General features: G+C 32.2%; 10 protein-coding genes and 2 long non-coding RNA genes across 25 annotated transcripts; 7 read left to right on the top strand and 5 right to left on the bottom strand.

Annotated features, from left to right (window-relative positions):
- Positions 1–9,757: 9,757 nt before the first annotated feature.
- LOC122587270 (probable LRR receptor-like serine/threonine-protein kinase At2g16250) lies at positions 9,758–13,550 on the top strand. Its single transcript, XM_043759392.1, has 4 exons — positions 9,758–11,923; positions 12,013–12,141; positions 12,290–12,312; positions 12,635–13,550. The coding sequence occupies exons 1-4, from the start codon at positions 10,083–10,085 to the stop codon at positions 13,222–13,224; spliced, it is 2,583 nt and encodes an 860-aa protein (XP_043615327.1). The 5' UTR covers positions 9,758–10,082; the 3' UTR covers positions 13,225–13,550.
- A 959-nt stretch (positions 13,551–14,509) lies between these two features.
- Positions 14,510–19,640, bottom strand: LOC122589136. Its single transcript, XM_043761378.1, has 6 exons — positions 19,308–19,640; positions 18,651–18,850; positions 15,631–18,543; positions 15,334–15,466; positions 14,976–15,238; positions 14,510–14,881 (listed from the first exon to the last, which is right to left on the bottom strand). The coding sequence occupies exons 1-6, from the start codon at positions 19,552–19,554 to the stop codon at positions 14,669–14,671; spliced, it is 3,969 nt and encodes a 1,322-aa protein (XP_043617313.1). The 5' UTR covers positions 19,555–19,640; the 3' UTR covers positions 14,510–14,668.
- Positions 19,641–22,168: 2,528 nt separating this feature from the next.
- On the top strand, positions 22,169–24,287 carry LOC122586401. 2 transcript variants are annotated; one of them, XM_043758396.1, is made up of 6 exons: positions 22,169–22,447; positions 22,534–22,641; positions 22,734–22,858; positions 23,650–23,750; positions 23,885–23,944; positions 24,076–24,287. In XM_043758396.1, exons 1-6 carry the CDS (start codon positions 22,240–22,242, stop codon positions 24,158–24,160), a joined length of 687 nt encoding a protein of 228 aa, XP_043614331.1. In that variant the 5' UTR covers positions 22,169–22,239; the 3' UTR covers positions 24,161–24,287. The 2 variants fall into 2 exon arrangements, with proteins under 2 accessions (XP_043614331.1, XP_043614330.1); XM_043758395.1 differs by having other exon boundaries at positions 22,172–22,447; positions 22,731–22,858.
- A 23-nt stretch (positions 24,288–24,310) lies between these two features.
- On the bottom strand, positions 24,311–25,781 carry LOC122586399 (putative S-adenosyl-L-methionine-dependent methyltransferase Mjls_1072). The gene is made up of 2 exons (XM_043758391.1): positions 25,225–25,781; positions 24,311–25,053 (listed from the first exon to the last, which is right to left on the bottom strand). The coding sequence occupies exons 1-2, from the start codon at positions 25,676–25,678 to the stop codon at positions 24,410–24,412; spliced, it is 1,098 nt and encodes a 365-aa protein (XP_043614326.1). The 5' UTR covers positions 25,679–25,781; the 3' UTR covers positions 24,311–24,409.
- A 3,825-nt stretch (positions 25,782–29,606) lies between these two features.
- LOC122586398 (DUF21 domain-containing protein At1g47330) lies at positions 29,607–33,571 on the top strand. Its single transcript, XM_043758390.1, has 12 exons — positions 29,607–30,094; positions 30,836–30,912; positions 31,019–31,102; positions 31,212–31,325; positions 31,426–31,512; positions 31,589–31,728; positions 31,817–31,904; positions 32,157–32,230; positions 32,369–32,496; positions 32,598–32,833; positions 33,091–33,137; positions 33,229–33,571. The coding sequence occupies exons 1-12, from the start codon at positions 29,920–29,922 to the stop codon at positions 33,323–33,325; spliced, it is 1,347 nt and encodes a 448-aa protein (XP_043614325.1). The 5' UTR covers positions 29,607–29,919; the 3' UTR covers positions 33,326–33,571.
- A 3,312-nt stretch (positions 33,572–36,883) lies between these two features.
- LOC122586403 lies at positions 36,884–37,662 on the bottom strand. The gene has a single exon (XM_043758397.1). It carries the CDS (start codon positions 37,345–37,347, stop codon positions 37,030–37,032), a length of 318 nt encoding a protein of 105 aa, XP_043614332.1. The 5' UTR covers positions 37,348–37,662; the 3' UTR covers positions 36,884–37,029.
- Positions 37,663–38,618: 956 nt separating this feature from the next.
- On the bottom strand, positions 38,619–53,590 carry LOC122586404. 9 transcript variants are annotated; one of them, XR_006321981.1, is made up of 5 exons: positions 53,201–53,590; positions 53,013–53,090; positions 51,998–52,602; positions 50,246–50,680; positions 38,619–38,961 (listed from the first exon to the last, which is right to left on the bottom strand). It is a non-coding gene; the product is annotated as an uncharacterized LOC122586404 (long non-coding RNA). The 9 variants fall into 9 exon arrangements; XR_006321978.1 differs by having other exon boundaries at positions 38,619–38,957; XR_006321983.1 differs by lacking the exon at positions 38,619–38,961 and adding an exon at positions 38,968–39,069.
- On the top strand, positions 45,343–47,601 carry LOC122586400 (uncharacterized protein At1g01500-like). Of its 3 annotated transcripts, XM_043758394.1 has the most exons (4): positions 45,344–45,461; positions 45,806–46,582; positions 46,697–46,929; positions 47,208–47,601. In XM_043758394.1, coding segments are annotated over exons 2-4 (933 nt in total). In that variant the 5' UTR covers positions 45,344–45,461; positions 45,806–45,883; the 3' UTR covers positions 47,209–47,601. The 3 variants fall into 3 exon arrangements, with proteins under 3 accessions (XP_043614328.1, XP_043614329.1, XP_043614327.1); XM_043758392.1 differs by having other exon boundaries at positions 45,344–46,582; XM_043758393.1 differs by lacking the exon at positions 47,208–47,601 and having other exon boundaries at positions 45,343–46,582; positions 46,697–47,154.
- A 999-nt stretch (positions 53,591–54,589) lies between the features above and the next one.
- On the top strand, positions 54,590–55,790 carry LOC122588572 (lon protease 2-like). The gene has a single exon (XM_043760710.1). It carries the CDS (start codon positions 54,718–54,720, stop codon positions 55,573–55,575), a length of 858 nt encoding a protein of 285 aa, XP_043616645.1. The 5' UTR covers positions 54,590–54,717; the 3' UTR covers positions 55,576–55,790.
- Positions 55,791–57,072: 1,282 nt separating this feature from the next.
- LOC122586908 (uncharacterized protein At1g01500-like) lies at positions 57,073–61,052 on the top strand. 3 transcript variants are annotated; one of them, XM_043758931.1, is made up of 4 exons: positions 57,073–57,249; positions 57,538–58,300; positions 58,423–58,655; positions 60,535–61,052. In XM_043758931.1, coding segments are annotated over exons 2-4 (924 nt in total). In that variant the 5' UTR covers positions 57,073–57,249; positions 57,538–57,610; the 3' UTR covers positions 60,536–61,052. The 3 variants fall into 3 exon arrangements, with proteins under 3 accessions (XP_043614866.1, XP_043614868.1, XP_043614867.1); XM_043758933.1 differs by having other exon boundaries at positions 59,976–61,052; XM_043758932.1 differs by lacking the exon at positions 60,535–61,052 and having other exon boundaries at positions 58,423–58,743.
- Positions 59,507–60,944, bottom strand: LOC122586909 (phosphatidylinositol transfer protein 3-like). The gene is made up of 5 exons (XM_043758934.1): positions 60,864–60,944; positions 60,510–60,686; positions 60,329–60,427; positions 59,998–60,243; positions 59,507–59,916 (listed from the first exon to the last, which is right to left on the bottom strand). Exons 1-5 carry the CDS (start codon positions 60,942–60,944, stop codon positions 59,626–59,628), a joined length of 894 nt encoding a protein of 297 aa, XP_043614869.1. The 3' UTR covers positions 59,507–59,625.
- Positions 61,053–67,482: 6,430 nt separating the features above from the next.
- LOC122586626 lies at positions 67,483–69,347 on the top strand. Its single transcript, XR_006322049.1, has 2 exons — positions 67,483–67,881; positions 67,981–69,347. It is a non-coding gene; the product is annotated as an uncharacterized LOC122586626 (long non-coding RNA).
- Positions 69,348–70,368: the final 1,021 nt, after the last annotated feature.

Genomic DNA, 70,368 nt, shown 5'->3' with positions numbered 1-70,368 from the left:
AGAGACTAAAGTTTGAAATGGTCCAATAGAATTATGAGAAATAATACACTTAAAAATAATATACAAACAGAAATTTATAAACACCCATTTCATCAATTAATTTATTTTTTTTATCAATTGGTCCGTGTAATATGACTTATGTGTTTGTAAACTTAATTTTCTTTGTATTATGTTTTAAGTCTAGCATTTTTTTCAAATTCTTGTAAAACATTCCTGTTACGTGTTTAGTGTAAGAGGAAAATGGACTAATTTTATATATCTATATTAGGCCCATCTATTGGACGGATAATCTCAAGATATATAAATCTAATAATAATAATTGTGAAACAAAAAGTATATGACCAATATCATAACTTAATGAATACGAAAACTAAAAAATAAACATATGAAAATTAACTTTATATAAATATTGATTTCAGTTTACATTCTTTTTTTTTTCTCCAACTTTAGTTAAATAAAAAGAGAACAAAAAAGTATATGATCAACATTATAACTTAATCAATACAAAAGCTAAAGAAGAAACATATGAAAATTAACTCCATATAAATATTGATTACAGTTTACACCTTTTTTTTCCAACTTTAATTAAATAAAAAGAGAAAACAAAAAGTGTATGACCAATATCACAACTTAATCAATACGAAAGATAAAGAAGAAACATATGAAAATTAACTACATATAAATATTGATTTCAGTTTACATTTTTTTCCAACTTTAGTTAAATAAAAAAAGAAACAAAAAGTGTATGATCAATATTACAACTTAATCAATACGAAAGTTAAAGAAGAAACATATGAAAATTAACTCCATATAAAAATATATAATAATAATAATAATTTTTTTTATAAGATTTTTTTATTATAGGTAGGTCATTTTTTATTAAATAAATATTAAAAAAATAGAGGATTAATAATGATGGAGTATTAGGCTAAAGAAAGGGGATTATGAGTGTCAAGTGTATCTCCAACCTCCTCTTTTAGTTATATTATAGATAGATTTACATTGTATCAAGTTTCTTAAAAACTAATTTTATCTTGGCAATAGAAATTATTGAATTTTGATGACTATGATATTTTGATTTTCATAATTAATTGTCTAGTACGTAACTTTATGTTAACTATTTTTATCCAATCACAAGTGTTTATATCTTAGTTTATTTAATATTTATATATATTATTTTACTATTATTTTTATGTTTAGTATTTATATTTTAATTTATTTTATATTTATTATATTTATCCAATCACCTGCTTTATATTTTTTTTTCTTTTCTCAACCTTAACTAATGTTGTATATATGTTAGAGTTTAGAGCATCTCAAGTTAATAAACAATTAACTGTTTGATTTTTATAAGTGTAAAAATCTATAAAGTTTGTACTATTGGTATGATTTTCGTTTAGCATTTTAATATCTACAATAATACACCAACTTTTTTGTAACATTCCTCGGTCTGTTATTGTACGCGATCGAAGTAGTTGATGCAAAAGATTGACCATGCTTACACCAACCTTATCCGCAACCCAAATGGTTGAGTAGTAAAGTATGATTAAAAATTCGTTATAGCTAGACTATGATTGTGAATTGTGATGTCAGGCCATTTTAAATTGTGTATCAAGTCATACATAGCAATATAGGATTCATTTTTCTTTTTCTTTTTTCGATTTCTTTTGAAAGGAGGGAGGAAGGAAATAAATACATATTTTGTTATTGTGTCTATATAACCGGAATAAGATGTAATTTATGTATTTCATGTTTATTAGTTATTCATTTTGTGGGTATACTTTATATCGCCACGTTGTCACTGAATAATATATACCTTTCAATTTGCGGATCTACTTTTCATTGTTTTCACATATGTACATGAAGTTGTTAACTAAGACCTGGTCATCTTGCGACTTTACGTATTCGATTCGACTTTGTTAGTGACACCAATTGGTATCGTGGTCAAAGTCCATCTTCTATTATAATTATAAAAAAATGATATGGTTTCAAACCTATTTGATCATGTACTCTAATTTTATACGAGTATTTATGTATATAACTCAGATAAGTCAAATAGAGACCTGCTATATGTACCCCCATATACTAAAGGGACCCCTTATAAACTTAATAATCAGTCAATATTTCAGTCTTTTAGTTTTCCAATGCAATTAAATAAACTTTTCATATCCACATGATCAAATTATAAGTACAGGCATTTAATATATCATATTAACACTAATACATATTTATATATAAAGATCAATCAACTTTTACAGATTTCAAAAGCAAATCATCAACAAAATCTAAGTACAAAGTAAAGGTAAATTGTACAAAATGTCACAGTTAACCCAAAAGAATTACCACTAACAGCCAACATGAATCTACTGCCACCACCGTTGTACACAATCCCCGACTACCACCGCTATACACAATCTCCGGCCACCACCGCTGTACACAATCTCCGGTCACCACCGCCATACACAGTCGTCGGTCACGACACATATCTAATCATATTTATCCCACACACAGTTGCATTAAAACCAAACAAAATAATCTATTTCTTAAACAAAAAAATAGATCGGTGTTTTATACCATTAATGGCGAAATTAAAAAAAAAAAAGATACTCGTTGTTAGATTAATACACGGCGGCGAGAACACAGGAGAATAGGGGTTAGCGGTGGCATGCGACGGTAGCCGGAGAAGAGAGGTCGGGCGGTGGTGAGACATTGGAGAGGGGGCGGTTAGGAGAATATTGTGTGTGTGTTTTTGATTTAGGTTGGAGAGAAGTAGAGAAGAAAGAGGTTTGATAAAGTGTAAAATGGGATTATAAATGGGGATTAGATCTGTACTCTCCATTCGTTAAAAAAAAAGATCTATACTCTCCATACTTTATTATTATATCATTTTTATTTTCCTCAACATCTTTGAACAACATTTTTAGGATCTGGTCCAGTTTTCTTTTCGACCATAGTTTTCATCCTTTCTACTATTTTTTTTCTCAAAACATCACCTTTTAGTGTAGTAGTCTATTATTATTATCGTTAATTTTTACATGCTTTTATTAAATTTGTTTTTTAAGGATACTATTATTATTATTTAATACTAACGATTTGGTTTTGTAGATGTCGGATTCTAGTGAATTTGTCACTAATAAGGTAGACTTTTTATTTAAACATTATTATTATTATTATTATTATTTTATTTTTTGTGAGGTAATAAACGTTATTAGAGGGGTTTTGATTGCTAATAAGTTAGATGTCATAGTCCATGTTTTATGCGAGAAAGGTAGCACAACTACATTTCCTTTTTGGAAAAGTCCAAAAGAATGTCAACATCAAGCTCTTACAATTGCATTAGTGAATGATGAGAATCATTATGTTATGGTCAAACTGGAAGAAGAGTACCCAATGCCTAATATTACAGCTTATCACAATTCTCACTTTATTAGTTCGTCAGCAACTCAATGAAAATCTGTGTATAAGCAACGTTTAGATTTATATGATCAATTTTGTGAGCATGAAAGGATTTTTGTCGATATAAGTAATTAAATATTTTTATGTTATTGTTTTTGAAATTTTTCTTTTTTATTTATGTTACTTTTGAACTTTTATAAAAGACATATTTTAATTGCATTATATTTGTTATTGTTTTTGAAATTGTGTTATATATTGTGTTAATATAATAAATCAATTAAAAAAATGTTTTAGGTAATGATTAGAAAGAGAAAAAATTAGTAAATGAAGTTTTTTGAAAAAGATATGTAATGATTAAGAAGATTAAAAAGATAATTAATGAGATATACAGGTGTCTAAATAGTAAATTGGAGGTTTATTTAGACACTCCCGTCAAATAATTTTAAGAAATACTCGTACTTGTATAAGGCATCGTTTTCCATGGGAGAGAGCATAAGGAATTGACAAAAATGTCCTTATGTTATGGTGGAAAGTGGAAACATGGGAATAACGAATAAAAATAATAAATATAAGCCGACATAATGTAAAAATCATTGACTCTTATTCTTGAAGACCATAAACACCCACTTACATTTGCCAAATTGCCCTACGAAACATGTGACTTTTCTTTCACAAGATAAGCACTTAAACCAAATATCTCATTACTATTTTCACTAATTCTCTCTTGATCCCTAAGAGTTTTCTTCAAGCCTTAATGTGAAGTTCTTTTTTTGTTATAGCATCGATTAGTATCTCTTCCTCTATGCTCCTTTTGGCTAAGGAATTTCCAATTCTAATTTGGCCGATCGATTACTCACTATTATGACACAATTTCTTGACTGATACTTGTACTATGGTAAGCCAAAACCCTTATAACAGTATATATAAGTAGTTGAATTAATATAATTCTTATTTCGTCACACATATATATACATTCAGCCGCGCATTGGTTTTTGAATACTAGCCTTGTACCCGCACGATGCGGTGGAGTATAAGAATAAAACACCTGTTAAGTAGCGGTACCGTGTTATTACATGAATGTATGATTCAACTCAAATGTTTCTTAGTCCGGTAGAAAGTGCAAACCGCCGTTGTTGTTTAGGGTGAGCGTAATTATTTTGATCGATTATTAAATTCAGTAACGCATGTGTGTTCTTTTGGTATACTATGTGAGCAAATTCAGGAAAGGAAAGAGACAAACATAAGGTTTTTTTTAAGGGTGTTTTTGGAACTTCAGGGATAAAATTTTGATGGTAGTATAGATTAAAAAGGCAAATTATAAATTTTAAAAGTAAAGTGTTAAATTTTAAAGGGATAATTTGTTTATATAGATAGTATAGATAAACAAGTTACTATTATCACTTTACCATTATACGGATTATAGTTTCTATAATCATAAACATTATATCATATTCAATACAACAAAATATTTATATCAACCAACGGGATGTACATGTGATGCAACGAAATAAACATATCTTAGTAACTTTCTAATTCTAAAGCGTATCTGTTGATTTCTAATGGTGTCTCGCGTTTTGATTTTTTCTTTTTCTTATGAACGTTACCGGAGATGATAAAAAAGAATGAAAAGAATATGATGTATAACAACTCACTCTAAGAGTTTATGTTTTGCTACATAATATTAATTATTTATATCTACATCTATACTACATTATAAAAGATTTGTTCTCTCTTTTTTTTTAAAACATTCAGTTAAGTTTTTAAAAACCCTATAATACCCCTATCTTTTGTTCACTAATTTAAATATTTTCACATAAAATAACTGTAATACCCTTAATGAAATTATTTACGACATACATTCATTAACTCTCATAATAACTATATTTTCAATTAAATTAATTATTTTTACATCAATAACCACACCGCTACTGCCATTATCACCGACTCTGCTACCTCCATCGTTACGTATTGTCGCCACCACTCGTCGCCGTCACCACCACCATCATTTCACCGCTATCGGCGCATTTGGCTAGTTAATATATAAAGTATATATAATATTATATCGGCACATTAATGTATATCATATCTAACCCTTCCCTTCTTTTCTTATGATAACTTTCCAATTAAAAAACCATGTAAACACGTTTCAAATGACTGCTCTTGCTATGCCACTCGAATCATCTATTTATTAATAGACCAGAGAATTAATACAGTTCAGCAAATACAATCCCTTTATAAATCATTCGATGTCTACATACTGTTTGGCTGTTGAAAAAAATTTGATTACTGTTAGGCCGCTGGAAAAAAAATGGAAAAAGATTATGCTATACAATTAACCAAGGCTTCAACATTTGACTATCGAACATCACGAAAACAATGAATCGAAAGCAACACCTTAACTCCCGATGATCATCTTAGGCATTTAATATATTTTTTTAAGGGTGTTAGGTTCGCAAAATTCCAAGGATTTTGATGTGATTGAAATCTGAATTTCATTAGTTGTTAGGTTCATATGGAATTGGAATTTGATTCCTTCAAATTCCATCATATGATGGAATTCAAGATTCTTTTACATTTTTTATGGAAAGTTTAAAATTCCATTGGAATTCAAGTTTTGATAAAACTAAATCTTTTTTCTATTATTCTTTAATTATTAAAATTATTATAATATATTTCAAAACTATGTTTATCATGATTATTATTACTGTTAAATTTATTATAATTATAAAACTATAATAATAGTTATTATTATTACATCATTAATATTATTGTTAATAATTACTTCGTGTTAAGTTAAAAATTGTTTAAAGTTTTATAAAAAATTACTAATACTTATAAAGTTTATTACTACTTGTTAAAGTCATTTTTTATATAAAAAATTAATTTTAGCTTGTAAAGTTTAAAATTATTCAATAATAAATATTATTTTATAAAAAAATTAATAATATATATAACAAAGTTTAAAAATATTATTTTACAAAATTATAAATAGTATTTATATAAGTAAATTTATAAATTATAATATTATTGTATAAAAATATTTATTAATTTATAAAAATATATTACTATTTTAATAAAAAATCTTATTAAAAAACCAACTTAGTTTATAAAATTTAATATTATTCTATAAAAAAACATTTTTTTATAAAAAATAATAATATTTTATATTTGGTAAAAAGTATTAATATTACAAATTAAAAAATTTATATTTCAATTTTTATTATTTTAATTTTTATTATTAATATCATGAATTACGTTCAATTTCACTCAACCAAACACAAAAGATTATAATTCAATCAAATTCTAATCTATCAGATTCCAATCTATTTAGATTTTATTTCCATCAGATTGAAATTCCTTTAATAGATTTCAATTTCTTTCAAAAAAAAAAATTTGCAAACCACACGTTCCCGTTCAGAACTTCAGATTCTTTTCAACTCAAGTTATCTATGACGTTGTTGCAAAAATATATACTTTTGTTAAAATATGTGGAACGAGTAGCCAAAGTAACACAATTATAATATAGCCAAATAAAATATCCAACACTGTACACGGGATTTACGATATTATCAATATTAGATCTTCATACATTTAGGTCATAAAATTTTATAATTTTGAAGATATACGGTTCTAAGTGTCATATTTTGCAAGTTGTGGTACAATAATCATATGTTCGTCAATGTCATTATTATCTGAGACATATTGATGAAATTGTTTGTCGTAGTCATTTTACATTGCACATGTTATAATATTATAGAATATTTTGAAACAATTTGTACACTTGTACTCATAATGTGATATTATTATAAAAGATAATTAAGAATTAAAATATAAACATACTTGCAATCATGTACTTCACATTCAAGTATATGTATTTGATCATGATGCGGGTCCATAACACGCGTAGGTTTATTTTCAATCACATGTCCTATGATAATTAGATAACAATTAGGATTGTTTTTATATTCTTTAATAACAATTAGGACTCTTGATTTGAGTGACAACTGTAACTTTAAACATTAATAAGCAAAATTCATATATAAAAAAGGAGTAAATTATCCCTTTTTTATTGAGAGATATTATGAATACTGAAAGGAGTTCATGTTGATTTAGATTAAGTATTCAAGTAACCCTTTTTTGTAAATCGTGTTTTGTTATGTGATCGTCACATATTCTGTGATTCTTATTGTTTTTAGGATATGTATCTAGAATTCAAGTTGTATTTATATTAAATATTAAGTTAAATATTAATATTTATAATTTATAAAAATCTGATCTAATATTTTTTATAAGTCATTAGGTTTTGAAATAATTTTTTAAAGACAATACTTCATATGTTGGATTTTTTAAAATTAATTAAATGATTATAAATTTTAAAAAGTCATCTCAAGTTGATGGCTAAAAATAAATATAGATTAAGTATTCAGGGCTAAAAAGTGTAAATTATTGATGAAAAACCAAAAAGTGTAAATTAATGAGACTTTTTCTATAAATTAATATAAATACTAATATAATAATATATTTGGATAATCATTATTAGGATTTTTAATTTATAGTTAATCTAAATGATGACATAAGCGAGAATCAATTTGATGAAATCAAACGATGTGATTAGTTAATAAGTCATTAGTTTAACTGTCTTATAGTATATATATAACTATATATATATATTCTAAATATTAGTTACGGTAGGGATATAACGACAATGTTTTGCAATACGCATATAATGTTAACTAGTGGATTTCTGCGCGATATGACGACGATGATACATAACGTGAGAGGTGACGTGATGACTTTAATTTCAAACCAAACGTTTATGTGATAAAATGATACCATATATACCCATACAAAGTATAAAAGATAATGCTCTAATAAATTTTTAAAAAAGTATTATTATCTTTTATAATTATAAATTATAACTTAAAATAAATTACATTAGTAATTAAATATATAATTAATTAATTAATAGGGATCTCATAAGTATATATCTAGTAGAGAAACTTAAAATCTTTACTCACCCATAAAAACACATAAACCCTTTCTAAAATAACGAACCAATAACCGCAAAATGTATTTCTTTTATGGGGAAATGTTATGTAAAGCATGCAGTATCTATCTTAGATAAAGCAGATGAGATTATGTAAAATTCAGGAAGGGTTATTTATGTTTATCAAATTCAAAAGTTTAATTTACCTTTTTTTAATGTGGCAGTACCTAAGCTTAAATAGAGTCTGCAGTACGGATCATTTTTTTTTATTATTAATTAGAAATCTCCATATGATATAGCCATAATTAATTTAATAAAATTATTTACAATATACACCCTCAATTCTTAAAAAGAACCCACTTATTATACAACAATCAATTTTACGTTAATAACCACACTGCTACTATCACCATCGCCACCTCGGACACTAATACGCTACTATCATCGCTGCTACGGCTCTCCCCACCATCCCACTCTTATCATCAGAGGCGGTACCACATTTGGGGGGGGGGGGGGGGGGCTAATACCCCTTCAAATTTCAAATTTAGATTTAGTTATGTATTTTTAAATTTTTCCTTAGCTTTTTAACATTTTGTATCCCTTCAATTTATTTTCATTAATTTCACCCCCTTAGGAAAAAAATTTCATACCGTCTCTGCTTGTCAACACTGTTATTATTGTCATCACCGTCACCACCGTCAGACATCATCCATGCATTAATCTTGTGGTATCTTGTAGTGCTATGGTATCCTCCCTTTTACTGTTACTATTCACCAATGAAACACTTTTTAATTTTATAAAAAGGTGAATCATCTTAAAATTTTACTATATGAAAAATCCTTGACCTTTCATAGGTGTCGATTACTAATTTACTATCAATAGAATTTTCTAATCACGCACTACTCATTTCATTGATTACTAATTTACTATCAATAGAATTTTCTAATCACGCACTACTCATTTCATTGATGATTGATTGATTACAAAAATACAAAACACATATAAACAAATATATTTACACAAAGATACAGCCAAACAAACCAAGATATAATTTCCATATCAACACAAAATATAAATATCTAAAAAAAAAAAAAAGTTTGTTAAATACAATCCTTAGGGCTGTATTTAAAGTGTATAAATTGTTTATAAATTTACCATGAAAATCAGGGGACGAACTTTTAATACAGAAGGTATAAATTTGTTTATGCACGTTAAATACAACCTTTAGAGCTATATTTAGTATTTCTAAAAAAAAAAATACATTCAGCTCATTTTCTTTCCATTATTCTTCGGTCAACGAACATAACCCTATCAACTTTTCTTCCACCTCTCACACACACATATACATACACAATAAAACTGTATGTATTTTATTTTTCTTCCCCAGAATCATGAGCTTTTCCCACATACATAAATATATTAATTGTCCATCACCTTTGTTGTTGAGAAACATGGCTCTTCCTTTAATGCCACACCATTAATCCTGTTTTCCCTCCCCTCCCCTTCCCTCTCTCTCTTACACACACACACACACACACCACTTCAATATCTATACCTATACATACAGATTTCCTATTTAATTAATTCAAAAAAAAGCCCTCCTTTTTTTTTTCCTCACTTCTTTTCATTTTTTTACACACAAATATAATATATTATGTATATACAATAGAATATTGCTGGTATTGGGAAAAATAAACATATGGAGATTTTTTTGAAGAATATATTTTTATTTTTATTATTATTGTTAATGGTTAACTCGGTGTTAACTCAGCGACTGAGTTCGCAAACAGAACGCAAAGCGTTGCTTAATCTCCGAGCTTCATTAGGAATTCGGGCACGATACTGGCCAATTAAATCTGACCCATGTGGGAACTGGACCGGAATTGAATGCCGGAATGGAACTGTAACCGGAATAAACTTATTCGGGTTAAAACGGACCCGGGTCGGGGGGTTAAATCCCGGGTTTGATATTGATTCTTTAAAGAATTGTAGTAGTTTGGTTTCTTTTAATAGTTCAGGGTTTTATCTTCCTGGTGTTATACCTGATTGGCTAGGTGTAAATCTTGGTGCACTCCAGGTGCTTGATTTAAGTTCTAGCTCAGTTTTGGGACCTATTCCTTTTTCAATTGGGTCATTGAAAAACTTGAAAAGTTTGAATCTTTTTGATAATTCTTTTACTGGGAATATACCGGATTCTTTGATGCTTCTTTCGGGTTTATCAGTTTTGAATCTTTCGTCTAATATGTTAACTGGGTCGATTCCTGAGTCCGTTTCGGGTCTTGGGAGTGTTACTGTGATTGATTTATCATCGAATTTCCTTTCTGGGCCTGTTCCAAATGGAGTTGGTTTGCTTTCGAATCTGCGAAGTTTGAATCTTTCGAACAATAGTCTTTCCTCGAGTTTGCCTGTGGAGATTGGGAATCTATCTCGGTTGGTTCACCTTGATCTTTCGTTTAATTCGTTGTTTGGCTCATTGCCAGTGGAATTAGGAGGGTTGATTAGCTTGAGGAGATTGCTGGTTCAACATAATGCTTTGGGTGGGAACTTGAGTGTAAACCTGCCGGGTATTGTTGTTTTTGATGTGTCTAGTAATAATTTTACTGGCAATCTTCCAAACCTTTCGGTATTTTCTAATGCGTCTGGTGTGAGTTTAAACTTTTCAAATAATCAATTCTATGGAAGGGTTAGCTCCAGTGTTCTGAATGTTGCTTTAGTTGATCTTTCTAACAACTATCTTCAAGGTTTAGAGACTGGGATTGGGAATGGAAATTTAACTTCAAGAAACTGCTTTTTTCGGCTTCAAGACCACCAAAGGACTTTAGATGATTGCAGGAGGTTTTATACGGCTAGGAATTTATCTTTTGATGGTGATTCTAGATCTCCAGTGCAACCTCCAGTTTCGGAAAAGGGCAGCAACCATTTGAAATATGTGATGGCTGGGGTGTTTGGTGGACTCGGTGTCATTGTAATTATAGTTGTGATATTGGTTTTGGTAATGAAAACATGTAATAAGAAAAGGGTAAGCCAAAGAAGTGCCAATGTGGAACCTGTTCAAGAAGAAGGGAATGTTACGGTACAAGGCATTTCAGTTGATATATTAAGCTTAACGAACTCATATACATATGAGCAGATGCTGCAAGCTACAACTGGTTTTGGTGATACAGACCTTATCAAGCATGGACACAGTGGAGATTTATTTTTAGGGAAATTAGAAGATGGAGTTGTGGTAGTTGTCAAGAGAATCGATATGCGTTCATCGCAAAAAGATTGTTACATGTCAGAATTAGAGTTGTTCAGAAAGGGTATGCACAATAGATTGGTGCCTCTTTTGGGACATTGCTTAGAACATGAAACTGAGAAACTTCTGGTTTACAAGTACATGCCAAATGGAGATCTATCAAACTCTTTGTACAGGTCTACCAAATTGGAAGATAGTGGTTTGCAATCATTAGATTGGATAACAAGATTAAAAATTGCTATTGGAGCTGCCGAAGGTTTAGCGTACTTGCATCACGAATGCAATCCTCCCCTTGTTCATAGGTACTTAAAACAAAATTAATTATATGCTATTAATGCCAGTGGTGGAGAATTTTAGGATATTTATCCTTCTCTTTGTTTTAAATCCACAGAGATATTCAAGCAAGCAGTATCCTACTTGATGATAAATATGAAGTAAGACTTGGAAGTTTGAGTGAAGTTTGTGTTCAAGGAGTGGATAACAATCCGAATGTTATCACAAGACTGCTAAGGATTTCATCGTAAGAATCATTTCTCCCATACAAGTTGTATCTCAATACTTTGCACTAGTATTATACTATCTTATTGTACTTTGTTACATTTACTATTAGCATTATTATCTTTCTCATACAAGATAGTTACACTCTCTTTTCGTTTGTGGATTTGCAGGAATTCTGAACCGTCGCCTTCTGGTATGTGAACATCTTTACTTTCTGATTCCTCTAAGTATGTAATATCACATAATGTGTGTGTTTAATGTTTGAACTTACATCCGATTAGAAATATCAAAATTACTTAGACATGACTCTTCTCTGAAGTAAAAAAGTAGTATGCACTTTCAAAAAAAGCACCTCCAATGGTGCTTAAACAAGTGCGAATTATTTAATAAATTTTTATCCAAACATTCAGAAGTTGCATATAAATTCAAGATATACAATAAGCACTTAGAATATGGAAATCCCAAAGACCTTGTGAGAAACTTATATATCTTTGTTTCACTTTTGGAACAAATAGGATCGGTACCTCCGATTTGTGCGTATGATGTATACTGTTTTGGAAAAGTCTTGCTTGAGCTAGTAACGGGCAAACTTGGAATCAGCAATCCATCAGACACCTCCACAAAGGAATGGCTTGACCAAACATTGACTTTTATCAACAACTACGACAAGGAACTTGTATCCAAGATTGTAGACCAATCTCTAGTTATAGACGAAGATTTGATGGAAGAGGTATGGGCTGTAGCCATCGTCGCTAAGTCTTGCCTAAATCCAAAGCCAGCAAAACGGCCTCAAATGGCTCATATTTTGAAAGCATTGGAAAATCCTTTTAGGGTTATAAGAGAAGAAGACTTTAGCTCTGAAAGGTTAAGAAATAATTCCTCACAAAGATCTTGGAGTGTTGCATTATTTGGTAGCTGGAGGCAGAGCTTTTCAGGGAGTACGCATAGTCAAAGCCAAACAAATAAAGATAGTAACAGCGGCCCAAAGCAGTCGGGAAGAGATAACTCTCAGGGAAGTGGTGGAAATGGCAGAAGATTATCGAGTGAGATTTTCCCGGAGCCTATAGAAATCAATGATGCCGAGAGGCAAGATGAAAGTCGATGATGAAATCAGTGACATTGGTCTTGAACTATCGACAAACTTCATTAAGTTTTTGACTTTGAAGCTTGGAGCTGGCCGACGCCGGAGGGTCGGGTCAAGAGTGAGGTAAAATTGTATTAAAGCAAAAACTGGTGTGAGGCTAAATTTTTTTTTTTATGGTTCTGAGATTCTGTGCTTCCAAAAGCATGTAATTTCTTCTTGATGTATGTTGTCGAAGATCCAGATCCATATGAAGTTAAGTGTAAATTGCGAAGAGTGAAGATTTGAGACATATGTTATTAATGTAATGTAATGTAATGTGGCAGAAATCTAAAGCAAATTGCCTTGAAGGTGCTCACCCTTACTTTAGTTTGCTTTGATTAAAAAAAAAAAAATAAGAAATGAAAATATAAGTGAAGTGTGTATCATTGTACATTCAAATAATCTTGAAACTTAAATTAATGGAATCCTATGAGACTTAAACTTTAGTAAATCAGTTTGATACTAATAATTTTGATTCATTGATTGATTTGTACTGTATGGAATGGAATTTCATATTTAAAAACTTTTAAGAAAACATACAAGTTGCAAATTGAAAGGAAGGAAGTGACATAATTTTTGATGAGATTAGGGAAGAAAATTGGTTTTTTTTAGTGGGACAAGTTGTATGTTAGTGACAGATTAAGTCATTTTCTCACGAGCCTTCCCAAAAATGTCAACTTCAAGTTGCCTTTGCTAGTGGTGTAACTGAATTGGCTCAATCGAGAATATATTTATATAAATATCATAGGTTTGAGTTATTAAAGATTGACCAAGTCAGTTTTGTCATTCATAGGCGCTAAATATTGGGGTTTCATGGTCGATATGGGATTTTTCTACTCACCTATAGTGGGTTTCTTTCTATGAGGAGTGGAGATGATCAGGTGCTCTCGTGACAAAAGAGACTTTTATAGATTCTTGGGTTTAAATTTATGAGATCTAAAAAGTTGTCCCCAAAATGTAATTTGACGTCCAACGTTGCACGGCATTGAAAATGATCCATTGAACACAGTGATCGGGTAATTGGACAATTTAAAGTTGTTTTTAGTGGAGCTGGTTATGCTTCTAAAACCTCCCAAACCAGGCCAATTTGGGAGGCTAACAGGATTATGCACTTTACTAGACACCTAGTATAAGATATCATGAACTCAATATATGCAATTTGGTTGAAGATAGGAAGGTCAAAGCTGCAGTTTAGACCGACCGAGCTGCTTTATTAATATTTGTATTTTTAACGTCATTTAAAAGAATGGGAAGATCCAATCGCCTATTAAAGGAAAGGAGATCAATGTTGATAATCTTCTGTATGTAACAATCTCAAACATGTACTAATGACAAGCTATGATGGTATATCACCTCTTCTTTTTAAGTTGTAACGTGATTCACACAAGCAGAAATTTAAAGCTAACTAGCCAGTAAACAGAATCTTTCACTGGAAAGTTGTCGTGCGTGCCAATAGCTTCAAACCCTTCAACATATGTGGTCCATTTAAACTGCACCCATAGTATTTTTGTCTCAATATATCATCATCTAAACAGGACCAAGTACGTCCTCTGGCCAAGCTTCCAGCCCACATAAACCTCTCTGAAAAAGGATTCACCAGACTCCTATGAAATTCTTTTGCTGCTTCACACATAATTCCCTACAAAGATAAAAATATTGTTGTAATCGTTGAAAGAAAATATAAACAGAAACTAAAACTCATGGTGGGTTACTGGGTGAAGTGGGAGACTTACTTCTGACATGGCTTTGATCTTCAGGTTGAGATCATTGCTAAGAATTATAACCTTTTGATCAGTAAGTTCTTCACGTAAAAGAAGGGCGGTTTCAAGGACATGAGGTTCTGCTTCTGGTGAAAGAAGGATTTCATCGTCCATGTGAATCCACCACTTTGTGCTCTCCATACATTCCTCAACCCAGTTCAATGCCAAAGTAGCCTTTTTTGTGCTCGTTTTCAAGAAAGTATCTTGAATCTCTATGTCCATTAGTTCCCTCATGACTGATAAATTAATGTCAATGAAATATGCCAGCCATTAGTTACTACATAATAATCTTTTATGATCAATTTAATGAAAAGAAACCAGGACTGATTACCAGCTGTGGGTATGACAAGCCGAGTCCCTTTAAGGCCTTCCAGGAGCGTCAAGTGCTTCAAAGACTCTGCATTTAGCAGGCTGCCAATGTCCACAATCATGATCCAATTTTCCTTTGATCCTCCGAGGAAGTTCTATAGCATGATTAGTTCTCAATTAATTAATCTAATTTCAAATCATATAAGAGTGATTGAGATTTAAGATGTTAGCGCAGTGCCAACATTGATACTTATACTCCAGACAAAAAAATAAGTAAGTAGTAAATGTCGATAGTGATACAATACGTCAGCAAACTTACATGAGTAGAATCAATGGCCTTTTGAACAGTTTGAGAAAAATTGATGGAACTGAGACTTCCCTCCATTTTCCCTTGTCTTGATTCAGTCTCTTTTTCTGTGTTAGATAAGAATGCTTCGTCATAATAGACCAACGGATCAGCCATATCTTTAACATTCAATGATTTCTGCATAAAGACATTTTTAGTCTCTGCAGGAAAATTGAAAATGTATTTTTCTTCGTCGACAGTAGGAGTCCTAACAGCTGTCTTCGATATTGTGTGGTGGCTTGATATATTATGTTCATCTTCCATCCATCTTTTCTTAGAAGATTTCACAGAATAAGCTTTTGGATCCTTGTTCTCTTTGTCTGGAGTAAATATCTCAAATTTATTTCCATCTAAACTATCCAACGGATTCATTAAAACTGATCCATTCTTCAATGCCTCCAGATCGATAGGGACTTCTTTGGCTCTTGCTGCGTCTGGAGTAAAAGCTTCTTTTTGATCTGTACATGTTTCAGCAAGTGGAACCACTGAAACTGATTCTTTCTTCATTATCTCATGATCGATCGATTCACATTCGACACATATATCGTCCACCTGGCTTTGTAAATCATCAACAAGAACCACAGGAATTGATACATCGGTCGTATTTGCCCGTTCCATTTCTTCTTCAAACTTACAACACGTATTAACAGCCGCCTCTCCTGCTCTACTTGGCTGAAAAGACACATCTCCATCTTTGTTTACACCATCAAGAAGGGCCATGGGAACTGAGCAATTGTCAACTTTCTGCTGATTTATGGTTTCGCTTTCATTGCACATATCACTTTCGATGCTTCTTGCTATGTCTTGATTTGATGAATCTTTTTCATGCTTTTCGCTAGAAATCCGAGCATCTTTCATAGTGTCATAACTGAGCTGTTCAAATTCAATGCACAGATTGTCCCTCAACCAATTCATCCAATCTTCTGATTTGTATAGGCTGTCAGAAATCTCTTCTTCGGATATAGCTTCTGAGCCAACAAGTGGGGCCTGAATAGAAACAGTGGCAAAGGTTTCAATGCTCAAATTATCCCTCAACCAATTGAGCTGATCTTCTGATTTGTTCAAGCTATCCGATGTCGCTTTTACGGATATGAATTCTGAGACAAGTGGGGCCTCATTAGCAACAGCTGCATAGACACTACCATTTTCCTCGCATGTTTCCCATGGAATGGAGGGCTCTAACTCTGTAACATCACAGGAAGATTTTGTGCAATTTGGCCCAGAAAATGAATCTTCTCCCTCTGACACACAATTATTCGGAGCAAACTCATTGTTCAAATTATCCCTCAGCCAATTCATCTCATCTTTTGAGCGGTTTAAACTGTCAGAAATCTCTGATACATCTACCTCGGTATCATGACAGGAAGAATATGAGTAGCTTTGCCCAGAAAACAGATCTTTAGCAATCCCATTATTTTGTAACACAAATTCATTGCTCAAATTATCACTCAACCAATTCCTTTTATCTTCTGGTATCTTTAGGTCGTCAGAAATTCTTGCTGCAGAATTAGTTTCTGAGACAAGTGAAGGCTCAACGCACACAGTGCTAAAGAGTCCAGCATTTCCATTGCCTGTTTTAGATGGAGTCAATTGTTCTACCTCAGTATCATCAGAGGAAGAACTTAAACTGTCAGCCAGGCAAAACACATCTTGTTTGATGATCGTTTGATTTTGCAGCTCAAATTCATTGCTCAGATTATCCCTCAACCAATGCAACTGATCCGATAACTTCTTTCGGCTGTCACAAGACTCTGTCTCAGATATAGCTACTGGGACAACAAGTGAGGACTGAACTGGAACAGTAATATTTTCATAGCCTGTTTTCCAGCATTCTGCCACAGAAAACTCATCTTCTTTGACGGCCTCATAATTTTGCAGCTCAAACTCGTTGCTCAAATTGTCCTTCAACCAATCCAGCAGATCAAAGGATTTGTTTAGGCTATTGGACTCTTCCATCATTGATATAGTTTCTGAGGTTAGTGACGGCTTAACCAGCATTGTGCTAAAGATTTCGCCATTTCCATTGCCTGTTTTAGAGGGACTCAATCCTTCTACATTAGTATCGTCACTGGAAAAACTTGAGCAGCCGGCCCCGGAAAACACATCCTCTTTTGTGATCCTGTGACTTTGCAGCTCAAATTCACTGTTCAGATCATCCTTCAACCAATTCATCTGATCCTCTGATTTGTTTAGGTTGCTGTAAATCTCTCTTGCAGGTATACTTTCTGGGACAACAAGTTGACTCTGAACAGAAACTTTGGCAAAGATTTCACTGTTTTGATTGCTAGTACATGAAGATTTGGAGCTGCTTGGCACCCAAAACATATCATCTTTATTGGTCCCATAACTGAGCATCTCGAATTCATTGCTCAAGTTATCGTTCAACCAATCCAACTGATCTATCACAGATTTTGTTCCCGAGACAACACTTGGAGATTTAACCGAAACAGTGCCAGAGCTTTCACCTTTTTCATTGCTAGTACAAGATTTACTCAACTGTTCTGCCTCAGTGTCATCACATGAAGACTTTGAGCAGCTTGGCGCCCAAAACATATCATCTTTATTGGTCTCATAACTGACCATCTTGAATTCATTGCTCAAGTTATCATTCAACCAATGCAACTGATCTATCACAGATTTAGTTCCTGAGACAACACTTGGAGACTTAACCGAAATAGTGCCAAGAGTTTCATCATTTTCATTGCCAGTACAAGACAAACTCAACTGTTCTATCTCAGCATCATCACAAACAGAACTCAAATAACTCTGCCCAGAAAACGTAAATGGATTCAACTTCGTTACAGGTGAACCATGACTCTTACTAGACAGCGATATATCTGAACACTCCAGATCATCATCCCATGAACGAGTTTCAAGTTTCTCATCCTATACAATTCCGGAAAAAAAAAGGAAAAACATAAAGAGACATTTCATCAAACACCTTACAGACGCAACAAATTACCTAATAAACAATAAAGAATAATCACAAGTACCTGATTAGTTTCATCTTCCCCTTCTTTAATCGTATAAATCACAGGCGCAAACTGTCCATTATGATCATATGCTTCACTAGCCGGAACCCAATGCAAGACGTAAACCCTACTAGAACCACCCAATTTCACCGTATCCCCCTCTTTTAATCTCACATTAACTCCTGGTTCAATCTTCTTCCCAGACACCCATGTTCCATGAACTAGAATCATAATAAAACCAAATCAACTACATATATACATACATATACATATACATCCACATAAGCATAAATATACATATATTTATATACTTATTTACAAGAACTACAATATACATACATATCAGCTACATATATACATACACATAAATTAATTAACATAATCATACATTCACATTCATCAATTCATATATTAATTAACATGAACTAGAATCATAATAAAATCAAATCAACTACATATATACATACATATCCATTCATATATATATATATATATATATATTAACATGAACTAGAATCATAATAAAACCAAATCAGTTACATATATACATACACATAAACATACATATACATTCATATATTTACCGTATGTATATATGGATATAGATACATATATATAAATGATGATTTACAAATTGATTAGAAAGTAAATAAAATAGAATTAATGAATTAATTATACCTGATGAAAGATCAACGATGTAGAGCGAGCGAGAAGAAGGATCGGAGTGAATACGGAGGTGGTATCTGCTAATACTAGGGTGTTCGAGAGTGATGTTGCAGTTCGGGTGACGTCCGACGAGTAAAATCTGTTCGTCGACTGAATCCGAGTCTTCAAGTGAGGATTTATGCAATAGAAAGATGTTCTTAAGAATGGATCCGTTTTTTAGTACTGTGAATGCTGGTATTTGCTTCATTTTGTCATCCATTGATGGATGGGTGAAAGGTTTTTTAGGGGGGAATGGAGAAATTGGGGGAAATTTGATACCGTTGAAGGAAGGTGGGGGAAATGAGAGTGATGGAGTGTTGTTTTGAAATTTGAAAACTAGTTGGAGGTGGGATTTTGGGTTGAGATTTTGTGAGGTTAAATCAAAGGCGGTTACAAAGTTGGATTCATTTTTTGGATTTCGGTTACGAATAGAGTAATTATTTTTGGTATGATTTTAATGGTTGTTCAACGAGTGTAATTAGGTATTGATTTTAAATGGTAACTACCTTTCATTTTTTTTTATTTCATCGACTTCGTTTTCTACCATGATGATAGAATTATCATACTAATTTTAATATTTTGAATAAATATATGGGTCTCGTAATTTTTATGTTTTTGAAAAAGATACATAAATTTACTCAACTTAAGTGCCTAATAGTCTCATATTCCCATTCTTTTATCATATTGTTATTTACATATGGTTCAAAAAGGTCATGCTATTTTCAAAGCTCTCTCACGTGAAATGACTAAACTCAAGAATGTGTGTTGATAACGAATACGTGTTTATACAATTTGCATTTGATATTTTGGTTCTTTTGCACCTGAGACCTACTTGGATCAGTGGTAAACACTCTGTCCTCTGGAGACAGAGGTTATGGGTTCGATTCTTATCTCATGCAAAGGTTGGAGGACCTTTTTCTACCATTTAGGTAGACACATGAAAGCAGTCTCTCTACTTAGGTAGAGGTAAAGTTTGCTTATAACTTAACCTCCCCCATACACCGTCGAGGTATTGGGGCTCAAAACCTGCGGAAGGCGGCACTGAGCAGTTTCTTTCTTTTTTTTCTTACCATTAACCTACTTGGAGTAATCTAACGGATCCTTGTATGTAAATAACATGTTAAAACTGAACGAATCGTGTAAATAATCTGCTAAATGCCAGTGGCGAAGCCAAGATTTATATCTTGGATGGGCCAAAACTAAACCACGAGGGAACGAGTACTAAAAGCTAAAAGTTCAAAAAAACAAGATAACATAGTATAAAGAGACTATACATTGTGTTTATACAATTATATAGAAAATTATAACTGGTGCGATGCTTTTTAAAGTCATTAAAATTATCTAAAATGCTTAAACAGGTTAAAATATATAATTTGTGTAAATAAAAACAAAAATATTTAGTTATTGTCTTATTAATCTATATTTATCTATGTAAATAAAAGGAGATGTCTAGATGGTAAATTAAACACACTTGAAATGTCTTATCTATTGATATCTCTTTTCCTTAAATTCTTATATTTATATATTAACCAATGTTTATTTATGTAAATAAAAATGATATGCCGAGATGGTAAATCATAGAATAGAATTCAATGATCAAGATATAATATACCTTTCTTACGTTAGAATGTTAGTTATAGATAAGGAGTAAAGTGAAGGATAAAACATGAAGCATTATTCATAACTCATCATAAACTCCCGGATGAAATGAGCAGGGGATTACTTCTTTTAGACTTGGATGGGCCATATAAACTATGGGCCAAAATTTGATAGAAATGTACATGTGAGTCTTTGCATTATCAAAAGAGTTGGGGTGGGCCTTGGCCCATCCTGGTGCATACGTGGCTCCGCCACTGCTAAATGCTGATGTAGCGGTCTCTCATTGGGCCATATATCAGATGTTTAATGGTGCCACGTTAGTCACCGGCCGATTTCTTACACTATTCGTTCGGTTTTGAGACAAACTTACATATAATGAACTAAAACAATGTTTATTTCTTACAACAGTAACTAAAAACAAGTTACATACACCCAAATTGTTTTCTCATAATTATAACTTAGAGTGTCTGTTGTGTTAATACATGACCTTCTCTTTTAAACTCACAATACAATTCACATTAAACTTTGTTCCGCTCTCTCATAAGCATCTTACAAATGATAAAGCGGCTCATATCAACATCATATTCATGAACTGCGAGTTATGCTTTGAAATATCTTTTTATTTTGTTTGGTACTCGTTGTTAGTATATTTTAATAACTAATACATTTATATGTTTACATTATTTTATTTAAAATAACAATGATAGTCTAATGATTATAACATGTGGCATAAAGATGAAAGTTAAAGATTAAAATCTGGTTTTATAACTCTTTAAATATAACCATGCATTTTTTAGATTAAACTATGAAAACCAAAATATATATATGTTATATCTTTAATTTTTATATGAAATTATAGATTGGGTAGCATGTAGTTGTCGTCAACAATTGGTTTAACTCAACTCGAGTCGGTTTGAATTCGGTTTGTGGTCATGCATTAACTGGTTTTTTTACCGGCTTTACCTTTCTCTCTTCTTTTTTTTTTTTTGTTTTTTGTCAAAAATCAAACCTACCCCGATTTGAACTCGGTTTTCACCCGATCCAAAAACCCAAAAAACAATAACCGTTTTTAAAAACGTCGGATTTTCCAAAACCAAACCGGTTTGTTGAACCAATATATGATTTACTAGGGTTTATATGTAAAGATCAAAATACTCCAAGTACCCCATAATGCAATTTAAATACACTAGTAGCATATCTCATTTTCCAAAATCGAATCGATAAAAAAAAAAGATATTAAAAATATTAAATATGAATTAAAAAAATATAAATATTTCATATTTTCATCAAACTACCACCCGCAAAAATGTCACCACCGTCACTATCTACCCTTATCCCCTCCTCCACCACCACCATCACCACCGTATTCCCGCCAAAATCACCACCACCGCCATCACTTTCACACCTCATTACCACCACCCGCAGAGTCGCTATGACCAGCATCATTTTAACATCCATCTTCCCTTTCCTCTCTCATCAACCTCCGCCTGCCACCGCATTTTCACTCGGCATTTGTACGTATTTTACTTATAAACCCTAATCATTCATATTATCTTGTTCCATCATGTATAAATATATTTACATCTTACAATAATAACAGCAGGACCAAAGGATTGGTTAAGAGATCAGAAGAAGAAAGCAGCCAAATATTTGTTAGCTCCAATCGATGCTTCTCGAAACACTCTTCAAGCTGCATATACATTAATCAGTACTAACCAACTAACTAATTAATTACTATTTATTGTTATTACAACTTACAGTAATTATTGAAGTTGAATTTGTTTCGGATTTTGGCAGCAGGAAGTGGAATATCGCCGGAAAAAGATTTGGAAGAGGTTCAACGAATGCTTATATCGGCTTCAAGAGATTGTATTCCTAAGGAGAGGAATTCCATTGTTACTTTTCAATCCAATACTGGTGTTGAGGTAAAATAAATTCTCTTTCCTCCTATTTCGTTCGTTTTTAGCAGCAGTAGTTTACTATTCGTTGACAGTAAATGTTAAATTAATAAATGAAGGAGAGGGTATTTTAGGTAGTTCAGTTCCTTAATTGAGATTTTTGGAGATCTTGTATATATAAGGTATTATAGATATAGATTATAGATTATAGATGTATACGTGATTAGTTAAGTGCAAAAGTATGAGGATTGACTAGGGAATAAGTCTGGAAACAGCCACAGAAATACCGGTTAGGCTGTGTATATTAGAGCTAAAGGATCAGTTAATTTTTGGTAGCCAAACAGGGATAGCTCTCCATTACATTCATTTTTTTGTGATCACTTAGTCATGGATGCACCACTTTCTTAAGATTTTGAATAAGTTGACGTTGTTATCTTCAGGTTCTTAGGGGTTTAAGCTGTTGAGCAGGTATTAGATAGTAATATTATCTATCTTCAGTAAATGGTGATAGTGCATTGGGTAATTTAGGTTTGAATGATGATTGCTGATGTATTGATTCTTACAAAACTGATTACACCTAATCCTCTGTTTCTAACATTATAGCATCTTCCCTTTCGTTATAAATCCCAATTTTTTTGTTTATCTTCAAGTGAATGGTTAAGGAAATGGGATCATTAGCTATATATCACATAAGTTGATGCTTGCCTTTACTTATTTAATCAGTCGACGATGTGCAGTGTGCTAACATTACTCACTTGATATAGTCTTACAATGGAAGAATTAAGAGAATTGAATTACAAGATCATTTCAATTTGCAGGTGTGCACATTTAAGTTGGTATTAAAAAATGCGGCTTCATTGCTCGATGACAAGGATCCAACAAAGGTGGAGGCTGAGGCTAAGCTCAGTGATCTAGAAAGGTACTTCACAATATCTTTGCTTATAAACAATTATATGTGCAAGTGCTTGGCAGAAATAAATTTGTTCGCAAATCACATATTCATACTTTTCTTGACATTTGGTTACAAGCTACATGATTGTTATCTGATTGTAGGTCTTTTAGCTCTCTAAATACCGTGGCAAATGGTACTACTGCTCAGCTTGTATCTGACAGGTATGTCTCTATAAACATGGACCAGACCCGTGTGGTAAAAATCGAATGTGTAATACAGAGACTAAACATGACTATAAAGTATGTATGTGTAAATTTGGATAATAATATATATCTACTTCTGTTTCCTACAGACAGAAGGTGGCAGATGCACTAATAGATACCATATCTACCCTCAACAATTTTGAACAGAGTATCAAAGATTGTCTTGAGATTTGACTAATTCGCTTGATTGTATATTAGTTCTTTATAATGTAAAATTGCAAGAATTTGTTTTATCCAACTCACTTGAATTTGTTGGTTTTATTCTATCCAGAAAGTAAAATACCAATAACCATTTTCATCACTTCTTTGTTGCTCTTGATAAAATTAGTAAACTCCGGAGTACTGTATTATTGCTTCTATAAAGAATCACATTAATGCCAATAAACCTATATATAATCGACTGTCTGATATGCATATCTCTGCTCATGAAGAATCAGTTCTCGAGATTGTTTGGTTGGGCGAACCAGTAGCCTGCACCAAATACAACCGACAGCATGGAGTTCCATCTTCTGGATTATTTTGGATTGACCTCGGCAAGCCACGCAGCTTGTTAAACAGATTAAGTGGATCATGCAACAGACCATAATCAGCATCTGGGTCTCCAATTTGTGAAAGTTTCACATCAGAAAACCCTAAAGAAGGAAGCAGATGATCAGGCCAGTCACTGTAGAAATGGAAGTTGGATTTGGAGAGTGAGGTGGACTGTTTATTCATGAAATCAGCTAACAAAACCGTCTGCGTGATGTTGCAATTATCAGCTATCGTCTTCAATACTCCCATAGCTTGAGAATGAGGAAGATAATAGATGATCCCTTCAAGAATCCACACAGTGCTCTTTTCAGGTATGAAGCCCGACCCCTGAAGCTTCTTGTACCAGTCATCATCTCTGATATCTGCCGCTATTCTTCTAAGCGATTTTGCAGTCAACATCAGTTGACTCGGTTCATTTATTGAGTCAGTTGCTGCTTGTAACATCGTGTCTTTCATTTGCAGCACCTCTGGAAAATCGATTTCATAAACATCACTGTCATTCAAGTACTCCAACCGATATGCCCTTGTATCCATTCCTGATAGTAAACAAGCTCTATAAGCATATAGAAAAAAGTATCATTTACCAATTACCAACAGATATCCTTTCCTGCTAGTTGGAAATATTTTCTTAGAAGTGGGCTAGAATATAAGTAAATGCAATTTGTACAATACTGTAAAGTGATAATGCAGGAAAAATGATCACCAACCTGCACCAAGAAGAACAACCTGAGCTGCACCACCAAAAGACTTAACAGCAGCCTCGAGCTTTGACTCAAACCATAAAGTCCTAACCGCGAGAATCACCCCCGAAACTTCTCTCGCATTGCTCAACCTATCTTTCTTGATCTTCTCATAAAGACTATTCAGATATGTTTCACCCGCAAACACCTCAGCTAAAGGATCATGTACCACATGCTTCCATAGTGCCCTCCCAGCCGCAGTCTGGCAAGCTGACTGCTTAACCGAGTCCCAGTTATTCTCAATGGTTGCATGGAGTTCCCTTAGCGCTTCATTATACAACAACCCCGGTTGTGGCCAGTTCTGGTGATCCGGGAGAGCCCCATTCTCCATGTTAACAGTCACGTTTATGCTAATATCTAGTTTAGTTTGTTGGGTTTTGAGGGAGTAAATAGAAGGAGTTGAAGGAAGAGGGTAATGCATTTGAAATGAAAGGGGAAGTGGGGTTTATTTTGTTAAGAAATGATCATAATTTTAAGGGGATAAGGGAAAAGAGAGCCACACACAAAATCAATGTCTCATAAAAATGCTGAATCGTATCCATGTTCTTTGCATAGGGTAGTGAACAAGTCCACGACTGCCACCCAATTTCCTTTCATATGCTCTGTTACCTTTTGCTATTCTCCTTCGAGTACGAAGTGGAGCCCATATTTATGAACCCCCCCTCTTTTTAAACATGCGGCTGTAGGTTCATACATCACTGCATAACTTTTATGCTAATATCTATTGACACTTAAATAGTTTTGTGTGGTAAATAATAGAGTTTCATTTACCACCAATCTTATGTTCTCTAATCTCTATAGTCAAGGTTAGGCTTGTGGTCAGTTTTTAACCTGTTCCATCCTTGTGATTGCCCTTATTATTTCGTATCATGAAACTACTAATCTTAGAGTTGTTGCGAGTTTATCCGGTATTATAACTTTTGAATCATTTTGGTCGACATTATATATCATGTCATAAATAAACACACACAAAAAAAGTACAAGTGATAATGCACAATGTACCGCCAAATTAGAAGTAAGCAAAAAGACTTTTGCATGACCCACAAAGATATAATAATAGGTCATGTGTATTCTTATATTAGAGGATCAATATATATTATATGTGGTTCAAGAATGGTGAAATGTTGTACTTTGGGTTGGAGGTGACGTTTGTTTTTGTGTTGTGTTAGGTTGGTCATGGTCACTGTTTTGTATTTTGGTGGTGGTGGTGTAATGTTAGCCAGCCTTATTTGGCATGGTTCAGGTGGTTAGAATGAGATTGATTTCCACGTGAATTAATTGTGGACAGCAACTATTACAAGAGCCGTAATTCCTTTTTTTCTAGTCATAGGAATTTGTACCTGGTGCATACAATTGATTACTTTGTGCTGACTAGTTACGTTTTCAAAAGACTAGTAATTCAGACATTATTCATATCATATACTGGCACAAATTTCTTATCTTGTTATAAAGGTGATTACTTTTCCTGAAACGTTGATTTGCTATATGCATACTGCATTACACATATCTGTATCTTGTACATAATGTCAGATACTGGATGAGCATGAATAGTTGGATTTGGGTATAGTGATTAGTGATCGTGAATTGTAGTGCAACTTATTTATTTGAGGTGAATAGCCGTAAGGATGTGACAAGGTAAAATTTGGAAGCCGGCCGGTAAAGAATTCGAGATTATGAGTATTAAAACTAATGTGCATCGGATTTAACTCTAAAGTTTTATCAGAACATCACTTTTTAGTACTTGCTGTGATTGGTACCATATTGACTACCGCTCAATTGTCAATAATGTTGTGATTGTTCAGGACCTGTTAAATACGAGTATGTAATTATTCACAATGAAAACTCTACTCCATAGTAGTTCGATTTATAGGCATATGGTCATTTCTTTTGGTTTAGAAGTTGGACTGTTGTATGAGGTTTGGGCCTTTGGGGCTTCTTCCCATAATGGGATGAAAATACACATTTGATTTAGTATGAAGTATGAACAAGGAAATTTGTCATGTGTAAATGTAATTGAGTATGACAAACAAAGAAATTTACTAGAAACAAGAATACAAGATCAATTGAAAAGACATACAAGATAATGTAAGTGAGATCAATACTTTTCTTTTTAACGGCAGGTGAGAATGTGAGATCAATACTACTTAACATCTTTTTATAATATAACTTCATTTATTTCACATTGAAATACATAATTCTCATTTTGCCTAGGTACTTGTTAAATTCCAATTGTATCTTTTTTCCCATTTATCATCTCTAAAATCATAACTAAAAGAAATCCCATCATTCATGGCTGACCAGTTACAAGGGTTGTATTCTTTACGTAAATTGCATTCACGATATATGTCATTGTTGAAAGCTGCCACATCTTGTTCTCTTAAATCCCAACTAATATGACAATTTATTCGGGTACGATAAAATAAATCTTCGCAAAATCTCCAGTTTGTTGGTTAAATGACAACAATTGATCCCCAAAGTCATTTCTATCTGACTTGCAAAGAATTAATATGGTGCTATCCGGGATCAAGTTTTGAACCTTAACAATATATCCAGGTCTTAGAATGCAAGAAGTTACTAGTATATGATACATATGTGATATGTAATCCTAAAAACATAAAGCAGATAAAAAATTTCATTTTGAAATGGTAGGATAATACTAACAACATTCATTATATAAGATATGATATTATGCATTAATGCAATGCACCTATTAAAATTAAAGTGATTTATCAATAGCATTAAAGGTCATACTAACAAAATATCATAAACGTGTTATTTTACTGTTCACAACCAATTGGTTTATTAGAGTAAGTAATATTTAAAGTCAAAGTTATATTACTTCTTACTCGTAAACTACTAGAAATACTGTAAACATTTTCATTTCAACCCCATTTTAATGAATATAAATGTGAGACTGAAACCTAGATTAAAAAAATTTAAAGTAAAAAGATCTTGTTAATGAACAACCAACACCATTTACATTTTACCAGGGCTGAGCATATGTCGGTTTTGGTTCAAACCGAAACTCGAACAGATCCTTTAGTATTTAAAAAACCATAACTCTTGGATCTGGTTTTGCATCAGTTCGATTTGCCAGTTTATGTTTTTTATTTATTTTTATGCTTTTACCTTATTAAGTTCTAACATAAACATTCAACGATTAAGAAAAATATATATGAAAAATATATATAATATATATATATACAGATGTTTTTAATTAACTAATTATATTTTTTTGGTGTTAAAATTTATATGATTTATTATAAACGAGATTGATTTTGTTATGCATTTATGTCTAAAATATATAATTTATTTTGATTTGTACACTAGAAAAAAACAAAAAGTTGTATATTAACCTATTTACTAACCATAAGTAATAAAAAAAATTATAAAAGGATATAAATATAAAATAAATTAAAATATATTCAGTTTGATTTTCGGGCCGGATTTTTGAATATGAACAAAAAACCAAACGACCAAACCAATTGATTTCATTCAATTTTCGATTTTGGCGTTTTTGTTTTCACGATTTTTTGTTTTTCTTTTTTGTTCAGTTTTTTCTATTTTACTTCTAATTAAGGACATTTTATACTATAGATTAGCATGATTACATACTTTTATAGTTTTATATAGGGATGATAATGGATTAGATATTTATGAGATATCTTTTTTAAAAAAATTGTCATCCATATTTGTTTAAATAAATTTCATCCATGAATATCTATATTCAATGAATGAGATGGATATCAAGTGAATTTCTATAATATATTTTCGCAACAAAACAACATTTTGAAATGTGTAGTAAACATCGTTGCGGTCAATACATTCTTTGTTCCAACTTTTACAATGAAAAGTCGTGATTGTTTCTATTATTATACAACCAAAATTCACTCGTTTTTTCTTAGTTTGTACAATCAAAACACATAATGTGATCCAAACATTTTATAATCAAAACATTTTTTGCCCAAATACTCTCCTATATGTCTTTCAATAGTTTATTCGATGTCATTCACTTATAAAATACACATTATTAAAAATTAGTTACATGTGTTTGAGTGAACAATTTTGTCATCCACCTTGTGAAACATTTTTTTGTCTCCGAGTCGTGATTCGGTTTTTAGATCTAACTCAACAATTCAATTCAATTTTTTTTTAAATGACTTGTTAAGCTACGTTGTCAAATAACATAAGATTAACGGGTTGACTGTGATGATGACATGGTTGATCTCTACCGGACAGTGAAAAGACAGTGTCATGGAGTCCCATCATCACTTATGTTCCCAAAAAAATAGCCCAGACTATAAAGATCAAAATAGAGAATTAATAGAATCAGGTGTCACCATTTTTAGGAGGATTTTATAATTTTCCATAAAAATAAAAAAGTGTTTCACAAGGTAAATGTAAAAGTTGTTCCTTGCGGGCGCAATCATAAAATGCATCGAAAAGAACGAGGTGACGGTGGTGTATCCTCCAAATATTCTTGTTGAAGTTTGTTTGCTTGTCTGTCTGTCTTTCTTTCTTGTTTCTCCAACTGAAGGAAGGAGGGAGGGCTTTCTTTCTCCACTATTCCACTAACAACTTTTCATTTCATTTACTAAGAAGCCCAATTGGGATTGGGGATTAGGATAATATATACTCGTATATATAGAGAGGAAAGGTGGAATGGGGGAAGTGAAGTGCTGTGAGACGGAATTTGTGCTGTATTTGATGGTGATCGTGGGGCTAGTGGTGTTTGCAGGTCTGATGGCAGGTCTAACCCTTGGACTCATGTCTTTAGGCCTTGTTGACCTTGAGGTCCTTATGCAGTCTGGTCGCCCTAAAGATCGCATCCATGCCTGTAACCTTCCTTCCTTCCTTCTTTCTAACCCCCCAATGTTTTTACTTATTTCTGTTTTCATATCTACAATTGTTTGTTTTTTTGTTTTTTTTTTGGTGATGGATTAGCATTAAGTTATATAAATAAAAATAATAAGTAGTTGGTAGAAATTAAGTAGGTAATATTCCTTCCTTAGGCATGTGTTTGCTATAATTGCTTTCTCAACAATAACACTTAAGGGGAATTTATTTGTCAAATGTATGACTTAAGATGTAGTACTTAATTAATGTACTAGAATTCCTATTGAGCTTATAACAAGTTAAGTAGAAAAAGAATAGAACAAATGTTGTGTTGGATGATCGATGAATTTGATCTACCTGGTCATGGGGCGGTCTGTTATGGACTGGTTGGAGTTTCAGGAAAATCAATCCTTTTGGAATGGCTGATGAACGATTCATGGCTCATGAAAAATTGACTTTTTAGTTAACAATTGTGTGAGTAAAATTCTTACCTTCCCTGCGTAACTCAAACAGGGAAACGTCATCCGTATACCTGTTTTTGCTAAGAAATTTTCTACCCCTGGTACTTATTTTTGAATTGAACTCTATGTATATTAATTGCAGCATATACACAATACATTATGACAGTAATTCCCCATTTTGAAACTTCTAAATCCGATATGAAAGATGTAGACGTATTAAAATACATGTTTATCGTTATATTTGTTGTTATGCTAATATCTGGCGCTATGATTGATTGCAGCTAAAATATTCCCGGTGGTAAAGAATCAACATTTATTGCTTTGTACACTCTTAATTGGCAATGCTTTAGCAATGGAGGTATGTGCAACTTGTTTCAGTTCGTTGATAACAGACTAACAGTATAACATGTGTTGTTTGCATCATGTGATAGATAATCTTGATTATCTGTTGTTTACTTTTGTAGTCCCTTCCGATTTTTCTGGATAAACTTGTTCCTCCATGGGCTGCAGTTCTGATATCTGTGACACTGATCCTGATGTTTGGTGAGGTTGGTTATTTTTATTTAAATTTTAACCGGGTTATACTTTTCCTAGACGAGACGTGTTCTTGTTCTACTACTTGATCAACTCTGCTTACATTCAACTTTTTTTGTATAGATATTGCCACAAGCAATCTGTACGCGTTATGGTTTGACTGTTGGGGCAACGGTGGCACCTTTTGTCCGTCTCCTCTTATGGTTGTTCTTCCCTATTGCTTACCCTATCAGCAAGGTAATTACTTTATTATATTATCAAATACCTGTGAGTGTTAATTATGTATTTTAGTATCAATAATAAGAATCTGGTATGTGTTTTATGTAATTTTAAATAGGTATTAGATTGGATGTTGGGCAAGGGACACGCTGCCCTTCTGCGGAGAGCAGAGTTAAAAACTTTTGTGGATTTTCACGGCAATGAGGTAGTCTAAAGAACTAATGACAGTTAAAAAGTTTAACCTCGAAGATATCATTGTTTTATGCATCGTTTGTGTTTAGGCCGGGAAAGGAGGAGACTTGACTCATGACGAAACAACTATCATCGCTGGAGCGCTTGAGCTGACTGAAAAGACAGCAAAGGATGCCATGACCCCTATATCGAAGGCATTTTCACTTGACCTGGATGGAACTCTTACGTTGTGGGTTTATATCTTCATATCATATCATATACAAGGTCGGTTTGCTCATGTTCTGTGTGCATTAATCTGATTTCTTGTGCCTGCACAGGGATACCTTAAATGCAATTATGACCATGGGTCACAGCAGAATTCCCGTTTATTATGGAGACCGCACAAATATAATTGGAATTATCCTGGTATATTTTTTGTTATGGGATGCTACCATATTCCATATATTACATTCTGTATAATTAAATCTGCTTGTCAATTAGTAAATAAGTTTCCATATTCACTAAAACCATCAAAGCATGGGTTGACTAGGGAGTCATTTAACATATTAACAATAAACAACTAAAGAGAATATATGAAGTATTCATAACGGTGATCAACTTTTGTAACACTACTGTTCTTTGAGGCTTTGAGCTTGTGTCTATGCTTATTACATACAGGTTAAGAATCTCTTAGCAGTTGACCCGGATGATGCAGTTCCTCTCAGAAAGATGTTACTAAGGAAAGTTCCAAGGTAAGGAATCTACGATCTCATTTAATGTTATCTTGATTTATATACTTTTGACCAAATTTATGAGTTGTATCTTTCTCTACATCTAAGCATAACATACCCCGTTGTAACTATTTTATCTTTTGTCGATTCAACCTTCAGGGTTACAGACAACATGCCTCTTTATGATATCTTAAATGAATTCCAGAAAGGGCACAGTCATATCGCTGTAGTGTACAAAGATCTGAACAAGAAATTGGACACACTGAAAAAGCCCAAGGAGGCAGACAGTAAGACAACATATTTAATTTGACATCTCTCTATATATTAGCTCATACACATTCAAATCTAATACCTTTTTCCTCTTTTTTTTTCAATTTGATATTTTCAGAAACTCATAGTGTGGCAAACAAATCAACTTCACATGATGTTGATAGTGATTTAAAGAGTGATGGAGATCAGCAGGCAAAGAGAAGTCCACCTTCAACTCCTGCTTTCAAGAAGAGGCATAGAGGTTGCTCCTTCTGCATATTGGATTTGGACAACAATCCCATTCCCAAATACCCATCAAACGAAATCGTTGTTGGGGTTATTACCATGGAAGACGTTATCGAAGAACTTCTTCAGGTATACCCAAAGTTCAGTTCTGGTGATATGCACATTCTAAATCATATGAAAAGAACAGAGACATTTTTACCTTTTGAGTTTAGTTTCAAGATTTTTGAACCTGAATATAGATTTTGATACAAAAATAACACGAGTTATCGGTTTATATTACGTGTTTAAGTTTAATGGTGTTTACAATTTTCATTCAAAACATTTTGCAATTTCAAAGGTAATTATTGGATGTAACACGTTGCATTCCTAACATACTCTATTTTCAGGAGGAAATATTGGATGAAACCGACGAGTATGTAAACATCCATAACAGGTTAGATGGCGTTTTTCAATTTGGAAAGAGAACCTTTCATATTCTATTTAATTGCATATCGACTAACCCAAAATCTATATTGTTTGTGTAGAATAAGGATCAACATGAACGCGTCACAGGAGAATCTTCTTGATCCTCACGATTCCCCAATCCCATTACTTGCTGGTTCAGATACTACAGCAAAATAACAAGGTCCTGTACTCCTGAAGCTTCACATACAACTGCTATGATGCCTTTAGTTCGGTGGGCTTTCTTGTAGGTAAATCTTCTACTGAATGTAGCAATCCATACTTTATGTAGTAAGAGTTCTGAATGCCTATCCTTCTTTTATATAAATTTCAGTTCGTATAACAAATATGGTGTATTATATAAGAATAGATGTCTATTATAATGTAAATCATTGAATTCTTTTCAAAGGCAGAGATTTTCTCCAACTTAAAAATATGTTGTAATTTTTCATGAGTCAAAAGCGTGAAAAAATTAGTATGCTGTAACCTATCTCATGCAGGCTTGGTTCGATGTACTATTCTTCTTCAAAAACAGAAAAAAGGACCTGCAATTTTGCCCAAGGCTACTTTTTTGAGTTTGTAATGAACTTAAAAGAATGATCAATTTATCATTTTTACAAAAAATGATTGATGGACCTAAAACATAGTCCTAAAGATTTGCCTAATGTTTTAGTTGTTTGGCACATGTATCATGAGACTATTCATCATTGAATGTGTTATCATCTTATGCTTAGGCTTATTTTTAGGCACACCAATTAGATCTATTAATCATTTTTCGTTACCAAATTGACTAACACACCCCTTCATCTTCATTCATTTCAAATCATGAAGTACGAGAAGAATACAACTGCTCTCTTTCATCTTCAATTTTAAATTCCAAAGCAACTACGACCTCATAACATGAACTTTGGTAAAGTATTCAATAAGAAACCAGAGTGCTAAGTTTGGTAGTTTTGTTGCTCGTTGGCACCAGAGATTTATGGTTGAATAGATGGTCATGGAACCCATCTCTAAAATGGTATAGTGGTAAATAAGTTTGTTTCTTCACAAGTAGTATCAAGTTCGAGTCTTTTTCTAGTCATATTTGGTGGTGGTGACATGTATTCAATTTCCACGGTGGATCTAGGTGAGATTTCCCCTAGGTAATAGGGGTTTGTCATCGAGGGATTTAGATTTGTGTGAGGGGACTCTCGAGTGCAGACTTGATTAAGACAACGTATGATGAATCTCTCGATATTTGTGGATAATTCATGCCTTCAAGAGAAAAAAATATGGTCTATACTTAGTGTGGGGACAAAGATGAGATGTAGGAACGCGTTCAATTACTATGGGTTCTCTTTGAAGAATATGATGGGCTGAGAAAACCTAATGCTTGAACTCTTTTACTCAACAAGTTTAGTTTAGAAGAGCTCATCTAGATATTAAGAGGACCCATACGTATTTCCTCAAAACTCCAATTCCACGTTGTATGAACCTTTAAGTTGCATCATGCATCAGCACTAGCGATGTGAGGAATGCATATTTGATTAGTTGTTTCACATAACAAATTGTATGAAAAATGAGAGCAAAAAGTTTTGAAAACACAAGGTGTCTTACTATATTACATGAGGTTTTCACTGTTGAAGACTTAAAACTTATATATTGGTTTTGAACTTTTTACCGGCTCCAAATTGTTACTAATCTTGCCATATATTTCTAATTATTATATTTATAATTTATATTTATATTTTTTTATATATCTATATGACATGGCAGTCCCACTTGCGGTTGCACATATAATTCGCATCTTTCATGCTATCCAAAACGACTTATTTCGTTTCATTAATAAGCACAACTGCACAAAATTAATACACTGTTTTTAGTTATTATCGTCCAATATTTAAGATACATAACATATCAGATATGGATATTCGACCAACCTTTTCTAGCTTGCCAACTGAATCAATTTATTAAATATGAGCTCTATTTTGGTCCAAATCATATGTTGTTGATGTAGACTATTAAATTGCCACTACTGATGGTGACACGATGACTTCAATTGTCTTAAAACAAAAAGATTCACAAGTAGTTAACGGTTTCATATAGTTGTTAAATTTTTTAGGATTTTGATAACGAGGCTTTCACTGATACGATATAGCAATATAACATACATACAAAATGGTACCTTATATACAAATTAAATTTACTAACAGTAAAGTAAATTTAGCGCTGGGTGTTTAATAAAATGCTTACTTCCCAGCATTCTTGTATTCGTGATTGGATTTCCGTACAAGTCTGTTCTCAATGTTATATTGTTATGTGTAATTGTGGCACCACGTACTTGGTGTAGTTTCCTAGTGTTTTTTTTTTTTAGAACATTAGTTTCCTAGTGTTGGTCTTGGCCTCTTGGGTAACATGCTATGCTTTTGGCTTTGGTGTTGGGGTAGCTTATTAAGGTGGCTTTATTGGAATTTTGTAAAAGCTAAAAAGCAACTGGTTAATCCAAATAAGCTTTATGCTTATTAGGAGCTTAAAAAACTAACTTTGATAAGCGTATGAAAGCTAGCTTATTAGCTTTTCAACATTAGATTTGTTATAAAGCAATGAACTGAATAAGCTCATAACCCAAAAACTACCTATTCAACTTTGTTTTGAGCAAAAAAGTCACCAAGTAAATTTGCAAAAATAAAATAAAATAAGATAGTCGTTAAAAAGTTAACCGAAACAGGCCCAATTTTGATAGGCTCGCTAGTCGTCTAAATAAAGCTTTTTATCTTTTCACCATGTCAATAATACATGACACGTCAAGATAAGCTAATCCAAATTAGATGATGAATTTGATAAATTAAATGGATGTAAGAAACTTTGTTAATTTCTCCACAACATACGAGTATAAACTCTTAAAACTAAATGTTAAATAATCATTCTTAGCTAAAAAAATTTGTAAAGCCATTAATTGGAAAATAAATAGTAATAACAATTTGTTTAACGCATATAAACAAAGACTTTCGTAAGATACTTCATCCACTTAATTGAACTTTTACAAAATATAGTCAGCACATTTGATATGTCATGTGAACCATCCCAAGTCCACCATCATCTACAATTGGTTAGATATATTAAGTTTCTTATCTATATATTTTTAACTAGGAGGGTACTCGCATAATGCGGCGGTGGTTGTAGCAGTAACGGCGTGGTGGTGGGGGCGACTGTTAGTGGTGGAGGTGACATCGAGTGTGGTGTAGATTATTGATGTAAAGGTAATTGGTGTAAAAGGTTAATGGGGGTTTTTGGATAAATGATTGATATTATAATTTAATCATTAATGGTTTTATTAGATAATTTATTCATAACTTTTAAAGAGAATGTTGTTTTATTTACTAAAGAGTATAAAAGTATAGATTAGGTGTATAGGGAAATTAGGATTAAAAAATAAAGATATTTTAAGTATAAAAAAATGATGAATTTCCTAATATAGGATAGTTCAATACGGGGGTTATAGATGTAGATGTTAAAAAAGAAAAGAAAATTGGTTATATTTTTAAATTATAGTAATTTGAAATGATAGTATCAGCATGATTGTTTGCTAACAATATCATTTTTAAAATCTGTGATTTAACTGAATAAAAATATGAAGCTACATTTTTATCTACTTTTGTCCTTTTTATTTAAAATAAAAGCTAGAACAAGTAGGCTATATTAAAAAGCACTCAAGTGGACTGAACTGCATAAACAAGTATACCATCAGAGACCAAAATCTTCAAAAATCAAACCAAATTAATTAGTTTTCATTAAACATTTACTTGACCTAATCTAATCTAATGAATCAAGAAACAATAATTTTTCAATCAAACAAATTAAATTTGTAATATTACAACAACAAAAAAAGGTTACCTAGTAGACAATCAATAGCTCTTCCTAGGCATGCTTTTTCTTCTACTTCTTCTTGGCTGATCTTGAGTAGTTGTAGTAGTAGTAGTAGTAGCAGTAGAAGTTGTTGCTTCTGCTTTGACAACATCTTCATTTGACTTTGGTTTCTTTGACTCAGGTTCTTCTAAATTTTGTTGATTTTCTTCTTTGACTTGTTCAGTTGTTATTATCTCCACAATCTTTCTTGGCCTACCTCTTTTTCTTGGTGTAATTTGTTCTCCACTTACTGAAGATGATTCTGCTATTGCAACTGATAATTCTTTTGTTTTCTTTGCTATCTTCTTCTTTCCCATCTTATAGCTTTTCTTTTTTTGCTTTAAAACCAAAGCATTGGTCTTGAAAATACAGCCCCACAAAAAAGATTCAATCTTTTTTCAAGCCCACATGGAAAAATCAATACAAAATCAAAATCTTGAAGCCATAACCATGCATGTGTTGTAAAGCAAATAATGGTTTGAAGAAGGTAAAAGAAAAGACAAGTAACTAGGAGGAGGATATGATATGAAGTTTGAAAAAAAAAATATATGTAATGATAAGTGGAGATGGTGAGAGTAGTAGTAGTACTACTACCCCATATCCTTATTCCTTAGACTTGATTTAGTGATTCTTCTACTTTTGTATTTGTTTCTATTAAACAAATTCCCACTAAAATAGTACAGCAACTTGTTTAACAATATGTGTGACTATCAATGATTTTCTAGTTTACAAAATAGAGCCCTTTTACTAATTAGATATACATCTTTAGTCCTCGTATTGTTTCATGATTATTTTTTTGAATTCACAACCTTCATGTTAAAAAACTGCATCCGGTAATCCATTTATCACATTCATTTTGAGCATATATGTTTGATTTGTTATCCCCCTTTGCCTTAGGAAAATGAAATGATACCCATCCCATGCTATCTTATTGTATGTTTGTAAAGTCAAAATAAGAAAATAAATAGAAGAAAACTAATACGATTTAGAAAATTACATGCATTTAATTGTTGATATGTATATAACTATCATTTCCATATATCAAATGCATGGTGCCTATTAAAATGTGGTTGCAAAAGAATTATAAGATGATTAGTCCATATTGTTCTTAAGGAGTTTAGGGCGATGAATGTGGGCGACATGTGGGTATCAACAAGGTCCATGAGCATGTGTCATCTCCACTCTTTATTTTTTGACAACTTTTGACACGGGTCATTGGCAAAGGAAATCGGCATAAGGATGCCGATAGAGAGAGAATCTACATGTGAAAGTTGGATTGGAGATTTGTACAATACAAACCTTTTAAGCTAGGTGATTTCAGTGTTAAATTTGACAAGAAAAAGCTTGACAATGGAATATGATTAATAAAATTGTATAAAAAATGAATAGCAACTCGTCACACAAGCGAGTTACTATTAACAAAAAATCTGTGTAAAAAGAAAACGAAAGAGAAAAACACCCAACAAATCTGATATGACAAAAAATTGAATAATTTTATGAAATTTAAATCATTCAATAAAACAGTGTCACATAGTGGTAAAAATGTTCATAACCATTACAATTAATGGTAATGTAATGTAACGTTATATATATCACAAAAACAATACTGTATTATACTTTGTGCATTGACATGCTAATATGCTATACAAAGGTACAATTTCTTTATAAAGGACAAGTTTTGTCAAACAAATATTGACGAGGTATGAAAATGTAAAGATATATATAGATTTAGGGAGTATGACAGGAGTCAGTGTCTCAGTCTGAGGTAATATGTCCCGTTGCTTGCATCTAGAGCCCGTATAGCAGCTGTAGCTGAGTTGGCGCACTCTTCTTTAATTTCTTTCTCATCAGTCTCAACGTGAATTAGCCAGTGGTGAATATACTTTTGTCTCTGCCTTTTAGCCGTTTTCCAACCGTAAGATGCATGCTGACTTATGTGAAAGATCATTTAATCCAATGGTGAATATTATATAAATGAAAGTGTTAGATGCTGCAGTGATTGGAGCATGCATGTGATTCAGGCTCAGTCAGCTTGCTACCTTGTGAAAAAGTGCAAGAAGTGGACGACCCCCACCAAAAATATTTAATTACTATAATAATATTTCTTATATATATTACGGATATTATATTTTATCACAATCTATAAACTCTTTTATTCAAGAAAGAAGATTTTAAAGTTAGTTTTCAGGTAAAGCTAAGCACATTTTAACTTTTGGATTAAAATTAAAGGTTAACATTTAAATATGACTTTTGAATCTTGATCTTTGCTTTTAATTCAAAAATCAAGATACTACTTTTACCAATAAAGTTGAGTTTTAACTTTAGAGGATCTCAATCCTTTATTTAATCTCTTGGATCATTTATTTTCCTCAATTGATTTATTAGGGTCCTTTATTTTTAGAACAAAAAAACTAAAAGTAAGCAATCATAAATTAAATATACAAGTACGTAATTCATTTGAACAATTATTTTTAGTTTTAAAAGGAGACATGTATAACTTATCACGCTTTAAATTCTTTATACTATCCAAACCTCATATGAATCTCCAACTATACATATATATAAGGCTACCGAAAAGTGCTTGCGTGGCGCCCTATTAGCCTGCCACGTCAGCATTTTCTTACATGGCATCACCAGATTCATTGTGAGCAGCCATGTTTGCAACACATGATTAATCAATATCCACGTAAGTATTTATATGTAGACTTTAAGTATTTATATTTATATGTAGACTTTTTAGTTGTTAAACTATTCAAAAATTATGTTCATATCTAGAGTCGAACTCGCGACCCTCATGATGAAGGGAAGTGTGCTCAACCATTCAATCACCATTAAGTTGATGACCATTTTACTATCCTAATATACATATCAATTAATGTCGGCGGATGAAAAAAGGAAATAAAAACATATTATGGAGCATTAATTATTCACTTTGTTAAATTGCAAATCATGTTAATTTAGTTGCTTTTGCTATTGGATATGTCGATATGTTTTTTCCAAACCATCATACATAAATTACAAAACCTCGATGTTAGTTTATTATTATTACACTGGAATTATGACGTTATTTATCTTTTCTACCTATGGTAGAACCTGAAAGCAGCCTCTCTACCTTTGGTAGGGGTAAAGCTGTCTACACCGTCGAAGGCGGTATTGGGACCCAAAACCCATAGAAGACGACATTGGGAGTTACTATATCAATATTAGATTTTTAGTTAAAACATATCGTAAAAATTTCAATTCGAATATGACAATGTTATATTTGTTTTCTATTAAAATTATATTTTTATGTGTTTTGTTTCTTTAGTTAAAACAGCTTAAAAAAACAATAATTGTACAAGTATCTTTAAAATCTTAATATATTTACATTAAATGTTATTTATTTTTAGTTAATTAGTTTTATATTTATATGATACAACGTATTATTAAGATACATATTAATTATTATTCTACTGAATATATATCATTATTATTCTAATAGATATATATTAGTTACTCCGTATTTTTTTATTTATTATATTAAAATTATTGGATAAAAAATGTGAATATATGATGGAAAATAAAAATTGAAAACAAAAATTAAAGTCAAAATTGAAAATAAAAATCAACTATAAGAAATTGAGATCTGTAATTGGTCAATAAGTTATTTGAGAAATTATCTTTTAGTATATTAAAATATATTTGATGTTGTGACGTGTAAATACACATTTAATCCATATGATGTTTAACTAATATGTTTGTTTTTTCAATATTCTTTTACAGTCAAACATATTTTGTTTTATGTTATTCAAAATAAATTAGAAATAATATGTAGTTATTAATTTCCATTTAATGATAAAACTGATAATCTTTATCATTGTTTTTAAAATTGATAATTATTATGATCATTTTAGAATCTAATAATAATATTCATTTCATCCTCACATTCATAATGATATCATAAGATTTGATGGTTTGATATGAATCTAATACATCTTTTGAAATCCTGATTTTTCTTTTAAAACCAATTAAGATGAATTACCTAAATTTTAATGATTGAATTAAAACGTGATAATATACCTTCTAATTATAAACTTGTCCCCCAAGTTTGCAGATAAAAACCTTATTATTTTTAATTTGCATGTATAAATTTTGGAGATAATTTAATAAAATCAAAATTTTGTCAAATCCTTAAATGTTTCTTGGTATTATTTTAGTTTTTTTAGAAACTCATAAATTTGTCATCATCTCAATTGACCGAGAACTAATCTTTTTTGTCGGGACTCATTTAGTACCAAATTTTAATCTTAACAAATTATTATCATTTTAAAAAAAATATTTGTCGCTCAAATTATCAAATTATTTTTTCATTAAAATAACTATACTCCAAAATAATACTAGCTAATTAACATCGGTTCAACCCGGATATATTAATAAAACTTTTGTTAAAATGTATTTTCGCCACTGAAGTTGCGACGAAATTGACTGAGCTTATTTTCTAATATCTATTTGATATTTAACTAAAACATTTTTTCCTTTTGATAAACAAAATAACCACCTTCAAGTTTTTGTATCAAATATACTTAGTGTGCGTAAACAACAAACATAAATATATTATTCATAACCTCGGAATAGTACACCTTATGTTTCAAATAAATATAACTAGCTTATTAAACCATCTAAAATTTGTTATGATAAAATTATTTAGATAATGAAAATTTAAATAGTGTATATAACTTATTAGACTTTAAAAAATATATATATTCAAAAAAATACTTCATAAATAACAAAAAAAAAATTGAAAAAATAATTAATTAATAAGGAAAGTGTTTATGACATTATAAGTAAATGAAAAAAAAAACAACTAAACTTTAAGAAAGAATGTGAGGATGATAAATCTATAAATCATTTATTTCATAACAAATGTCTTTTATTTACTATAGAAATTGATTCCTACTTTCAAGAGTATTTCATCAATTCTATCATTTCCTTTTGTCATGTCAAATTATTATCCTTTAACTATATGTATTTTTAATATTGATTTTCATAATTTCAATGATAGATTTAGTGTTTTTTAATTAAATAAAATAGGTTAATATGTTAGGTTTTCTTTTATCTCCGTCTTAATTAAGATTAGATAGTATTCCAAATTTTAATATTTAGTAAAAATGTCATGTCAAAAATTGATGACAAAGAGAAACTTTATTTGAGTTCGGATTTAATATGTGAAGATGAACATGGATCCGATTTTACAAAGAGTTGTACACTCAAGATTTTATGAATATTATTAAGGTGTTTGGCGTAACCCACCATCGTTTGGTTCTAAAAATAGGTTTACCTGTTAACATTTATCAAAATGTATTACTTTATATTTAGTGAGACGAATGTCCAAGTATTTGACTTACCTTATGTATGATAAAAGTGTTTACTATTAAGACGACTTTAAAAATGGAACTTAGTATTATGTTACATCCACATTGATTTTACTTCCTAATACTAAATTTCATTTGATACTAAAGAAAAAAGAATCATTTTGTTGTACATATTGGGTTATGGACTTCTTTATTTGGTTATTTTCATATATTTGTTCAATATAGTTTTATCAATACATATATCTCTTTTTAATTACATAAATTTATCTTGAAATGGTCATGTGGCTATCTCATTTTTATTCCAACGATCATGATGCTTTGAATTATGTTTTCATCGATAAAGATAAAGATTAATGTATTTTATTGTGGAAGGATATATATGTTGTTGTTCTGATACTATTCTTATGATTGACGTTTAAAGTTAGAGGTTACTTAATATTATGGTTTGTGTAAATGAGGTAGTTTGATTTTTGAGTCATTTTGTACTCTTATGGTATATATATATATAGTCTATTATAATGTAACGATTCATCATCAATTAATTGTAGTGATTAGTCATTTAATAAAATAAAATTTATCATATCAACAACGACAGATTACGGTTTGAATTGTCTATAATCGACCTGTATCACCACATGAGTCATAGAAATTTATCATTTATAAAAAGCCTATAAATAATGTTTGTATCATTTTTATTCTTTAATCCATTTGAGCATCTATTTTATTATATAAAACTATTTACTTTTCGTTATAACATCATTGTTATTGCATGTCTTTTACGGCGAATTACATAGATTACATAATAGACCGGTGCAACGCACGGGTTTCACCTAGTTGTTAAAAATTATCGAACACCCCTACATCGTGCTAATACTATGTTAGTTCTCCCATATAGATTACATATAGTTCAATAATCACTAAAAGAAATATTATAAATTTTATCTTTCAAAAACGGGTTAAAGAAACGATTTATAAATTTGAGAGAAGATTGAATTTTTATGTACAACGGTCGATAGAAATAAACACAATTTTTCTTTTTAAAGGTGCAATCAAATATCACAACAGAAGGACTAAATTATGTGTTGTCTTAATCGAGACTACGCTAAAGAGTCATCTCACCCAACACCTAATAAGAAAAACCCCTAATAATCCGCTAAAAAACACGACAACATATTAAGGAAAAAACTTTATTTTCTAAGACTTGAACCTGGTTTTTCTAAATCCAAACTCATGGAAGGACTTCCTTATTATTGAGCTATTAAACTAATGGTAAACAAACACTATCTGCTCCAAGATTGGTGATAAGTTTTAAATCAGTAAATAGCCCATACAAATTTGACCTATTGAAATTAATAAACCATATAAACTAAACTTTCCAAACTAAATTAAGCGCAATACTATCGAAACTGAAAATGATAAATCTACAACAACATTTATTAATTCACAATAATATATGCAAAGGCGATACTAGAAAAAAAAATATCGAGACGACAAAATTAAAAAATTCATTAAACATAAATCTAAAAGGGGACAAAATGTTATAAACCTGTAGAATAATTTTGAAAATCAATGAAAAATTTAGACAAAATCTAAATTTGGAAGGGGACATAGCCCTTTACCCCCATGTTGTACCGCCTCTGAATATATGTTTTATACACTTGTACGCTATGCAGTATGATAGATTTTTTTTGGTTATAGATGACTAAATTGTGTTTAAGATTTATCACTACCTAAACTATTTAGCCTAACAAGGCCGCATAGTTGAAATCATAATTAACCTTATGGATGTTAATAATATTTCGTTGGTCCTTTAAATAAAAATGGAAAATAATAATGACAGCCCCAAGGGCTGTCACTAACAACATATTACATGCTTAAAAACTTGTACATTATATATTAAAAACCGCCCCTGATTTTTAATACACCTAATTAGTTTTTACTGACAACCCTAAGAGCTGTCACTAACAAAACCCAATAAAAATTAACCTTAAATAGGGATGTAATCTAATATGCATTAAGGAAGCCGGCTATAACAAATTTAGGATCATAGATTCATAGTTAAGGTAATTCAACATGGTTTTAATATAAGTCATACTTTCTTTATTCTTTAATCTTTTTGCACACTCTCAAGTCATCCACCCTAATCCTATATGCAATTTTCAATCTTCTGTTTGAATAAGGTAAGCGCTCCGCTGCTCCCCACGCCTATATCTAGCCATTGCATCTGTATGTATATATATAGTTTTATACCATAAGAAAGCTTTGTATCTTCTGGAATGTAATTTGGGTATATGGGTGTTGAAGATATTGATTAGTTTTTTGTGTGGCTGTGTTTTGTTTTTGTCAGTAACCATAAAAAAGCTTCAATCTTTTTTGTGGGTTTGAGTAGATATAATGCTATTTGGTGGGGTATCTGAAAGGGAGTTGTGGATTCACTCTTGGGTTTAGTTGGAACTTTACTAGTGTTGAGCTAACATTGTTAAGGTGGTCTAATGGTCAGACGTCCTTACAAGGTTCAAACTTTTAACCTCTTTATGCAAAATACATCTTGGGTTCCCGTACAAGTAACGCTTGGAATCAAGTGGTTAACACTCTTTCTCTGAAGACAAAAGTTAAGGGTTCGATCCTTACTGCTTGTAAGGATGGAGACCATGTTCTACCTTTTACCTCTTGGGTTCCCATGTTACGGATTTAGAAACACTCAAGTCGACCTAAGTAAAAGACTCGCCCCCTCTCCGAGTAACTTGAATAGGAAAAGGGCCCTATGTATACTGTTTTACAAGTGTTGAGTTGGAGTTATGAAAGATACTTGTTTGAAATTTGTGTGGACTGTAAACATTGTAAGTCATTCAAGATTATCTTTGCCACTAGTTCTTGATTTCATTTTATTTATTTTTTTGGACCTGTTTTAAGTGACTTATTCAATTTTGGTTGGCTGCTTGTTGTTTACATTTGGCCTCATTAGTCCTTTAACCTCTTTCGCACACATTAAACTAGTAGTAAACTTTGTTTATACTTTATAGTATTAAGCTAGGAGTTGAACATAGACCAGAAATTGTTGATTAGGTCCTTGGTTTCTGGTGTGTACCTCCCCTTCTTCAAAATTTTGGATTGTTCTTCTTATTTTATCTATGTTCTTATTGTCTTATATACATCATTACATGTTCCCTGTGTATTTGTGTATATATTATATGTGGTTGGATTACAAATAAATATAAACTCTGCAAATAATCTGACCAAATGGTTGTGTCACTGTGTTGCATGCCACCTTTTTTTATTTATCATTGCAACTTCCAATAAGATTTCATGTTGCTTAATCTAAAACTTATTTACAAGTTAGAAATTTAGATAGCAGTTTCTCGGTTCATTCATTCTTAGATTTATCATATCAAACTTTAAGTTTGTTTCTTGAGTTTTTTTCTAGGATTCCTCTGCAAATTTCTTTCTATATGTGTTTGAAGATTGAGGGCTAGTTTTCCATGAAAGTGTAGCTCTTGCAAACATGGAAAATGACTTGTATGAAACAGTGAAGAAGAAAAACAGCAAAGTGACTAATAATGGGCTTCAGATTATTAAGCACCCATCTTACCAAACTTATGGTAAACGATTATTATCTTGGTTTGATATTCGTGTATTCTATTTTAGAATAAGTAATTTCATGGTTGATGGAGGCACCCCTGCATATCTTACTCTAAACCTTATACCTTTGGACCCTGATACGGTTCTTGAAGTTAATGGTAGAAGATGTACCCTTAATTCAGAAGGTAGTTCTTGTCATTTAAAAAGGAACCGAGTAGACACGAAATTTGAAGAAGTTACTTTCGTGAGTACATACAACATAAGGTTATCTGGTAATGTGAAATTCGAGGTTTTTAATGGGAATGATCTTATTCTTTCCGGTGCTTTAGACATATCTAAGGAAAAGAATGGTGATACTGGAAAGTGGAGTATGAATTGTGAATCAATGATCTATGGAAGTAATGGATTTTTCATGGATAAGCGTATGGTGGTTTGTGATTCATTGCCACCAATGGTTGAAGTTTATGTTGCAGGATCATTTTCCGAGACACCAATTATTTTGACAAAAACGTTGCAGATTAATCTCAAGAAGAAGCAAAATAGAACGGGGACGTTGAATACAATCCCTGAGTACGAAACTGATGCATATCAAAAAGATGTTGCACCTGGACTTGATTTTCAGGTACTTTTTGAAATTCAAGATACACGCATAAATTTTGGTTTGTAGTTATTTGTATGTTTTTATATGCCTGTTTTCTTTAACTTACTATTTGGAAATCCATTTTTTTTTATGTAGACGGCAGGATATAGACATCATAAACTCGGAAATGAGGAGAATTATGACAGCAATGCATACTGGAGCCAGACAGAATACATGGAAGGTGAAGATAGTGCACTCTCATGGTTCAATGCTGGTGTTAGGGTCGGTGTTGGGATAGGCCTTGGCGTTTGTATTGGCGCCGGTATTGGAGTTGGTCTTGTTGTTCGAATGTATCAATCTACCACCCGAAACTTTAGAAGGCGGCTTTAGTAATTCCTCTTTTCCTTGTATTCTTTTTCCTTTTAGTTTTTGATCATATGGTATGGAATATGTAGAATAACTTATTTATGGCATTAAATTTATAATAGTGAATCAAGAATTATGAGGTGAGATTAACCCAAATTCTTGCCACAAGGGTTGTGTGTTATGGGATTTACCCTTGGGTCAATTTTCAGTATTCATAATGGGATTTACCCTTGGGTCAATTTTCAGTATTCATAAGTCTATGTATTTCCGTATTGTAACTTCAGTATTTCTACCTTTGCAGACGTTGAATTAGTTGACAATTTATGTGAGGATTAAATTGTGATCCATTGCCGACTATGTATTCAAGTCCATGGCTAGGAGCCGTAAAGCGTTGAGTAGGCTGACATGTGAACAAATCTAATTCACACTGACTCGTGGCAGTCTGTGATTGGTACAATAACATCACACTGATAACTCAAAGATGATCGATTTAGTGTGAGAAGGATGGCAAGCGATAGGTCGGCTGTACATGTATAATGATGATCGAGATTGGCTCATGTAATAGTAAGAGTGACCATAATGTTGTGTTGATGAGCTTTGGATTAACTGTGTCAGAATTTAAAGTCAGTCCCATTTAGTTTATCGTATCAAAATTTTATAATTAAATCCAACCCGTTACAATATTTAAAACTAAACATTTGAATTTGTAATATTTCGTTTTCTTACTTGTAGTTCATACGGGTTGGTGGCCTGGTGGGTAGTAAACGGGTCTCAAAAACGGGTAAATGTCAACCCAAACTCAACCTATATATTGAACGTGTTAGACTGTTAGTCATGTTGACCCATTTATGACCTATAAAAGAATTTAGTCTCAAACCAAACCTGTTTATTTTGTGTTGTGTCATATTAGATATTACCACCGCTAGTTGTCAGTGGCTATGTGTTCAGTGCTTTGGTTGATGTTATAGGTCTATCAATCTTTAGGTACATGTTTTAGGTCTATTAATCATTTTATTTCAGTTTTTCACGTGATTTCTTGGGTATCATGTAAATTCGATTTGTGTGGAGTCAAAGCTTTATTAGCATTGGTGCTAGTATTTATATTCTTCGTTTAAACGAAAAACTAGATTGTTTGACCTTTTAAAAAATTTTCAAAGGATGTCTGTGGGCCGATTTAATGTGATTTCCGTATAATTTGGCTCGATTATTTGGGTTTCAAGATATCATATATAAGTTTATTAGTACTAATATCCGTACGATGTACGGTAACTAAATATATTGTATCATAAAGAAATTCCAATAATTGAAGTTAAGTTAAAATAAACAGTAATGATATATATAATATATATTTAGTTAAAGTTCTGAATTTACCTTAAAATTTTAAAATCACATTAAAATCGGAACTTGTATAAGAATAGAGAATGATGGTAAATAGCCTTGTGATTTTGGATCGTAAACTCAAATTTTTGAAGCGTTCATGTTATTACCTTATTATAAGTAATAGGAGTTGAAAAATTGAGATAGAAAAAGAGAAAATTTTATTAATGAGAAAACGATCAATCAAATAAGGTTATAATTTATTTTGTATCTATAAGCTAAGAGTTAGAGTTTAATTCTAAGTTTAATAAAGAAATTGAATTTATATACAATTCAAAAAACTTTTTTTTTTTTATCTATAAGCTAAGAGTTAGAGTTTGATTATAAGTTTAATAAAGAAACTGAATCTATATACAATTAAAAAAGTTTTTTTAATAAAATAAATAAATTAAAAGGACACGTGTCGATCAAGGATTACGCCATATGTCATTTCAAGAACATCTCAGATCATATTATTTGGGTTTTGTTAAAATTTTGTGTTTTTGTTTTGATTATTTATTAGATAAGGTTATAGATGTTTGGTTTAGATTAAAAATAAAAACTAAAAAGATAAAGACTCGGATAGTTTATTTTACAAAGGTTAATGTTTGAGAGTTTGAATCACCAGTTAAAAGCTTGGGCTGATTTTTCAGATGTTTTATTTAACTATGATGTTTGGGCTTTTTAGTCCAGTAGCCCAGTAGCATACGACAAAGCAAATAGCATGAGACATGTGTAGAGTCATTGAGCCATTTTTTAAGCAAACTGGTAGCATAAAACTAACATATTTTTTTTCCGTAAATTACTACAGCTCATAATCTACATCATCTAGTCTATATTAATATATTATTTGCAAAACTTCACCGTTTTATGACGGGGTGTCCCCTAATATTGAATAGTAATTGTATTTTAAAAAAGAAAAGCATAACTGTAACTAGTTTAGAGGGTGTTTGGGATTGCGTTATAAAATGATTATCTGATTATTGCGTTTGTAAAACGCAAATAATCTGAAAAAATGTTTGTATGAAAAAGTGATTATTGGTTATGAAAACATAGTTTTGGAGAAACATGTATCTACATGTATTTTCAAAACGCAGTTTTGAAAACATATAATATATTTTGAAAACACAGATTTTGTTATGTAATCGCAATACCAAACACCCCCTTAGTAGTAATGAAACAAGGACAAGTAGTTAAAGAGATAGTTCGTTCTCTTATTCTTAATAAAGGACCTAATTTTACGATAATAACACGAATCATTAATCAGTTTAAAACCAATAAAGTTAACTAGAGTGAAGCCCATGCGTTGCACGGCCGGGCGTCACGAGTTGTTTTGTATGTTTGTCTTATTTTGAGGGTTTTTCTTATGATGGTTTGGAATTGGGTAATTTCATTATATTTTGTATTCGTGTTCTTTGCTTTTAGTTAATGTTTGTAAATGATCCAAGTATCCAACTATTAATATGACATTTATATTACTAACACTTCGGCGTAATAATTCACATTTGAGGAGTTTAAGTTTCTTTGAATTCTGTATAATTTTAGTTGGTTAAGATAACTGTTCCCCTTTTGCAAGAACGGAATATCTGACAAGTAGTCTAAATCTCACTTGAATCGCAACTCCAATATTGTTAAGTAAATGTCGAGCTAACACTCTACACAATCATCAACCATAACTTTTCGGATATGATTCAAATCATGTTTTTCATTTCACAAAACATAAATGAATCTCATATTTAATATATGGGAAAATGATGGGTACAACAAATTGTACCCAAGCTTAGGCACTACACACACAAACATGTCCCCTGATTTTACACTTTTATCCTTCAATTTATATATGTATCAAAAATGCCCCCCTGATTTTCAACTTGGTTGTACCTATCATACGTACAGCCGCTATACGTATGATATCCCCTTAATATATATAAGTCAGTAACTAATATATAAAAGAATGTAATAACAATAATAAAAGTAACAAACCTGATAAAGTGAGCAGCAAAAGAAGTGCATGGAAGATAACATCCATTTTAAATAGAACTTTGATCGTCCATGTTTCTCTCCCGTGCTCAGCACCAAGAACCCTTATCTGGCCTTTCGTAAGCTTCCCCGAATATGAACACCAATTACGCAGTCCACTACTGATAGCTTTATCTAACGGCTTTCAGTACAATTCAAACTTTTTAACCCGACCTTCTTCACTTGTCTAAGGTACACAAATATGTTTGTACATGTTGTGCCTCAATATGATATGAAATCAATACGATATTACGACATAGGCAATGACTAATACCCAAAAATGATTCAGCCAACGTAATCCAGCCAATTGTAGGTTAGTTAGGGTTCAAGCTATCCATGCATTCCACCACAAACTGTAAAGGGGAAATTTCACTGGCTATAAGCTTCTTAGCTTCAATTCTACATAAAGCCGATAGCCGAAATTAGAAATTATTAAGAAATGAAATTCTTTTAAACTTCAAATACTGGAACAAAAAATTCTCAGCATTGGATGTTTTATTATTATCATGCCCATCGTGTTGAGACTGCAAAGGATCTTGGTGGTCAGCCAGATCCTAAAGTACGGATGTAGGTGATGGTAGGTCATATGGGCTAAGATAAATTGTTCAACTAAAAGGGAATAAGTCAAGAGAAGTGAAAAGACAATCACTACAGCCCATCAGACTTTCTTCTGAAATTAAAAAAAATCACTAATACCACCATTGCTAAAAGTCTCATTTGACTTGAACTTTGAGTGACGAAAATGACGAAAGCCTTGGAAGATACCGTGAACAATATTTTAGACATTATAGGGTGTCCTAAAAACTTTAGTGAGTATAAGTCCCAACAATCAGATTTCAATTGATAGTATATTTTTTTGGATTGCAATAACATTATATACATACACATGTAACCCACACAAAAAGAACTATTATTATATTTGATTTCAAGTAGCAGAAAATACAGTATCCCTTCATTCATAAGGCAACCATTTAACAAATAAAAATTCTTCTACTCGAACTTAAACATATATGTATCCAAAAGATTCAAATGCCATTGTATGTAAAAGTAGCCTCCAAACATGATTGCAGTTTCAACAAGCAACTTCCTACTTCGGAGTGCAATTAAAATCATCAAAGACCCATGACAAACATGAACCATGAGCAAAATAGGACAAAGGAATCTGCATCACGCTCTTCTAAAACTACCAAGCAAAAGGGGGTGGGTCAGCCCAAACCCAACCTATCCAATTTCTCAAGTTATATATAATTGTGAAATATATGTGATAACCTATATAAAAATGCAATTAATGTAAGCACATATTCCCATCATCCAACCCGTTTGACCCATTCGGTTTTCTTTCTTGTTAAATAAATTGATTTCCCACATTTGATTTGTTTAAGATATAACTTTATTTAATTAAGTAGTTTTAGTTGTTGTTTTGACCCGGCTGCATTTCTCCCCGACGCAACCAACCCATTTCCCACCTCTGATTATCAATATTACACGATGTGGGTTTTACCTTGAATGCATATAATTAGGTCCTGCCATCTCCCATATCTCAAAACACATGATCACACTTAAGCCCACAAATATTTATCACTTTAACATATCATGTTATTGGCACACAAAAAACAAAACTCATCGATATATAACTTTAAAATTTTTAAGCCCACTTGATCATATACATTTCTTACTATTTGGCAGCGAATAAGCTAATAAATCATAATGTATTACCTCAAATTACTATAAGCGCCAACATGAAAGACTTCAAACTCTATTCGACTAATAGCACAATCACTTCTGGACATACTTAAAACCATACGATCATGGAGCTGAAATTTCTCCAATATTTGTATTGCCATGTCATTTTAAAGCCCTCTGCGAATTTTACCAAATAAACACAATAGCATGAAGTTTGTAAGTAAAAAATACTACATGGTTTTCCAATTGAAAAAGTTCAAGTAAACGTGATGTACCATTATTAAAAGACTTCAAGTTCAACTCGACTACTAAAAGAAAACATGATGAAGGGTCTACATGCTAAACTACCAGGCAAAAGAGACAGGTCAACCGAAACTGGACTATATCATACCTCTGAAGCATATCTCACCATCAAGAGAACTTGTGATTGCGTCCTCTTGCCCTTTGCCTCGTGTCTGTTCAGTTTAAACGAAGGGGGCAGCCCAAACTGTACTATTTCACATTGAGGGACTAACTACATTGATTAATGTATTTTAATAATTGGTTTCATAATGTTTCAGACTACCTTTTATGGAAATTTGCTAATGAAGCTGGGACTCCACCGTCTTCACGGTTGCTGGTCTTGAATTGAAGAGTAGCTGCAAGGCAATTGGTTCATTCAATAAAAGATTTGTACACACCTTTTGCTGACTATAGCTCCTAAAATTAAATGAAAAAGCAAGAGTAAACCAATCATTTAGGCATTTAGATATTAAATAATGAGATGGTTATGTATTCCATCAACCGGACATATAATTGTTGTGTGATTTATGAGCAACTACGTAATCATGCACATGTAATTCGAAAATTAGAGCAAAATGATCATGCAACAATAAACTAAAACAATTGGGAATGTGAGAACTGATATAAGTACTCATGAAATTTAATGGAGAAACACATATAATATTACCTTGCAGACTCCTGTCATAACAGCAAGAAAGGCCATTTCAATTTTTTGATAAAAAGTATAAAATACCAATCAAATGAGTTGCAATAACCAATCACTTACCAACTTGTTCTCCTTTTGTGGTGGGTTGTTATTTAACGTTCGAGGTTGCTACATAAGGCTTGAACTCCACAACTTCTTCTGCCGATGGAAACAATATCATTATGAAATAAATCTGATTCCAAAAAAATAATAACAAAAATAACCCTAAAAAGGTAAATAATGAAAAACCCCTAAGAAGTTTCACATACCTCAATGTGTAATTGTTGTTATGCAACAATGAAAGGGGGAAAAAAAGAAAGATATTTGAATTCCGCATGGAAAATCACTTTGAGGCATCTGTATGGAACTAATTCAGTGTCTAACATTTACAACAGTTGCATATTCTCGGCTGCCTTATTTGTTGACGGTGAATGTGAATGCTCAACCTTTCTTTTTCCCAGTCAAACCTTATAACACCTAAAATCTTCTTAAATACGGATACGCTAAAATTTAATTAAGCAGATATAAAATCATGGTAACGCATCAAAATCAATAGGTACAATGATTAAGAAGAGAGAGGCTAATTTTCCAGCATAACATGAGATGATGAAAAGCCCTGGATGATGAAAAGTCAGATTTTTTATTTTTATTTTTAAATTCAATTAACTACACATAAGAATTAATTCAAGATGAGATTACTATTAAGAAGAGAAGTAGATGTGTTAAAGGACGGGAAATGAATGGTCATGTTGGGCTGGGCTTGGATGGGCTGCAGCTAGGTAGAAACCAAACAGTTATAATTAAGTAATTAACCAATAACTAAATTCATACGATATGAATATCATTATGTCATAATATATCATGCAATAAAAAAACTCACAATACAAACTAAAGTAATTAACCCTTATTAAGTACCCTAATAACCCTATTAATACCCATCGATAAAACGTCTAGGAAGCGTCAAATTTTCCACTACCATGATAGAACTTTTAATTATATATAGATATAGATATATAGATATAGATTACTTTTTTTTTTCTATTACATAAGTAATTGGTGGTGATGTTTTGTGAAAATTTAAATAACTTTTTCTTTATATATATGATTTATATATGATATTTATTAAATGAGTTTTTTAACTTGTGACTTAAGACCATAATCGACATGGACTTTTAAAATAATATTAATAACCATAAAAGCATCATGTGCGATCATCGAATCAGAAATAACATTCTATTATTGAACCTAAACATGTTATCACCGTTTCACGAATAAAAGAAAAGATATGTGTCAGTAATCGGCAAGAAATTGTTAACTATCGACTAAATGATATCAAATGTTTTTGATAGCAACACCAATAACGATTATCGACTACCTTTAAACCGTAAAGACGTCCCTTACCAAGCATACACCCATGATTTATTCCCATTTATCAATCGATGAAAAGGAGTGGTTAGAAGAAGCTACCTATAAGATAAACCATTGGTTTAGTAAATTTGTTTCGAGAACTAATAATGCCCTAATGATACCTTCCAATAATTCTCATGAAACGTGTGAAATTCATAACCACTTAACAAAAGTACAAAACAAAATCTTTTGAAAAACCATGGGAAAAAAAAAACTCCTCTTATCCACATCATATGGCCTCTCCAAATCCACTCAAAACCTTCACTCTCTCTCTAAACAAAACTAACTTATAGAGAGAGAGAATCACCATCTTCTTCAATTTCCAATTTACACACATTCTCTTTAAAGAAAACACACACACACACACTAAAATCATAAAATGGCCTTGCCTCAAATTCTTCCATCCACTTCATCTTATCTTAAATCTTTCTACTTTCAAACAACCACCCACAAAAAATCTCACTTAAACCCTAATCTTTCTTTCCCACTTTCCAATATAACCACCTCCACCGCCTTCCTCCGCCGCAAAAAGCTCACAACTTTCCGGTGCTCCGGCGAAAAACAAGAAACCCCAAATCATCAAAACGACGTCGTTGAACTCCCATTGTTCCCTCTTCCGCTTGTGTTATTCCCTGGTGCCATTCTCCCTTTACAAATCTTTGAATATAGATACAGAATAATGATGCATACCCTTTTACAAACTGACCTCAGGTTTGGTGTTATTTACACTGATGCCACTACTGGTACTGCTGATGTTGGTTGTGTTGGTGAAGTAATTAAACATGAACGTCTAGTTGATGATAGGTTTTTCATTATTTGTAAAGGCCAAGAACGTTTCCGTGTCACGAAAATTGTCAGAACCAAACCTTTTTTAGTGGCTGAGGTTGTCTGGTTGGAAGATAGACCATCATCTGGGAACAATGACAATGTTGAGGATTTAGAAGGGTTAGCTAATGAGGTTGAAATGCATATGAAAGATGTAATTCGTTTATCGAATAGATTGAATGGAAAACCGGAGAAAGAAGCAGGGGATTTGAGGCGAAATTTGTTTCCAACGCCTTTTTCGTTCTTCGTTGGGAGTACGTTTGAAGGTGCTCCAAGAGAGCAGCAAGCTTTACTCGAACTGGAAGATACTATGGTTAGATTGAAAAGAGAGAAGGAGACTTTGAAGAATACTTTGAATTATTTGTCTGCTGCTTCTGCTGTTAAAGATGTGTTTCCTTCTTCATCTTCTTGATATATATATATATGTGATTATGATTATGATTATGTTTATGATTATGATTATGAAATGGAAAAAAGATATGGTTTTTATAGGTACCCAATTGGTTGTTTTCTATTTTCGTTTTGTCCATTTGGTTGATATACTTTTTTTTACATATATATAACTTTGTAAAGATTCTGCTACTCGTTAGTGACCCTTTCAAGAATTATGAACCCTGTGTTTGGAAATTTTGGTACTCTACTTTGCTTTCACATAATTGCCTCATCGTATGACACATAATTTCATAGTATATCTGCTGAAAGGATTCGTCCCAGAGGCATCATCCCCTAATAGCATAAGTGTTGTGGACCTGGAAGGGGGACTTTGCTAGTTTGCTAGATGTAAGTCTCAGATTAGAACCAAACTTTTTTGCTAGTATTTGTATACTCATTGCTGATTAGAGTGTGTAGAATACTGTAGAGTGAACAGAAACAGAATATTGCCAAAGGGTGCTCTATTTTTTGTATAGAATTTGCAACTGTATCTTGTTCATATTCATTTGCAGGCCGTATACAGGGTTTAGGATATGGTTGGCTTATAAATGTACAAGAGTTTATATCAGTTTGTTTGATACTTATATATATCGTTAACACAACTTATCCCATTATTTTGCAACTGGATTACGTATCCCATCATGGCAACAGTTTGTATCAGTTTGTTCAGATATGTGGTTATTCTTGATGTTCTATGGTGATTGTTGAACGCTGTTGGTCCCTGCAAGCCATAGAAAGACACTATTGCTTGCTACCTGGTAGATGAATTGATTTTTTGCATTTCTTTGTTTTACGACTTGATTATGTTTAACGGCTCATCTAATTGTTTGCCACAGGCACTTCTACACCTTATTAAATCGATTTTTATCGTTTATTTTAATTATTAGAAATTCATTATTTCATGATGCATAAATCCATTTTCGTATACCCACTATATAAGTAAAAGTAACTATAACCGGCTACTGCTAGCCCTATGATACATTTTCATCATTCACATTCATGATTGATTGTTTCTCGATATATATATATATTTCAATTGGTTGCCTCGGCCCAAATGGGTAGACTTTATGCTTCGTTGTTACGGTGTTCGACAATAACAACCAAGAGTGTTACTACAAATTTGTGTTTACAAAACCAGCTTTCTCCATGCCTGTTGCCATTGATTGCATCTCTACACATCTGTATATGTATGTAATTCTCGAATCTGGGTATTGAAGATATTGATTAATTTTGTGTGGCTGTGTTTTGTTTCTATTGATACCATAAGAAAGCTTGAAACTTTTTAGTGGATTTGAAGAGATTGAAAGCCTATTTTGGTGGGGCGTCTGAAAGGGAGTTGAGAAATGACTCAGGGGCTTGATTGGAGCTGTTGAAAGATACTTGTTTGAATTTGTGGACGGCAAACGTTGTAAGCTATTCAAGGTTATCTTTGCCACCAGTTTTAGATTTCATTTGTTTTTTTCTTTTTTGGGCTAATTGCGTTACATATTCTATGTTCGTGGCCGACTACTGTTTTACGATTAGCATTATTTGTCCTTTACTCTCTCACACACAATCACAAGTTAAAGGATTTTCAACTAATTAGATTTGTTTATAGTCTAAAAGTGAGAGTTAAACAAAGACCAGAAATTGTTGATTGGGTCCTTGGTTTCTGGTGTGTACCTTCTCCTCTTGAAAATTTAAATTGTTCATCTTATTTTATTTGTGTTCTTGTTTGTCTTTTCATAGTGTATGTGGTTTGATTACATATAATCACATTTAACTTTGCAAAGAAGTTGCTCAAATGGTTGCATCACTTTGTTGCATGCCGACTGTTTTTGCAAATGCGAAGGAGATTTTGTGCTTTGTTAATCTGAAACTTCTTTGTAAGTAGGAAATTGGGATGACAGTTTCTCATTCATTGATTGATCAAAGTTCACTTTTTGTGTTTTTCTTCTTTTAGGTTTCTCTGCAAATTTGATTCTACATGTTTTTGAAGTTTGAGGGTTTTCCATGAAAGTTTAGCTCTTGCAAATATGGAGAAAGATTTGTACGAAGTCGTGAAGAAGAAAGACAACAAAGTGACTGACCATGGGCTTCAGATCATTAAGCACCCGTCTTACCAAGCTTATGGTAAACGATTGTTGTTTTGGTTTGATATACGTGTGTTCTATGTTAGAATAAGCAATTTCATGGTGGATGGATCCACCCCTAGATATCTCACTCTCAACCATATACCTTTGGACCCTGATACGGTTCTTGAAGTAAATGGTAGAAGATGCACCCTTCAATCTGAAGGTAGTTCCTGTCGCTTAAAAAGGAACCGATTAGACAAGAAATTTGAAGAAGCTACTTTCGTGAGTACAGACAATATAAGGTTATTTGGTAGTGTGAAGTTTGAGGTGTTTGATGGGGATGCTCATATTCTCTCAGGTGATTTGAAGATATCTAATGAAATAGATGATATCGGAAAGTGGAGTATGAGTTGTGAATCAATGATTTGTACTGGTGGTTTTCTAAAGGGTAATCATGTGGCGGTTTGTAATTCATTGTCACCAATGATGGAAGTTTATGTTGCAGGATCATTTTCGGGGACACCAATTATTTTGACAAAAACGTTGCAGATTCTTAGGAAGAAGCCAAATAGAAAGGGGATGTTAAATACAATCCCTGAGTATGAAAAAGGTGAATATCAAAAACATGTTGCACAAGGACTTGATTCTCAGGTACTTATTGAAATTCAAGATACACAAATAGTCATTGGTTCTAAAATTTTTTGCATGTTTAACATACCTTCAAATTTTTTTAACATATTGATTAATATTCCCAACTTTTGGTTGTGATGTAGATGACAGGATATAGACATTATAAACATGGAAATGGGGAGAGCTTTGAGAGCAGTTTATATTGTAACCAGACAGAATACATGGAAGGTGAAGATGATGCACTCTCATGGTTCAATGCTGGTGTCAGGGTCGGTGTTGGGATAGGGCTTAGCGTTTGTCTTGGGGTTGGTGTTGGAGTTGGTCTTCTTGTTCGGACATATCAATCTACCACCCGAACCTTTAGAAGGCGGCTTTAGTAATTCCTCTTTAACTTATACTCCTACGTTTCTTTCTTATTGTTTTTTGATCATATGCTATGGAAGAAATAGAAGATAGCTTGTATATGCATCAGGTTATTATACCCAATCAAGAATTATCCTGATGTGAAGTTAACTCTGGTTCTTGGCATAAGGATGGTGTGTTAGACCCACACATGCGATTTAACCTAGGTTCATTGTCAGTAACTATAAACTTGTCTATTTCCGTAGTAACTTAAGTATCTCTACAAGTTAGGAACTCGTAATAACGACTGGGATTTGGGTAATGATAGGTATTATTATTTATATGATATGGGTATTAGAATCTAACCGAGTATCTTTAATAAGACGGCCAAACTGTTCGTTTTATTATTGGAGGTAACTAGTTTGACCCACTTATAAGTGTTCTATCTGTGAAGTGTTTTATAATTTTATCGCAAAGGGGTCAAACAAAAAAATATAGCCAAAAAGCTAACTCGTCAAATGGGTTGAATGTGTCTAAGGAGCTGAAAGTCACCTGAGTTTATGTTTGAAGTGCACGACCTCTTAAAACATTTTATTAACACTATAATATTTTAATTCATGTAATGAGGCATAACCCTGTAATCATGTATAGAGTTATTCACAAAGAATGTTAGTGGGTCAACATGGCCCGAAGCATTGTGTCCCTGTTTGACCTGTTACCAATTTTCCTGAAATACCCATCTAGCCATCTCTAGTTATTTGTGACTATCGTTCAGTATGCTTGGACAAGTCGTATCATAGGGACAATTCAGTACCCTCCTAAACATATATTCATAGGTACATTACGTTAAACCAAGTACATAGCTCAAATAGGAAGAGAGAAAAATTATCAAACTTAACCGCACATATAAGAAATTCAATATAAATAACAAAAATAAAGAAGAATTTCAAAATCAGGGTCCAGCCTCAGACCCTTTGCTTGTGACAAACCTTCTACAACAATTGTTAGCATTCTGCTGGACTAAGCAACCCAGGCTCTTCTGCGACTGCTGCTGGAGCAGCATTCCCGTTAGTTTTTTGGTCAAAACCCCAATACTTGGCAGTTTTTTTGTCATCTTCAATCATTAATTTTGTAAATTCTTCATGGTCATACTTCAAAGTGGTCTTTCCTCCAAACTCAATTGGAAGATTATCCGCATCAAAACATGATTGCATGATCTCCACACTCTCTTTATTCTTTGGGTACACAAATTTCACCTTCTGAAACGTCTTTGGATCCAAGAAGTACTTAACAATCTGCATATCATATAAATATGTCGTTATATTACTAATGGTGTTTAACTATATATATATAGATACCTGATGAACGCTACAAACCTTCCAAAATGCATGAAAAAGACGTGGTGGGCTATAGAGAAACGCCACAGCTAACCTCTGTGGATAGTGGTTTTGTAGTATGCTGATGGTTTCACGTGCGGTTTTAACTGGCACATTGGTGCTAAAAGACCATCCACTGAAATCTATGAGCCATACCATCTCTTCTTGGCCTTCTGGTAGATTTAGTATCGCGTTTTCTATTAAGTATACCAGATGCCGTATCTGGTTGTCCATTCCTTTTGTATTCTGAAATAATTCAGATTATTACTTTAATTACCAAAGAAAAGGAAAAGGAAGACTCTAGATATAGAAGCTGGGGATATCTAATTACCTGCAGTCCTGGTTTCATTATCAAGACAGTTCGTCCGAATCGGTCACGGAAATTTGACCGGAACAGTTTTCCAGTTTCACCTTCAGCAGCAATCTCATGCTAAGAAAGGGAAAATTTTATTACTTTAGTTATCTGGTTTTAAGTAAGAAATCGAAAGATGAGTTGAACAATGAGGACTAACCCAAAGAATTTCTTCTGGTTTGTAGGTTGATCTCCATGCAAATGTCTCTTCCAACATCTTTTTTGCTTTCTCTACGTTCCAGCTTCGAGCTTCAAGATATCTTTTTAAGCATGGATCAGTGCAGTACTTTAAGTTGCGTCCAGACAGGGGACCAAGAGCTGCTCTAAGCTCGTTAACCTGCAGAGTCAACACGGCCTCTTACAAATGTCAAATAAGATCGCTTATAAGTCCACTGATCAATGATATAAGCAATAATTTTGAAGAAATTGAGTGCAATTACAAGTATTTGTTTCAGATATATGTTCTATCTCTGTCCAATAGTATAATTAGTTAACTTGTTTTATAGCTTGTTACCTTAGACTCTGATTGCAGCTCATTATTCTCGAGTTCTTGCTGTTGTCGTTGAGATGACCCATGACGCCGAAAGATGGACATGGTGATGAATTGTGATGCTACAGATAGACAACTGAATTGTCTGCAAAAAGCAAATGATAAGCAAAGATCAGTCTTCAGTTTTGAATAAAAGAATCCAATTGGCTACAATATATGATACAGCTTATGTCATACTTTAAGAATAGATACAACCAGTGAGGTGCTAGTTTAAAGAAGCAAAAAGGTAAATAAATACCTAACAAAGAAAGTGGTAGAAATATTGCATCGAAAGCTACTTTATTTAACCAAAGTTTATTTTAATAATAGACTCAAATCCGTTCATGTTCTTGTGGACAGAAAGTGGTAGGAAGATGGCCATGTAACCCCAAGTTGACCATGACCACATAAACAATGTGGAAAATTCTTATAGTTATATTCCATCGGGTCTTCTTTATGCTGTTGTAAACCATCATCAAGTTGGACCGATGATGGCCTGACGGCCCTGACCTAATGTTTTCATAAAACATTTCAGGTTTATAAAATATTAAACGTATATCTTAATCAAAAGACTTGTCTTTTTTAGATAATCTGAACAGGAAAAAACCGAATTTGTTTAGCTATTTACCTTTCTTATGGTCTTGTACATTAGGTAGAAATAAAAAAAAAAAATAGTGAAAACATGGTCATGTAAACTATTTAGAAATGTTTATCTAACGTGCCAGTTCTCTTTTGTTGACTTCGACTCACCATTACACAGATGATTGTCAAAAATTTATAACAAACACATTTTGTGTATGTTCACATATTAAGCTACGTAAGACTTTAATAAGTTTACCAAATGACCCATGGAATCATTTAAGTAAATAATATTTGTAACATATGATATCTGAGGTTTGAATTTCGTTAGATATAATCTTGGGGTGATTAGGGAAAAGATCAGATTTATTCATGTGATATGTCAATTATGGTGCGTATATCCTAATAAAAAAGAAAATTGTCTTTTTGGGTAACTTGAACGAAAAACCTTATCCGTTTACCCATTTACAAACATGGGCAATAGAACATGGTATCCAACACCAATATATTCGTTTTTCCTGAGTTCTGAATAGAGAATATCACACTAATATCAAGTGTCTTAAAACATAGAGCCGTAGAACGTGGTATCCAAACATCAATATCAAGTGTCTTAAAAGATAGTGATCCTCAAGAGCCGCTTGTTATTGTGGAACTTCATCTAACATCAATATCATATTATTAGTCTTAGGTATTAACTGTCTTTTAATAAAATTGATATGGCAGTACATACACATCCTGGTCGATAGTTCTATATATACATCATACAAATCATAGCTAACGATACACATACACAGAATAGTAAATACTTTTTGCTTTGATCAAATAGTTTATTAAGAATGGCGTACAATAAGTTCTTCCAAAGATGGTGATTAAATACAAACTATGAGTATATGATAACAAAAGAATTATTCTCAATAGCACACGAAACATCATCAAGTGGTCTAATGACAAAAAGTTTGTGTTTCCACACGTAAAGTCTCAAGTTCAATTCTTGTCCTAGATAAATTTTATGGGCTTGGTCAGAGAAATGGCTGGACCCGACTACGGGGAAAAAAAGTGGTTAACTTGCTATATCTGAGTCAAAAATTGGCTCATCATTCCTAAATCTTTACCTATAGAGATTCCAAACTTATGTATACAGGACACCTTACCATGAAATCATGGGTTTGATATTCTGTATTCATATGATCATATCATATTATCAACAAACCATAACTAAACAGAACACTATCAAATACATACTAAATAACTCTGTGTATATATACAATCCAAAAAAGAAAAAAAGAAACTCCTTCTAATCTTGGTTAGTTTCTCGGTATATATATAGAGAGCTAGCTAGCTGGCTGGCACTTGCCATAATAAAAAAAATACTATTGATAACACATAAATTATACAAATTGTTAAACAAAAGCGGTGTTTTTGAAGTGTAGTTATATGTACCTTGATTATATGGCGGAAGTCAACTGCAAAATGGGCTTTGGTGAAAATAACTAGAAGTGGAGATTCCAGGAGAGATTAGTGTGATCTATACGTTAATTTTATATAGAGTACCCGTTATTTAACTACTGGGAAAGAAATAGAAAGACAGATGGACTCGTATTAACTCAGTTTCTTTTTCTATATATATATGAAAGCGTTGAAATTGTGGGTATATTTTTCTCCTCATTTTTACACCACATTTAATTAATTTAATAACACCATTATTCGTTAAAGTTTTTTATTAATAAAAATCTTCTCTACTTTTACCCTCTCAAAATATTATTCATTCATTCGATTCAATGGTATATCAAGCAGTCTAAGCCTAAGTATTATTTGTCGATCGAATTTTTTTATTAACAAAAATGTTATTCATTTTACTCTCTCTAAAGTCTAAACATTATTCGATCATTAATTTAGGGAAAATGATATTCCTACAACACATTTTTGTCATCTACAACAATACCTGCATCATACAGTTGTATTCTGTGCATAAAAATCTATACATTCGTTGTATATGGCAAAATTCTGTTGTAGAATTATCATTTAGATATTAAGTAGCCTATCAATCATGTTGTTCTTTGTAGCTTGTAGCCTTGTCTGCTTCTTTTTTAAGCAAAATTAGTTGACTAGATATAGCAATCAATTAAGTACCTATTTATGTTAAACAAAAAAAAAAAAAAAACTTCATGGTGTTAGCTGTTAAGATAATAGATGTTACATGTGGGATTTGAATTGATCGATCTAAGTATGTATGTTGTATGTTTTTGTCACTTTTAACATTGTAAAAGTTAATGGTTGTGAATAATAAAACGCTGGACTTATAATCTTGATACAAATCATCAATATTATATACTTGATGTAAGTTTTTCTCTAACTACTAACATCTAAAAAGAAGGTATATTGGCATGCTCATGGGCCTGAGCTGTTTTGATCAGGTAGGGAGTTGTCTGCTTCTTGGTATAAAATGGATCTGATGATTTTTCTAGAAAGTTTTGTAGTCAACATTCCACAACGGAAGGCTTCCAGATGTAATCAACTTTAGGTACTTCAAATTTCTCCTTATGATATTCTCTCCTTTTTAAAACTAGAAAAAAGAAAAAAAAAAAAAAAGCCGCATGTTACGAGCATGGTACCCGCTCAATGCAACGGCAGTAGTGGGGAAGACAGTCTGCTTTATTATGGATTTTGGGTAGTTACGTAAAAACAAAAAACAAAAAAGTCCAAGGACAAATAAGGTATTTCAAAGACAGAATTATTTAATAAAGAGGTTTACTTTATTAGGGGTAGAGATTATAAACACACAAAATAACCATCATTATATAAAAGATTTGAGCCTCAAATTAATAACGAAAGCACCTCTTAGATCAAGGGGGTATATTGGCATGGTACCTATATCGAGCGGAATAAAAATCGTATGCGAGCACATATTAGTATCATTATTTTTATTAGTGTATCATACTATAAAACTGTTATACCGGAAAGTACAAATATGTAATGCGCAATAATAGTAGATTTATAAATAGATGTGGCACTATTATTAATTCCCTTTTTGATTACTAATACACTAATATTGAGTGTTTTTAATTGTGTTTTTTTCTTACGATAGTTATTGAGAATGATATGAAAGACGAAAAGAAATAAAACGTCATAAAAACTGAATTGGAGTATAATAGTTTGTCGTTCAAAATAACATTAATGATAATAGAGGTCAAGAGTTCGATCTTCATGCCCAACAAAGCTGAAGGTCTTTTTCTACTTTTGATGGAACCTGGAAGCAGCCTTTATACCTTTGGTAGAGGTAAGACTGTCTACATCTCAACCTCCCTCATACACCATCGAAGACGGTATTTGGGACAAAAAACTCGTGGAAGACGACATTAAGAGTTACTTTAGAGTAAATTACATTTTCGTACTTAAAGTTGGCATATTTTTCACTTTTGATCCTTTAAGTGAAAAAATATTAATTTTTACCTTGAAATTTTTGCATAATTAAGGTCCTTCCTATAGACGGCGTTCGTTTTTGGCCATTAACGTACACACGTGCTAAACACGTAAGGACATTAATGTCTCTTCCCATTTACACTTGAAGGACTAAAATCATAAGACGCGACATGAATAGGGACGAAAATTACAATTTACTTTATCTAGTATCATCATTTTCATCGGATCATTACCATCACCATAAAACCCAAATTGCAAATGTAATCTAATCTTGAACTACAACCCAAATCATCATCATCAAATGTTTATCATTGTCACCATCACAACTCACTAGATCGGGAAAATGTAATCAAATAAAAATAAATTCATATATACAATAAACTCGAATACATATATATATATTAGAAGTGTGTCCGAGCAATGCGGCGACAGTGGTCACATAAGGCTCTTTTGAATGTTTTTTTTTTAAGTTTCTTCTATGACATATTTTTTTATATCATTTCACATATGAATAAACAAAAAAGTCATGTGATCCAATACATAATTTGAGAGTTTCATGGTTCTTACAAAAAAAAATGGTTCTCAAAATATGAAAAGTCTATATATATACACACATATGAGGGAAAGTACTTGCGTGTTGCGGCGGTGAGATAGTGGGGTGATGGGTCATAAAGTGTGATATGTCGTAAGAGGTGATAGGTCATAAAGTGTGATAGCCAAATGCCTTAACCTTAATGCTCCGCCCTTGGATTGGTCGAAAGTATATTGAATGACCTCTTATAGCATGAAATTTTAAGAACGCCCATATAATTTTTATAACTCATTGATGTACGGTTTTTGAGATAAAAGATTTTGAATGAATTAGAGAAATAAAATGATTTATGGATGAAAAAAAAAACTGAGTGGTTGATATTTGAGGAGAAAGATGAAAATGAGTCATTTTAGATAAATATATTTAAATCATTGAACAAATAATAGGGGTTGTATAGGGTTTTCAAAAACTTAATTGAAAAGTTGAAAAAATTTAGCGGAAATAAATGCTTTTTAATGTAGTAGATATATATATATATAGTAACACTCCGATAAGAACACTCTTAAAATAAAATGCCGAGAACACTTAAAACATCAATTTGATGCATTAAAAGTACATGAAATTAACATAGGACATAACTAATTATCATTATTTAATTGTTTAACAACACATTGATTCGTCAAAATCGGAAAAAATTATGTTTTTTGTTGTATGCATCATTTTGATGAATATGCATAATATGCATCCAAGATGGATGCACAAAATAAAAAAAAATATGATTTTCTTGATTTCGAAGGTTTACGTGTTGTTAAACCTTTAAATAATGATAATTACTTATACACTATGTTAGTTTTATGGACTTTTAATTTATCAAAAGTCTAGTTAAATAAAAGACATTTATAATGTGGTATCTATTCATCGGGTTTTATCGGAAATTCATATATACAATAACTAGGTGGTTCGACCCGCCCGATGGGCGGCGTCAATTTCTAAAACGTCTGTGTTTGTCGTGTTTATATATATATTTATTTTTTTTAAAGGCAATAAGGCATACCATCATATTTATGTTTACCTCGAAAAATGATGTAGGAATTTAACAACATAAATGTTAGAAAAGTTATAAAAAAAACATCAATTTACAAATATAGATAAAAAAAACAAAAATACAAAAAAAAAAAATTATAGATAAAAAAAATCAAAAATAATAATAAAAGAAAATACAACAAAAGTATTTGGATACTTAAATAAACAAAGCAAATTTTTTTTTTAATGTTGGACTAAATCAGAAAGAAACATAAGTGGAGGGGCAAACTGTAAATTCTAAAATTTTGAAAATACATCTCCGTAAAGTTAAATAATAAAAAAATTGGCATGGAGGGGTCTCGAACCCGAGACCTGTACTATATGAGGTAGGTAGGCATACCACTCCTTCTACAAACTATTTTGTTTTTAGTCCCATATACACAATATATATCTTATCTATTTGTGTGATGCAAAAAGACAAAATAAATACTGTTCACATTCTATTCTGATATTAAAGTAAGTAATATCAAATACATTATATAAATTTTGTGTCCTTGAGCTTTAGCTCAATGGTCAAAAGAGAATCCCCTTTGTATGAGATCTTGTGTTTAAGCCTTGGGCATGACATAGAAATTAAGCCCCTTTATGAAGGTTTGACTTAGGTATACTAAGGTTCAAGTCTGAAAGGGCATTGTTTACCTATATTAATTGTCGTGCTTTCGGGTAGATTAGTATGTGGTTTTCCACCATCAGGTATTTGAAGACCCTAACATGGACTCAGCTAAAATAACGTATGTTAAATTTTTCGCTGTCGAATCGCGATAAGAAGTGTTAAACAAAATTCACCTTTTAAAAAAAAACATATATAAATTTTGTGGGCCAAAATTGTAATATATTTTGGTGCGAAATAATCCACGCTAGCCACGTATGGAAGCAAGCCCAAAAGGGCATCTAGAATCGTCCTCCTGTCCTTGTTTACCGCTACAACTTGCATAAATCTAATCGTTGAAGACAGCTACGCTACTTTCATCACAACCGTCCGATCATATCCAAGGGTTAATAAATAACCCTAACCATCCTCTTCTCATTTCCTACACCTTATCCTCTCCTTTTCTCCGCCACAGCGGTTGTTTTATCTCAACTTTTCTTTCTTTCTTTCTTAGATCTACTAAAATCCCTTCATTTAATTCCTAATTATAATCTCATAAGCAGATAGATCGGTTCCCGATCTACAATTTGAGCATGATTTCACCATTCGTTCGCCGGAGACCATTCTGTTACGATTTATGGATTCTTGCCGGTAATTAATTCCGATGAGAATTGTATAATCAGATAGTTCGGTCTCCGGATAACGTTTAGATTATTAGATTGTCATGCTCTATCGATTCGTTCGCCGCCGTTAAATTTTGCTACATCGGAATAGAACATTTCTATCCGCAAATTCATGTGGTATGGATCAATTTTATTATTTTGTATATATACATACAAATATGTCGTTGCTATGATGTAGTAAAATATTTGTTTAAATTATTTATGACTATTTTGTAGGTTGAGTCTGTGATGCATCTATGATGACGTATGATGTGTAACGAACTCTGCTATCAGCGATGAGTATTGATCTCAGAAGTCCGATATATAAGGGAGGTGGTTTTGGTGAAAAAAAAGGATAAAGTGGTTGACGATTGTTTAAATTGATGGTAAGCGTGGTATCATATGTAGATGTAAAAAAGTGTTATATATCTCTCGATGTGTGTGAGAGAGATTCAATCTGTGTGGCTCTGTGTGAGAAGGTATTTAAATTTGGATGTGTTTTGTGTGAGTATAGTGTAGGAAGGCCTTTGCCATGTCAGGTGCGCTTGCTTGGCAGGCCAAACACAAAAAAATAAGTATAATAAAAAAGAGTGATTTTTTGGTGTGTTTGATGAAGGGCGAGATGGCACGGGGGTTTGTTTGCCCGGCTCTCTCCCTCATCACTTCGTCTCGTCTTCTTTTTCTTCTTCTCTCTCTCTCTCTCTCTCTCTCTCTGTTCTTTATAAAACATCAGAATTTAAAACGCTTGTAGAGTATAGTCCAGAAAAAATGATTCAACAGCAACGCAGCAGTATCAGGAGATTTCCAAAACGACATCAGTCAATAAAATTCAAGGTATCAACACCATCCATTATTATCCATGCAATATTTTAAACAGCTTTTGACAATTACGCATCTGTGACAACTACATATATGCAATCACATGAATCGGGTATGTTCATCTATCAGTGTTATTTCATTATTTCATACAAGTCTTTATTCCATTTATATATATTTGTATTATTCTTTAGTTATATAACTATTACTACCGAACATTTATGTCAGTTATAATTACGTTATGCGCCTTGTAAAGTATATAACTCGAAACAATTTACAATGAATATGTTGTACGCGAGCAACTTTCCATTTGTATAGTTCTGCTAGTATTATGCCCTTGGTTTCCTGATTTTGTAATATTAGTTGTAATAATTTATAAACGTGCGTAACATGGTTTGTGATAAATGCGTTAGGCTTGATGTATGTTCATTTGTAAGGAGAGATCGTTGTAAATTTTGAAATTATTGTTATTAAATTGATGTGTAGCTCAAACTTTTTGTATGGACAAATTTAACAACACTAGCTTGGATAACCGAAGCAGCTCTGGTGGTGGATGACTACAACGATGGTTTGTGTAGGTACATCTAATTTTATATACCTTACGCCCTAGTTTATCAATTCGTAGGAGTTCTACTACTTTGTGTATGTTGATTTTCATTTGTGGTGTTTTTTTTTTTGTGCACCCTCGTTTTACTAGTTTATCGTATTATATTTTTAGATGTACGATTAAAGAGACCAAAGCATGTTTATTACGAGTAGAAAGTAGAATCGAGTTCATGTTAATTTCATAGTTTGTCTGCTGCTTTAAAAGTTATTTGATCATCAATACAGTTGCGTTGGCTTGTTGATTAGTATTTCAATGTTAAAGTTATAGGGTTGGGGTGATAAATGAATGGGGAATGGTGGTGGTGATAATGTTTGATTGTTTTTATTGAATAGTCGTATTTTTTAAAAATATTTATTAGCAGTCGAGAACTTGTACCAAATTTTTTTTGACATTCACATTTTTTAGAACGGTAACTCGACCACCTGTTTTTGGCATCGTAAATGTAAAGCATGTTAGTTGGTCTGTGGTTGAAACCAGCCTAACATTCTTTTTGGAATCGTTGAACGAGTCTTCTATTTTAATGGAGGTGAGATATTTATTAGGCTTGTCTTTAGAATATTGTCCAAACGCAAATTATAGAACTACATTTGACTTCTGTACAGCAAGTTGATAAATTCTTATCCTAGAAAGATTTTGCACATCTTGTCCCTTTTTTCCATTGGAACGGTTTTTCGTACTTGGATAACCTTAGCCAAGTAAGCCACCAGTTATGTGCTGAACTTGGGAGGTTAAATGTTGTAAAAAGAAACAATTAGTTTGGTAAGACTGAGATTACAAATATTAACAATTTCGCTAAACTTCTGTATTTGAAACGCAATACCTGTTGAATTTGTACACGTTAAAGGCTAGCTTCTATTTGGTATAATTCAAAATTTAAGGTATTTACCGAACATGCTGGTCAAAAAGGATTTTTTTATCTACCTTGTTTTAGTTCGTCAATTTTGTGTCCACTCATAGTTGATCAAACATAACTTATTTTTTCAAATTAGTAGATGATATTTCAAAGGAAGGGGTGTATAGACAGGTCGAGGTTCTTATTTTGTTTTAAATTACTATCTATAACATAATTTTTAAATATTTGTAAAAAATTACAAGTTATATATTGGTATAAGATTGGTAATGAATCCATAAGCTCAAACTGGAAAGAGCGCCCATGTCAGCAATGGATGGGAAGGTTGGTGGTTCGAATCCACCTGGGTTCT

The sequence above is a fragment of the Erigeron canadensis genome, chromosome 2 (genome assembly GCF_010389155.1).
Source record: "Erigeron canadensis isolate Cc75 chromosome 2, C_canadensis_v1, whole genome shotgun sequence".
Lineage (NCBI taxonomy): Eukaryota > Viridiplantae > Streptophyta > Magnoliopsida > Asterales > Asteraceae > Erigeron > Erigeron canadensis.
The sequence above is the reverse complement of the archived record's forward strand: the minus strand, read 5'-3'. Positions and strand labels throughout refer to the sequence as shown.

Bases quoted from the DNA above. Each gene is read 5' to 3' on its own strand.
- LOC122587270 (XM_043759392.1), top strand. From the start codon at position 10,083: ATGGAGATTTTTTTGAAGAATATATTTTTATTTTTATTATTATTGTTA. The intron at 11,924-12,012 runs GTACTTAAAACA...TTAAATCCACAG, and splicing joins AATCCTCCCCTTGTTCATAG to AGATATTCAAGCAAGCAGTA. The intron at 12,142-12,289 runs GTAAGAATCATT...GTGGATTTGCAG, and splicing joins AGACTGCTAAGGATTTCATC to GAATTCTGAACCGTCGCCTT.
- LOC122589136 (XM_043761378.1), bottom strand. From the start codon at position 19,554: ATGGATGACAAAATGAAGCAAATACCAGCATTCACAGTACTAAAAAAC. The intron at 18,544-18,650 runs GTACTTGTGATT...GGAATTGTATAG, and splicing joins GGGAAGATGAAACTAATCAG to GATGAGAAACTTGAAACTCG. The intron at 15,239-15,333 runs GTAATCAGTCCT...TTAATTTATCAG, and splicing joins GCTTGTCATACCCACAGCTG to TCATGAGGGAACTAATGGAC.
- LOC122586401 (XM_043758395.1), top strand. From the start codon at position 22,240: ATGTCACCACCGTCACTATCTACCCTTATCCCCTCCTCCACCACCACC. The intron at 23,751-23,884 runs GTACTTCACAAT...ATCTGATTGTAG, and splicing joins AAGCTCAGTGATCTAGAAAG to GTCTTTTAGCTCTCTAAATA. The intron at 23,945-24,075 runs GTATGTCTCTAT...TGTTTCCTACAG, and splicing joins GCTCAGCTTGTATCTGACAG to ACAGAAGGTGGCAGATGCAC.
- LOC122586399 (XM_043758391.1), bottom strand. From the start codon at position 25,678: ATGCATTACCCTCTTCCTTCAACTCCTTCTATTTACTCCCTCAAAACC. The intron at 25,054-25,224 runs GTTGGTGATCAT...GTTTACTATCAG, and splicing joins GGTTGTTCTTCTTGGTGCAG to GAATGGATACAAGGGCATAT.
- LOC122586398 (XM_043758390.1), top strand. From the start codon at position 29,920: ATGGGGGAAGTGAAGTGCTGTGAGACGGAATTTGTGCTGTATTTGATG. The intron at 31,513-31,588 runs GTAGTCTAAAGA...GTTTGTGTTTAG, and splicing joins TGGATTTTCACGGCAATGAG to GCCGGGAAAGGAGGAGACTT. The intron at 33,138-33,228 runs GTTAGATGGCGT...TTGTTTGTGTAG, and splicing joins TATGTAAACATCCATAACAG to AATAAGGATCAACATGAACG.
- LOC122586403 (XM_043758397.1), bottom strand. From the start codon at position 37,347: ATGGGAAAGAAGAAGATAGCAAAGAAAACAAAAGAATTATCAGTTGCA.
- LOC122586400 (XM_043758394.1), top strand. From the start codon at position 45,884: ATGGAAAATGACTTGTATGAAACAGTGAAGAAGAAAAACAGCAAAGTG. The intron at 46,583-46,696 runs GTACTTTTTGAA...TTTTTTATGTAG, and splicing joins CACCTGGACTTGATTTTCAG to ACGGCAGGATATAGACATCA.
- LOC122588572 (XM_043760710.1), top strand. From the start codon at position 54,718: ATGGCCTTGCCTCAAATTCTTCCATCCACTTCATCTTATCTTAAATCT.
- LOC122586908 (XM_043758931.1), top strand. From the start codon at position 57,611: ATGGAGAAAGATTTGTACGAAGTCGTGAAGAAGAAAGACAACAAAGTG. The intron at 58,301-58,422 runs GTACTTATTGAA...GTTGTGATGTAG, and splicing joins CACAAGGACTTGATTCTCAG to ATGACAGGATATAGACATTA.
- LOC122586909 (XM_043758934.1), bottom strand. From the start codon at position 60,944: ATGTCCATCTTTCGGCGTCATGGGTCATCTCAACGACAACAGCAAGAA. The intron at 60,687-60,863 runs GTAACAAGCTAT...TTGACTCTGCAG, and splicing joins AGCTGCAATCAGAGTCTAAG to GTTAACGAGCTTAGAGCAGC. The intron at 60,428-60,509 runs GTTAGTCCTCAT...TCCCTTTCTTAG, and splicing joins AACCAGAAGAAATTCTTTGG to CATGAGATTGCTGCTGAAGG.